General features: G+C 47.2%; 2 protein-coding genes, 1 long non-coding RNA gene, 1 other non-coding gene and 1 pseudogene across 9 annotated transcripts; 2 read left to right on the top strand and 3 right to left on the bottom strand.

The window, feature by feature from the left end:
• The first annotated feature begins 2,148 nt into the window (after positions 1 to 2,148).
• On the top strand, positions 2,149 to 4,112 carry LOC111181890 (DNA-directed RNA polymerases I and III subunit RPAC2 pseudogene; annotated as a pseudogene).
• A 179-nt stretch (positions 4,113 to 4,291) lies between these two features.
• Positions 4,292 to 36,365, top strand: DAGLB (diacylglycerol lipase beta). Of its 3 annotated transcripts, none has more exons than XM_022587689.3 (15): positions 4,295 to 4,474; positions 5,888 to 6,039; positions 12,032 to 12,203; positions 13,383 to 13,641; positions 15,088 to 15,210; positions 16,195 to 16,322; positions 17,301 to 17,427; positions 19,022 to 19,105; positions 20,931 to 21,008; positions 24,461 to 24,541; positions 24,631 to 24,758; positions 30,533 to 30,601; positions 30,709 to 30,781; positions 31,834 to 32,075; positions 32,175 to 36,365. In XM_022587689.3, exons 1-15 carry the CDS (start codon positions 4,380 to 4,382, stop codon positions 32,371 to 32,373), a joined length of 2,010 nt encoding a protein of 669 aa, XP_022443397.1. In that variant the 5' UTR covers positions 4,295 to 4,379; the 3' UTR covers positions 32,374 to 36,365. The 3 variants fall into 3 exon arrangements, with proteins under 3 accessions (XP_022443399.1, XP_022443397.1, XP_089751746.1); XM_089895620.1 differs by having other exon boundaries at positions 4,375 to 4,474; positions 5,844 to 6,039; XM_022587691.3 differs by lacking the exons at positions 13,383 to 13,641; positions 16,195 to 16,322 and having other exon boundaries at positions 4,292 to 4,474.
• LOC115803778 (uncharacterized) lies at positions 12,323 to 35,355 on the bottom strand. The gene is made up of 2 exons (XR_016387736.1): positions 34,992 to 35,355; positions 12,323 to 34,338 (listed from the first exon to the last, which is right to left on the bottom strand). It is a non-coding gene; the product is annotated as an uncharacterized LOC115803778 (long non-coding RNA).
• On the bottom strand, positions 22,704 to 22,776 carry TRNAK-UUU (transfer RNA lysine (anticodon UUU)). The gene has a single exon. It is a non-coding gene; the product is annotated as a tRNA-Lys (tRNA).
• A 609-nt stretch (positions 36,366 to 36,974) lies between the features above and the next one.
• On the bottom strand, positions 36,975 to 56,836 carry RAC1 (Rac family small GTPase 1). 4 transcript variants are annotated; one of them, XM_089895623.1, is made up of 7 exons: positions 56,558 to 56,836; positions 47,089 to 47,160; positions 44,180 to 44,297; positions 39,981 to 40,037; positions 38,416 to 38,478; positions 37,512 to 37,671; positions 36,975 to 37,317 (listed from the first exon to the last, which is right to left on the bottom strand). In XM_089895623.1, exons 1-7 carry the CDS (start codon positions 56,590 to 56,592, stop codon positions 37,187 to 37,189), a joined length of 636 nt encoding a protein of 211 aa, XP_089751749.1. In that variant the 5' UTR covers positions 56,593 to 56,836; the 3' UTR covers positions 36,975 to 37,186. The 4 variants fall into 4 exon arrangements, with proteins under 4 accessions (XP_089751749.1, XP_022443423.1, XP_089751748.1 ...); XM_022587715.2 differs by lacking the exon at positions 39,981 to 40,037 and having other exon boundaries at positions 56,558 to 56,829; XM_089895622.1 differs by lacking the exon at positions 56,558 to 56,836 and having other exon boundaries at positions 47,089 to 54,297.
• Between the last annotated feature and the right edge of the window lie 11,857 nt (positions 56,837 to 68,693).

Raw genomic sequence — 68,693 nt, forward strand, 5'->3', positions numbered from 1 at the left:
CGAGGTGTAGATGAGCCCATGTCCTGAAGCTCACAACACAGAGCTTGGGGTACATCAAGTGCTCAGAACCTCAGGGGCCCTCTTTCCCCTCCCCTTCTTTGTGCTTAACTTGGGACAGCTGCCTTGAAAGCCGGCTGGAACCAGTTCGGCCAGAGTTCCTTTGACCCATTTGACGACTTTAGTAGTTTTGCCCTTGTTAAAGAGCTTGCATCTTCAGAAAGTGACTCCCAGGTACTTGTAAAACCTGCTGTCAGTGAGGTCTGATGAGGGCTGATTGGATTGGGGCTCTATGTGGGTTTTTCTCCTGTGTGCTTCACCATGTAGTGGCTGAATGTAGAAACTCCAAGGAACCTGCACTCTGCCCAGTAACCACCGCTCCCTCCCCTGCCAACTGATCTGGGTTAGCCTTTGCAGTGTAGAGTCTTGTGCAGGTGCTGGGCAGGGCATTCTCTTCCAGTTCTGAAACAGTTCCCACGAACAATTTGTCCCTGCAATTTAAAAGCAAGTTGCAGGATAGTATAGCACTAGTCCTTTTAAACAATGACAAGGATACTTCTTTATACTACCAGAACATAATATTCCAGATTTCTGACCTAGTGTGACCTTGGGTACTTAAAAAGTGAGTCTTCAGGCAAACACTCTATACTGACTCCATTACCGAAATGGAATGGAAATACAGAACCTATTTACTCATAAGTTTTCTAAGACAATAAATAGTTCTGTAATAGGAAAACTGGTGTGCCCTAAAACTAAGTGATGTGTTTACTTCAAGTTCTGAGAACGGAAGATCTCAGGACTTTAAAGAATGCTCAGAGAAACAACTATCCAACTGATGGAAAGATCACCTGGCTAAAAGCCCCCATCCCAACCCCCATCTGACACAGACAATAGAGCAAACATTAAATCCAAGGATATTAATCCTATTCAGAACATAGGGGTTTACTCAAAGAAAATCCAGTCCTAAAGGGAGAAATAGAGGAAGATGTGAATCAGTTTGAAACACAGAATAAAGATCAGTTTCTTCAGGTTAATATGAAGGTAAAATGAAATGCCAAGAAATCGCTGAAGAATACCTGCTGTTATTTGCAGATACATAGTGAAATTAACCTGAAAGAACAAGCAGGGAAGGATATCAAAGATCTCCCCCACCACCACCACCACAAATTCAAGATGAAGCAAATATGGCAGGATGTTATCCCTTGTTAAATCGGATGGTGGGTCCTTAGGTATCAAACATCTTCTCTGTATTTGAAAATTTTCATCATTTAGAAGTCACGATGGGTCATTCACCTTTTCAAGAGCTATGCTTTGACTTGGATATCTCATTTGGAAGTAACAAAAAATAGTTATTTTTTAACGTTGATTTTTAAAAACTTTTAAAATAGCTATTTTTAATAGAAAATTGAAAAAAACTGTAAAATAAGGGGCTGTCTATGCTTTGTATGACATACCCACATGATGGCACAATATATTGTTTTAAAATAGCTCCAGTTCAGGACTCCCCTGGTGGCACAGTGGATAAGACTCCACGCTCCTGATGCAGGGGGCCTGGGTTCGATCCCTGGTCAGGGAACTAGATCCCACGTGCGTGCCGCAACTAAGGAGCCTGCCTTCCGCAGCTAAGACCTGGTGCAACCAAATAAAACAAATATTAAAAAATAAATACAATAGCTCTAATTCAATCAATGGAATACTGTTAACGTGGAAATAGCAGAATATACCTGCAGTGATTAGAACTATACAAAATACAGGGAATTCCCTGGCGGCGCAGTGGTTAAGAATCCGCCTGCCAATGCAGCGGACACGGGTTTGAGCCTTGGTCCAGGAAGATCCCACGTGCCACGGAGCAACAAAGCCCCTGTGCCACAACTACTGAGCCCGTGCTCTAGAGCCCACGAGCCACAACTAATGAGCCCGTGTGCCGCAACTACTGAAGGCGGTGTGCGTAGAGCCAGTGCTGTGCCACAAGAGAAGCCACTGCAATGAGAAGCCCATGCAGCACAACGAAGAGTAGCCCCTGCTCGCCACAATTAGAGAAAGCTCGCACACAGCAACGAGGACCCAACACAGCCAAAAATAAATTAATTTAAAAAAATACATTTACCTTAAAAAATTTTGTTTACTCTTTTTTTTTAATTAATTAATTTATTTTTGGCTGGATTGAAGACCCCAATGGCTGAAGACGAGAGGAAGACAGCCCTGGAAATGGTCCAGGCAGCTGGGACAGATAGACACTGTGTGACATTTGTATTGCACGAGGAGGACCATATCCTGGGAAATTCTCTTCGTTACATGATCATGAAGAACCCGGAATTGGAATTTTGTGGTTACACTACAACCCATCCTTCAGAGAGCAAAATTAACTTGCACATACAGACTCGAGGTGCCCTTCCAGCTGTTGAGCCCTTTCAGAGAGGCCTGACTGAGCTCATGAATAGACATCTGCCAACATGTGCTTGACATGTTTGAAGCCAGCATAAAGGAATATAAGGATCAAAAAGCCAGCAGAAATGAAGCCACATTCTAGTCCCTTATGCACTATGCAGGGAGGACTGACCTCTAGGATATTCTATTCATGTTCTTGCAAAACCCAGAAGTAAACATTTGTGGTTACAACATGACCTGTCCTCCAGAAAGGCTTCCTTCTAGCTCTTAACCCACTTCTGCTGTTGGAGTCCCCGTAAGAAACTGTATTCTTCTAATAAATTCCCTCTTTTATTTAAACTGGAAAAAAAAAAAAAGAATGTATGTGATCACAGGCACAACATTCTAACTTCTGAATCACCCTTTTTCACCTTAATTGCTACTCTTCCTCCAGATCTCATTTTAATATCTTCTTCAGGGAAGTCTTCCCTGACCTCTCTGATTAAGTCACTTCTGGCCACACCAAGTGCCCAATAAATATTTATTTTATGAATGATTGATTGATTCTCTTTTTCTATAAAAATCTCATAACTTCCTTGTTTACAATTCCCTGTATCATTTTCACAACCGTCAATACAGTTTCATTATTATTATTATTATTACTTTTTTAACATTATTATTTTTAACTCTGAAATTCTGCCCTTTAGAAGACCACTGAAGGTTCTTCAGACTTGGAAAATTTTGACATTTAATGTTTGTTTGTTCATTAATCAAGTATTTAATAAGTGCATTTAATGTGCTCTATTATGTGCATTGCAGTGAACAAGATGGACAAGGTTTCCAGGCTCAGGCAACTTAACACACTCAAGGTGGGAGGAGAGCGGTAACACACGTGATACAATGTCAGGGAGTGATTAAGAGCTGTGAAGGAAACTAAAGCTGGGCAAAGGAACGGGAACCGATGGGTGGGCTGTTTTAGACAAAGTGGCCAGGGAAGGCTCTTGAGGCAGTGACACTTGAGCTGAGGGCTGAATGAAGTGAGAGAGTGACAGGGAAAGAAATACCTGCAGGAGGAGCGTCCCTGGCAAAGGACACAGGGACTTTGAAAACCTTGGGGCGAGAATAAGCTTGATGTATTTCAGGGGGAAAAAGGTGGCAGGCAGTGGAGTGAAGGAGGGAGAAAGTAGTAACCCTAACCCGGGAAGGCAGATTGATCACGCATTTACAGACTTATGCTGTATAACTACCAAGGAAAAGCTGCTCTAGGGGTTTGGAGTGCAGCTTTGCAAGATCCTAAGCTGATGGGCCTGGTTTGACGGTTCAACAAGGTCACCCCAGCTGCTGTAGGGAGAATGCACCGTAGGTGGGGTGGCAGAGTGGGGGAGAGCAGTGGGGAGACCGGGTTAGGTACACGATGAAGGGGGCTCGGGCCAGGGTGGAGGGGAGGGAGTGGAGGGGCTGAGAAGTGGTCAGAACCTATGACCTGCTCGGGAGGAAGGAAGGCAGATCAGGCTATTCCCCACTCCCCAGCACAAAGCTGCCGTGTGGCTTCAGGCCCTGAACCAGGGAATGGTCCTAAAGAGGCACTCCTGACCCCAGGATCGGTCGGGGCTGGGGGCAACTTCGTCATAGGCTTGCAGCCCCACAGACCTGGGTATGAACTCCAGATCCGCCACTGACTGCTGGGTGTCTCAGGGCTAGCTAACCCTTCGGGTCAGGAAGACTCCTTATCTACAAAATTCACACCTGCGAAGACCCTACGAGGCCCACCTGCGTCTTCCGGGTCAGCTCATCTGCGCAGGCGCAGAGGCCCAGCGGCCGCTGCGTGGGGCTCAGTGCGCGTGCGCTGGTCTCGGCCTCTCACTCTTTCTCCCCCCTTCCCCCCCCCCCGCACCCGCCCCAGCGTGCGCCTGCGCGGAGTCGCGGTTCGGCGGTAGAGGTCGGAGGGCTCGGGGCTCCGAGTGGCAGCGCGCTCGCGGCGAGCCAGCCCGAGCCCGGGCGGCGGGTTCTTCGCCATGCCGGGGATGGTGCTGTTCGGCCGGCGCTGGGCCATCGCCAGCGACGACTTGGTCTTCCCGGGGGTCTTCGAGCTGTTCGTGCGAGTGCTGTGGTGAGGGCGGGCTCTGCGGGCAGCGGGCGGCCGGGACGGAGGAGGGAGCGGGGCCGAGGCGGTCGAGGGCAGGGACGGTGTCGCCTGCCCTGCGTTCTTGTACCTGGTCCTCTCCACCGCCCGAGGAGGTGGGTGCCGCTGCTCTCCCCATTTCCAGACGGCATACGGCGGCCCAGAGCGGGGGCGCCGTGCCCGGCGTCATGGGGTGGGCCCGCCGGCGGGACGTCGGCGCTGCAGGGCACGGGCACTCCTCCGGGGCGTCGAGACCCGGGCCTGGGAGCCGCCGGGGCTGCGCTGCCGCCCAAAGCCGTGGCCTCGGGACCTCCTGCCTCGAGCCGGGAACAGCCATCAGCATCACTCCAGCGTTCTGCATGGAAACGCACTGCATCTTGTCTGCCAAACGCAGGAATGGCAACAATACCGTTCGTGCCGTTCCTGAGTCGGTTGTGGCTGAATCCCTCGACGAGCACACAGGACTGGCATTTTCTCTCTAGTCTTTCAAAATGTGGAATCCGTGGGAAGTGGAATTGGGTGCCTGAAAGTCAGTCCCAGAGGGTCTGAGTGAAGAGTAATATCATCGTTATTAAAAAGTAGATTCTTAAGGGGAGAGGAATTTAAAAACATGAAATTATGAGCTGCTTCTTAGCTGTTTCATAGTTTTTAGGGCCAGTCTTTCTGATATCATTTCCCGTTATTATTTCTAGACAAGGATGTAATATCACAAAACTGACAAAAGCATAAAAAGTTATCTAGTCCAGTTCCTCTTCTGGCCTTGAATCTCTAATACCGCGTTCTTGCGAAATGGTTCCCTGCCGGATTCTGAAATAACTCTAGTGAAGAACACTGTCACGTTGCATTGTTTGGTGCTGCCTTTCATTGTTCTGTCCTGAATTACAAAATATACTTATGAGTCTGCAATCCTTGTCCTTTCAAGTTGATCAGTGTTCACCACAGAACATCTTTCCATAGCTCGCTTCCCATCCCCTTGTTTTTGTACTACACCCAGCAGATTAGATGTGCGTTTGTCAGTTTCTTGTTAATCCACAGAAGTAAAAATTCTCTTGCTGATGACTGAACAAGTATATACTTTGTTTACCAGGTGCATATCTTGGAGTCATGATGGGGCAGCTTTCCAGCAGTTCACATTATATTTGCTTGCTTATGGCTTTAAATGTATTACAACAGGCACAGAATAAAAACAATGATGTAAGCATAGAAAGTATAAAACTCATTAAAAATAAAAAAAAAGCCATACTCTTTAATTGACTTAGTAAATATTTTATTGAGGAAGATTCAGTTCCAAAGTGAACCTCGCCTTGTTTTGGAAAGTATTAACTCCATTTACTTCCTTCCATTGTGTTTTTCAAAGCTGCTCCTTGGATTCCATTTCTGACGCTACCTGTGTCTCGGCAGGTGGATCGGCATCCTGACGCTGTATCTCATGCACAGAGGGAAGCTGGACTGTCCTGGTGGCGTCCTGCTCAGCAGTTACCTGATCGTGCTCATCATTCTGCTGGCAGTTATCATATGCACCGTGTCAGCCATCGTGTGTGTCAGCATGAAAGGTAAACACTAGTCTCTTCCGTTTGACACCGCTTCTTCCTCTTCTTCTTTTTTTTTTTGCGGTACGCGGGCCTCTCAGTGTTGTGGCCTCTCCTGTTGCAGAGCACAGGCTCCGGACGCGCAGGCTCAGCAGCCATGGCTCACGGGCCCAGCCGCTCCGCGGCATGTGGGATCTTCCCGGACCGGGGCACGAACCCACGTCCCCTGCATCGGCAGGCGGACTCTCAACCACTGCGCCACCAGGGAAGCCCTCATTGTGGTTTTGATGTTCATTTTCTTGATGACAAATGATATTGAGCATCTTTTCATATGCTCAGTGGCCATTTTTATATTATTTTTAAAGAAATGTCTGTTAAGATTCTTTGCCCAATTTTAAATTGGGTTCTTTGTCCTGTATTAATGAGTTGTAAGAGTTATATCTCTTCTTGATAGTTTTTTTCTATATGTTACCATTTTCTGCAGACAGTCGTTTAGCTGAGAATGTCTGAAAACGTTGGAAACCTTCCCTGTCGATTACTGTGGTTTGTAGGATGAGCTGAGCACTCTTGTGGCTGATAAAGAAATGCATCAGTAAATGAAAACTCATCCGTCAAAGGCAGGGCTGCATGGCGTGCTACCATCCAACGTGTTCTATCACTGCTTGAATCGGGATGTAGGAGGGAGGCTTACAGATTGTAGATGATAAAGCTGGGAGGGAGTAACTAACTGATACCCTGGGCGATGGAATCAAGATCTCGATAGGGTGGAACGATAGACTGAAACTTAATAGATGGTAGTTCGTGGGGAGAAATACAGGGAGAAATGTTAGTGGCAGAGTGTTTCATGAGAAAAAGCCCTTAGGGTTTGGATGACCAAGAAGCATGGCGCATGCCCATGCACTGCAGTAACGTAGGAAAGAGAGCTCTGAATATTTTAGTTTACCTCTGAAAACGTGAATGCATGGGGTCTGGATCAAAGACGGTCCCAGTTCTTTGGTCTCTGTCGGACCCCAAGTCTGGATGGTCGTTGGTACTGATGCTGAAGGAAAGGAAGGAGCTGAAACGTGTACGATGAGGATTTAGCACTGTGAGGTTCGCAGTGAGCTCAGATTTTCTGAAAGATGGTGTCATTTCAGGTACAGGGTATCTAATTTAGTTTCCCGATCTGCTCACAGCACATTCTGTTTAGCACGCCGGGTTTACAACTGTAATAGTGGGTTAAGTGCAAGCCTTTTTCTCCTTAAATGTTTTTCTTCGGATACTTTGGGTGGTGTCAGGGCACAGTCACACCCCTGCGGTGGATGGATGGCCGCATGCCTCAGGCTTCTCCTCGCAGGCACCGTCACACGTCAGAGTTCGGCAAACATCTGTCGGTTGTGTGGGGTGTTCTGGGTGGGTTGCTTATGCAGCAGCCTCCTCCAGACAGGACTTCCCCCCACCCCTCACAGAAACCGGCCCTGTGCCTGGTGCAGGATGGGTGGTTGGTTCAGGACTGGACATGTGCCCTGATTCGGGCCAGTGAAATTCAGGGAGTTTCCTGGGAAGTTCCAGGGAAGTCCTTCCCTGCTCCTCTGGGAAAGATCCAGAAGGAGCATATGGTTTTCCTTCTGGATGGCACTGTGCATGAGTGAGCTGCTGAATTCCTGCTGAGTCTCCTCCACTCACAGCCCAGGAGGAGCTGAATACAGAGGAGGGCAGGGCTGAGAAGCAGAGGACACCCTGGTGCCAGTCCTGGCCCTGCATTTCCAGCCCCTTGAGTCAAGACAGGTCCTGCTTGTTTTTATTTTTTTTAATTTATTTATTTTATTTACTTATTTTTGGCTGTGTTGGGTCTTCATTGCTGTGTGCGGACTTTCTCTAGTTGTGGCGAGCGGGGGCTACTCTTGGCTTCTCATTGCGGTGGCTTCTCGTTGCGGAGCACAGGCTCTAGACACATGGGCTTCAGTAGTTGTGGCACGTGGGCTCAGTAGTTGTGACTTGTGGGCTCTGGAGCGCAGGCTCAGTAGTTGTGGCGCACGGGCTTAGTTGCTCCACAGCATGTGGGATCTTCCTGGACCAGGGATCGAACCCGTGTCCCCTGCATTGGCAGGCAGATTCTTAACCACTGCACCACCAGGGAAGCACCCTGTTTGTTTTTAAACCAGTTTGAGTTTCTGATACTTGTAGCTAAAGATACCACAACTGAACTGAAGACAGTACTTTATAAAAACATGTTAGTTTAATTGCCAATTTGTTACAAATCAATAACATATGCTTTATTTTAAATATTATGTAAATTTCAGTGACGAATACCATAAAGTTAAAAAAAAAGAGAGATGATGGTTAGGGTCAAATAAGAAGAGGAATAACCATCAAGCCGACAGTAGATGATGACTGAAGATTATCAGTGAAGTAATACATTTGGATGAAGTCAGAATTTCTCTTAACAACCCAGGGGTATAATTTCAAAGCAGTACTGGGGATACAGCTCATTACCTTAGTAGAAGCCATAAGGTTGTTTTCATTTTCTTCTGATGAAAATTAACCTCTACTACTAAAATAAATAATAGAATCTATAATAAATGTCAGAATTGGCATATTGGTGGATTTAATCCACATTTTAGCGGTAATTGGTCATTGCTTAACAGTGTCACACTTGTGCATCAATTCAGGTTTGAAATGAAACTGCTGTTACAACCAGCCTTTGCTGTAGCATGCGTACCACTGAACCTGTTTGAAATAAAGTTTTTCTCTTACTTTTTCAAAGAAAAAAAAAGACAAATGGGAAAAAATATTGTAATAGATGAGACATAGAGCCAATCTCCTTAATATAGAAGGGCTCTACGATAAATAAGAAAAAGACCAATAGTCAGCGCAAAAATGGGCAAATATGGTGAACAATAAAATAAGTAAAAGAGATTTTTACATATATAAAAAAACATTCAGCCTCAATCACAGTAAGGAAAATTCATCAAGATGATACACTGGGTTGGTGAATCTGTGCAGTTGTGAGACTGTTGCTTCTGGGTCTTTCCTGGAGCAGGGAACGCCTTCCCCAGAACCTCCCTTCTGCTCAGGCAGCTCATTTTGTTGGTGGGCATGTAGATTTGTTGAATCTCTTGGAAGCCTAATTTGGCTGTGTGTGTTGTGTACATGTGGGTATCAGTCGGTTTCTTCCCTATATATTTGCATGTGTGCAAAATACTTGAAGTTTGCCACAGTGTTGCCCGTAGGCATGAAAGATTGGAAGAAACTCGGTGCCTGTCAATAGGCCGCCGGTTTAAGTGTCGCTCGTTCATATGACGGTCTCCTGTGCACCTGTTAAAAAGAATGTGAAATGCTTTGTGAATGGACAAGGGGTGATTTCCAATATGCTAAGGTACAGGACACTGTATGTAGTTTGTTACTTTCTTGTAAAGGGATAAACTTACCTGTTTGGTTTATGTGTGGACTCTCTGGGGTGGGTACATGAGTGACTAGTTTACCTTGAGGGAAGGTGACTGAGGGCTGGGATTCAGTGGTGGGAGGGAGGCTTAACATTTACTTTATACCCACTTGAGCGCTTTGAACTTTTCGCCCTTTACCTGCATTGCCTGCACAGAATCAGAGTTTTTTACAAGTTATAAACTTTAGGTGTATCTTTGAATAACCGTGAACCCCTTGGTAAACCTTATTACTGATACATGGATAACTCCCATCACCCCTTCTGTTTCGTAAGTCATCTCAATAGTTAATCTGTCATTTGAACGGAAAGGCCCTGTTTCTGAAGCTTTTGGTTGATACACCTCTAAACGAAACAGCGCACATTGTAAGGGAGCATTTGGAACAAAGAGAATTCAGTCATCTTTATCCAGAAAACCGACGCTTGTGTAGTTACCTCTTTCTTGGTCTTCACTGTAGAATCTTGATATCGTGGTAGTTTCTAGTTTTGATTTGAGAACCTCCCTGATGAAATCCTACTGTTTTGACCATGTGGGAGGTTTAATTAGGGAAGATCCACCCTCGCGACTATGGTGTTTTGAGAGAACGCCCTCAACTTCCAAGGTCTGCCCTTCGCTGTGTTTGGTTTGTATTCTGGGACATCTTGCTTTGCCTTGGCGTTTGTGTCTCAAGAGCTCCTCTCGTGCCGGAGAAAATCACTGCAGTGGCTAGAGGTGTCAAGTCCCGAGATTCTGTGACACAGGCCTTCCTTGTGTGGCTCTCATGTCATTGGCTCAGCCATGTGAAGGGCAACAGGGTTCCTTCCTGAGACGGTGTCAGGGATATTACGATCGGGGACGTAGCCACGCTCATTCATTCTGGGGCATCAGCCTTGTGATGCTCGCTGCAGCACCAGATCCACACCGGCAGCTCTTTACGTCGAGGAGAAAATAAAGGTCTGAGTAAAATAAAAATGCTTTTCTAGGCAAAGCATAAACATAAAAAGGCTTTTTCAGTCTCTCACGTCTTCTCTGGACCCTTCACCAGAACTCCGTCTCCTGCTTCCTTACCTCTGAGTTTGCTTCATCCGGGCAGTGTCCCGGGCTGGAGCCTCTCTGCTCCAGCAGCCTCTTCTTTGGAATCCTAGCCCTCCAGGAGGTAGGATGTGAGCAGGTGCTGTTTCCTGTTTCTCTCTGCTGGTTGACTATTGCTGTATAATAATACACTCCAGATACACGACTGATTTTTACATACCTGCACTATTTGTCCCTCAGGGAGAGAGAGGGCGTGCTGTTTCAGTTATCTTAGAACATTGTGTCTTTGTGCCAAAAACAAGGCCGGATAGTGTCTAATATTTTAAAATATGACTCTGAGTAATTCATTCTAATGGAAGGTAGCTTTTGGAATTTAAAAGCTATTTCCTTATCCAATTATTTTTTTAGATCTTAGATTTTTTTTCAGTCACTGTTTTTGTTTTAATCATGTGGCATTTTTATGTTGCTTAAATTGGTGTTTATCACAACTTTTTCCCAAAGGGAGAGAGTTGATTTACACCAAGAATTAAAGTACACAGGCCTCTAATGATACTTGGATTTGTTTTACAAACAGTTTTATTTATTTATTTATTTTTATAAATTTATTTGTTTCTTTTTGTTTTTGACTGCGTTGTGTCTTCGTTGCTGCGCGCGGACTTTCTCTAGTTGCGGCAAGTGGGGGTTACTCTTCATTGCGGTGCTCAGGCTTCTCATTGTCGTGGCTTCTCTTGTTGCAGAGCACGGGCTCTAGGTGCTCGGGCTTCGGTAGTTGTGGCACGTGGGCTCAGTAGTTGTGGCGCACGGGCTTAGTTGCTCCGCGGCATGTGGGATCTTCCCGGGCCAGGGCTCAAACCCGTGTGCCCTGTATTGGCAGGCGGATTCTTAACCACTGCGCCACTAGGGAAGCCCCAAACTCAGTTTTAAATGTTGTGTCTAAGTGGTGGGCTTCTGCAAGTGGTCTCACACATCAGAATTGTTCGCTTCCCAAAAGTGAGGACCACGGAGCATTGGTGAGGCAGAGAGCCTGCAGCATGCGAATCTGGATTATGTTTTAGAAAGTGGTTACTAAGCCCTCTGAGCCTCAGCTTCCTCATTTGTAAAATGGGATGATGACTATGTCACAGTCATTGGGAGGATTAAAGAATAACAGGCCCGTGCTGTTTCAGGTGGTGCCTGGATTTTCCTGGCTGTGAGAACCCCGGTGACTGTATACCTCTGTTTGCTGGTGACAGTTCTGTTTTATGTTGGTTGTCCCAGCATTATTAATAGAGCCTCCCTTTGCTCTCAAAAGTATCCCAATTTGGACAGTGATTTTATTGTCACTCTAGTTAGAACCCAGAAGTGTTTTTAAACACTGGTAAGTCTAAGAAATGAATCTGAGGCTTTTTGTCGTGTTTCCCATCCCTCACTTTGTCTCTTGCTCTCAAACTTAGGCATTGTTGCCCAAGTACAGGCAGAAAAGTCAGGTGGTGGGTGAGCCTATGGGACACATATGTGTGCTGTGATAGCTGTTTATTTGTGGAAGGGCAACTACTCATCTCTGAAGGGGCAAGTGACCAGTTTGAACATTTTCTGTGTTTCAGGGACCATTTGTAATCCTGGACCACGGAAATCCATGTCTAAGCTGCTCTACGTGCGCCTGGCACTCTTTCTGCCAGAGATGGTCTGGGCGTCCCTGGGGGCCGCCTGGATAGAGGACGGTGTTCAGTGTGACAGGACGGTGGGGAATGGCATCATTGCGACTGTCGCGGTCAGGTGAGGTCTCCAGTCTTCTGCAATTTCTTGTCCAAAATGTACTCGAGATGGAGGTAATCAAATACCTTGTGAATAACTGAGGTGGCCCAGTGTCATGCAGGCTTCCTAATATAGTTAGAAAGGGATCTTCTTTTTTTTTTTTTTTTTTTTTGTGGTACGTGGGCCTCTCACTGTTGTGGCCTCTCCCGTTGCGGAGCACAGGCTCCAGACGCGCAGGCTCAGCAGCCATGGCCCGCGGGACCAGCTGCTCCGCGGCATGTGGGATCCTCCCGGACCGGGGCACGAGCCCACGTCCCCTGCATCGGCAGGCGGACTCTCACCCACTGCGCCACCAGGGAAGCCCAGAAAGGGATCTTTCTGAGTAAATCATAAAAATGCAGAGGCACTTGTTCATACACGAGGAATAGTTCATCTCCCATTATGCATTTATTGATGTAGTTTCCTTTCTTACCGGTTCTCATTTTTCTGCATTCCCTCCCTTCCCTTACAAGAAGGAAGAGACCTGAAGACCAAAATAGGGCAAAAACTAAAAGTAGGACGTGAAGAAATATATAGTCTCTGGAATTGCTGCAGGAAATAATCCGCTAGAATAAGGTTTATGCCCTTTCCAGACTAAAAATCTTACAGATGATCTAGCCACATCCCCTCATGCTGTAAATAAGGGGATGGAGACTCCCGCTGCCCTGCTGAGCCTCTCGGGAGAGGCCGTGGCGGCCCTTCCTGGGCCACCTTCCAGGAGCACACGTGCTCATGGACCCAGGGCGCCTTGCGCATGGTGGACAACCTAGAAGTATTGAAACATATGAATGAAAGACCTGTGAGGGTATCCCGTGGCACAGGAAGCCTCCTTTGGTTTTACTGAGGGGAACCCCGAGACCCTGGGGAGTAGGCCTAGGTCAAGGTCAGGGACTTCCATGCCCAGGCCGAGGCTCTGCCCACCAGACACTTCCCCTTTTCCTTTTGTGGCTTTTGGGGCTCTGATCTTTGTCGGGCCTGGGTTGGCCATGGGCTCATAAGGAACTTTCTAGAAGAAACAAGTTGCCCGCCTCCGCCAGGTTCTGGGAGACCCCCATCTTCCTTAGTAACAAGAGCCTCAAGTTGTACAGATGCAGAGAGTGACCCCATGGGTCACTTCAGGACTGCAGCCCCCAAGCCTTTTCCTCTCTCTCTGTGTCGCAGCTGGATCATCATCGCCTCCACCGTGGTCACCATTGTCATCGTCTTTGACCCGCTGGGGGGGAAGATGGCTCCGTATCCCCCTGCGGGCCCCCATCACCTGGATAGCCATGAGTCCAGCCAGTTACTTAATGGCCTCAAGACGGCAGCTACAAGCGTGTGGGAAACGAGAGTCAAGTTCCTGTGCTGCTGCGTCGGCAAAGACGACCGTACTCGAGTTGCTTTTTCGAGTACGGCAGAGCTTTTCTCAACCTACTTTTCAGTAAGCCGACGGGGTCTGCTCTGGTCTCTCTCTTCTATCTAAGTAAACGCTTCTTTTGAGAAGACGCGCTCTCTGCATTGTGAACCCTGTTGTCTCCCTGTTGACATAAAACACCTCCTGAGAGTGAGTCCCCCATGGGTGCGGCGGGTGGAGGTGTGCCCTGGGGTGAGTGCCCAAGAGCTCCCGGGAGCAGGGACCCAGGGCCCTGTGCTCACAGACCCTACGCCCTGGTCGGCGCATCCTTGTGTTGACGCCCATCTGTTACACAGTTAAGATTTTGAATTAGTTCTTAAGGAACTAAGTAGTGGAACCTGTACATTTTGAGAATCCTTTGCCAGTCGTTTCCTACATTCTTTGTCCAGCTGGTTCTCAGCAGATGCCAGGTCCCGGCAGTGTCGTGCCTTCGAGGTAGTATCGGACCCTGGTTTCTTACAACTTTATGGCATGATGGAAATGATAGATGATTCTCTTTTTAAAGACAGTTGCAATGCAGAAGGGTGTCATGGTTCTAGAGCAGTTTCTTCAGTGATTTGGAAACATTTGTTTTTCTTTCACATCCAATTTCTCTTATAATGATCTCTGATAAACTCCTCTTATGTTCAGTACTGCAGCCAAGTGAGAGAGAGGAGTTCTCTTGACGTTGTGCCCGCCCGCCAGTCTTTTTCTCACCTCTCTGTGGTGTCCAGGCCTGCCCTGTTCAAGGCTGACTCCGTAACCAGCAGCTCCACATAGGGATGAGAGAAGTGTGTCCCCCTAAATAATTTCAAAGGAGCACTTCAACCCGGTCTTAAGATTGTTGAAAGAAGGAGGAAGAGAACCTGGCTATTCTTAGAGGACGTCTTAACCTGCATCGTGGGCAGAACCGATGGCTCAAGTGGCCGAGTGGCCAGTACCTGGTTTCTTGTGGACTCCCGTCTGCTCTGTGTCCCCCGTGAAGGAGAGGGTCGGATCAGGCTCTGGACACTCACTCGGTTGCTTTCCTAGTTTGAGGGTCTTTTTGAGGCTCGTTCTGCCCAGTGAGTATAAGTCCAGTCTCATACATCTCTGCCGTGGACTCTTTCAACAAAACCTTCTCAGTAAGAGTGTAAACCTGGGCCAAAATCAGACGTTACTCCAAAGAGGGCGAATTTACCCATTTACTCACCCACTTCACAGGCGATGTGAAGTAGATTAAAAATAGCCGACTCCCTTGACGTGGAACCTGAGAACAGAGATCAGTACAATATTTATGTTCTCGAGCAGGTTTGTGTGAGGGCAGGATAGTGAGAGACACGAAGCTCACATGCAGGAGTCCTAAAAGGGAAATAGTTTTCAAAACACCTTTTCACACGTAACTGTATGTGTATGTGCACGTGTGTGCATGTGAACTGCGTAAAACTGGGCCCTTGGGAGCTCGTGGGCCATTCCCACTGGGTTTATGATAAGCCGCTATGGTTTCCCACCCAGGACACGGACCTGGTGCCCAGCGACATTGCAGCAGGGCTCGCTCTCCTCCACCAGCAACAGGACAGCATCAGGAACAACCAGGAGCCTGACGAGGTGGTCAGCCATTCCCCAGGGCCCTCCCAGGTAAGCCCACGTCTCCGTTGAGCTGTACCGTTTTGACATTTACACCTACTTGTAAATTAAAAAAAAAAAGCAACCGTTTCAGGAGCAGTTGATTGGAATCTGATTTGTGGCTTTTGCTAGTTGTGGTTTGTCACCTGTCCGGTGAGGCATCTCCTCATCACCTGGAGTTCAGGTAGAGGGAGCCCACTCCTGGCCCGTTCACCACCCATTGTATTTTTTTTTTTTTTTTTTTTCCTGAGATTCTCTTTTAGGAAATTGGCTGTTGTCTGCATATCGAAAATTCCCTCTGGGGTGGGACCTGGTTCTCCCAGAGTGTGTTTGCTCTCTTCTCTGGGCCTGGGGAACAGAGACAGTTCAGCTTTGCTTGATGATTGCTTTCCCGCCACAGACTTCTGTGCTTTTGAAAGAGAAAATTGCATACGGATTGTGTGTCTTATCTCTGCACCTAGTTCCCAGAAGCCCATTTGTTGCGGGGGCGTCTGCACCTGCATCCAGCAGGAAGTCCTGGGCTTATTTCACCAGGAGTCAGAAAAGTCATTAGGGATTTTTGCTGCTAACTTCTGCATTCTCCTAAAATGAGGGGTTCATCTGTCTGTATTTAAGGACCAGTTTTCCCAGTGGAAGTCCTCCGAGAGGTCTATTCCCTGAAGAAAGAAAGGGAAGAATCAGGAATTTGAGTTCAGGTTTAAGATCATAGTGTGTTCTACTGTTTATCAAATAGATAATCCACAAGGACCTACTTTGTAGCAAAGGGAACTCAACGTCTTGTAATAACCTATATGGGAAAAGAATCTGAAAAGGAATAGGTATAGGTATATGTATAACTGAATCACTTTGCTGTACACCTGAAACTAACACAACATGGTAAACCAACTATACTCCAATATAAAATGAAAATCAGATTAAAAAAAGGCAGATCATAGTGTGTTGGTCCTCTCCTTGATGGGCTCCCCTACACAAAACGCTTTTCTTCTTCTCTTCCAGGAAGCTGATTTGGACGCAGAATTAGAAAACTGCCGTCACTATATGCAATTTGCCGCAGCTGCCTATGGGTGGCCTCTCTACATCTACAGAAACCCTTTCACAGGGCTGTGCAGGATCGGTGGCGACTGGTAGGTCGGCACCGTCTGAGGCCTCCATCCTCATTCCGCCCCGGATGTTGCTTGCTATGGTGTCCGTACTTTATTTTCTAAAAATAATCCCATTTCCCTGTTTAAAAAAAAACTTCCTATTTTGAAATATTTCCAAAACCGCAGGAGCAGTGCTAAGAACGCCCACGACCAGTGGTGACTCAGTTTTGTCACATGGGCTGTATCACTCTCTCCATAAATACGTGTTTTTCCCCCCAGAACCGCTGGAGATTCAGTCGCGGGCTGAATCATGCCCCTTTCCCTCGAATTACTTCAGCTTGTATTTCTTAAGAACGAGGTCTTTCTTTGCCATAAATTACAGTACAGTTAGAAAATTCAGGAAGTTTATCATTAATCATTAGCTATTCCAATTTTTCCCGTTGTTCCAGTAATACCCCTCGTAGCACATTTTCTTCCAGTCCAGGAGCGTGGATTGCATTTAGCTGTCATGTCTCCTGAGTCTCCTCCAGTTTGGAACAGTTCCTCAGTCTTTTTTTTTTTTTTTTTTTTTTAAGCCTTTCACAATATCGACATTTTGAAAAGGACAGTCTGGGTACTTTGTAGGCTGGCCCTCACTTTGCATTCGTCTGGTGACTTCTTCACGATTAGGTTCAAGTTACACATCTTTGGCAGGAATGCTCCACGCGGAGCGTGCGTGCTTCTTAGCACATCATATCAGGAGATACCTGATGCCGGCTTGTCCCATTCCTGGTGATTTTAGGGTCTCTCCCATCCTTGTTGGTTTATTTTTTGAGTATGTAAAGCATTAATAAATAAGTCAGACTGTAGTAAGACGTGTACACAGAAGTGTCATTTAAAGGCCACTATAGGTTCGCCAGACTGAGCTGTGCAGGCTTGCAGTGGGTGCCCTCAGGTTTGCTAGGAAACGGGACGGCAGGGTGGGGTCTTCCTCGGTACGTGGCTCTGGTTGGCGCAGTAACGCCTCTGCCCCTGTTTTAGTTGCAGAAGCCGGACAACCGATTATGACTTGGTTGGAGGTGATCAGCTCAACTGTCACTTTGGCTCCATCCTGCAGACGACGGGGCTGCAGTACCGGGATTTCATTCACGTCAGCTTTCACGACAAGGTAGAGTGAGCAGTGCCTCCTAACTTCTTCTGGGTCTTGGAGTCTTCTGAGATTCTGGTGGACGTTATAAACTATTCCCCCGGAAAAATGTGCCGAGACACAGACACATACTCACCCCAAGTCTAGCGCACTATCTTCGAGGTTCACAAACGCTCTTGAAGCCCCCACAGGTTTAACGTAAGATGGGGCAGAAGGTCTTCATCAGAGAGACTGTGCTGTGTTTCACCTGAGCCCATTTTTAGTGAAGAACAATGAGTTGCACTTGGCATTAATCCCACACAGGTCACCGGGGTTGATCAATCCTAGTCTCTGGGTCTGAGCTCCATCCTATGAGTGCAGTGCAGTGCAGTGGGTCTCACACTTGGGAGGGTCCCGGAATCGCAGGGCTGGCTAGTGAACCTGCGGAAGCCAGTCTGTCTGGCGTCAGGGACCCGTCCTGCATTGCTTCGTGGCTCCCCACACGGTCCTCACAGGCACCGGAAGCCCAGAACCTGCAGCCAAGCGCAGCGGCTCTCACGTCTGCTGTCTACTGGGATCTCCTGGGGAGCTTTTAAAACTCAGAAGCCCAGGCCAGACCCCACATGAATGAAGTCAGAATCTGTGGCGATGGGACCCCAGCTCAGGAGCCCCCCACGGTTCCAGCACACAGACGATTCAGACAACCACTGGTGTCCTGTTCTTGACCCCCCTGGCTCCCAAACTGCTGCATTTTAGACTCACCTGGGAGCTGTAAAAGTCACACCCCACCCCACTGAGATCAGAACGTCCAGGATCTTGTTTTCATGTCCGCAGTGAATCTGGTACCTTCAAAGCGCAGGAGCCCGTGAGCCCTGTGCTGCTCTGTCACTGCGTGGTGATGACAGAAAGCGGATGGGGTTTAAAGGAGGTGATTTTCCACAGAAGGCTCGTGACCGCTCTGTGGGCTCTTTCAAGGAGCCCCCCACAAGGTCATCAGTAGAAGTCCCTCTCCTGCGGAAACCAGGGCGGTAAAGTCGGCAGTCTGTCCTCTCCTGCTGGCTCCACATGCACGACCGTTCACCACGCACAGGTGGCCGTCCCCGTGGTGTCACACCAGCTGGAGGACCGCACACCGTGTTGTCCTCCTTAAAGATGAGGAAATGGGGTGGAAGAGAACTTCAGACATTTGCTTGGGGTCCCACGGCAGGAATGGGGTGGAGCAGAGTTCCTGAGGCAGGTCTGCCTAACCCAGGCCCTCTCGCTGCTCCTTCAGGAGCCTCTGCAGATGCGAAGGCAGGAGCCTAGGGTTACCGCTGGACCCGCGGTCGGTGTTGATGCAAGTGGGTGCTTACGGCGCCCAGAGCCTGTCACCCGCTGCTTGCACTGACCCAGAGTGGAGGCTCTGGTCTTGCCCGCTGAGATGGCTCTACCCCCTGCCCCCGAGGGTAAAAGGGGCTTGGCTTTAGAGAGCCTTTCATCACTGAGAATCAGAAGTCACACTGTCTACTGAGAACGAGCAGAGGTGGGGATCAGTGCACCCCTCCGCGCTGTGCTCGGAAGCGCGTGTGTTACACGCTGTGGGCTGGCCCAGCCGTGTCCGCAGACACCTGTGTTAATGCTCATTCCTCTCTCCCAGGTGTACGAGCTCCCCTTCTTAGTGGCCCTGGACCACAGGAAGGAGTCGGTGGTGGTGGCTGTGAGGGGAACCATGTCTCTCCAGGTACGGAGCCTGGTGCGCTGGCCCAGGGGGCTGGGGGCGGGCAGTCAGCAGCTCGGATGCCAGGAGACCCAGCTTTCCTGGAATTGAGGGGAAACCTTCGTAAGCGACAGCATCAGACACAGGGAAACACCGGGCGTGGAAAACAGGGAGGCGAGTCCAGGGCTGTCAAATATTCCCTTTGAAAAAGCAGATAAAGCCATTTCCTTTTAACCAAGAAATACTGGAAACTTAGACGCTGGCTGGGCTGGGCTCCCCTACTCCCAGGCGGGTGCCCACTGGATTCCCTGGGCCCCCAACCCGGGTGACCCTCCCCTTGAATTTTCTGCACCCAAAGCCAGAAAGAACAGTAGGTTAAGTCATGCAGTCCAAAGTCAGCCCACTCTTAGGTACCCCCCCACCCCACCTCCCCAGTTCCCGTTGGGGGTCTCAGCCGGCCCGATGCGCCTGCCCCCGGCTCCCCTGGCCGCTGCTCCCCCGGTGCCGTGGGAGTGAGCACTGCCCAGCCCCACCCAGCGGCCCCCTCCCGTCCTGCTCGGTCTCTGCCCCACGAAGACACCTGGTGACATTCTTCTCTCCTGTGTTGTGCTTTTTGGTCTCTTCTTGGCCGTTCCTCAGTCTCATTTCCTAGTTCTCTCTTTTCTCCTGACCCAGGAAATGAAACGAGACTCCACCCTCTTCTGCTTCCCCCCCCGCCCCCCGCCAACCTTGCCCCTGCCTCGCCAGGAGCCATCTGGGTCTGCCCGGGCCCCCACTCCCGGGTCTCCTCTCCCGTCGGCACCGCCCACCCCAGTAACCATGCGGCGCCCCCTTGCCCACCAAGAAGCCGCAGAGCTGAAGTCGTCTCTGGCTCTATCCTCGCTTCCTGCCCAGTCTGTCGCGTGTGGTCCTGCCCGGCCCCTCTCTGGCCCGTCTCCTCCAGCCCCAGCACCGCAGCCCGGGTTCTGGTCCCAGGCCTCTCTTTCCTGGGCCAGCGACAGGTCCTCTACCTCGGTCCCTGTCTGTCGTCTCGCGTCTTCCCAGTCTGTCCTTTGTACTGTCCAGAGGACTCTTTCTAGAACATGGTCAGACCTGCCACTGCTCGCAAACCTCAGGCAGTTCCCGCTGCGTTTTATACACGGTTCCTGGTTCTTGTTGAGGCTCTTTCGGCACTGTGGCGCACAGTTCCCAGCCCTGGCAGCGCCAGAGCCACCTTTGGGGCCCCTTCCCCCGCAGGTGGGCCTCCCCGGGTCCCAGGGACACACCAGCCTCCCAGGCTCTGCCCGCGGCCCCTCGATGCCTCCAGAGTCAAGTGCCCGTGAGCCCAGCCCACTGCCCTCTTCCCGTGCCCAGATGCCTCTGCCCTGGGTCCTGCTGCTCCCCTGGGTGAGGATGCCGGCCTCTGTTCTCTCCTCTGCTTCCTGAAAACCAGCTTTTCCATCAGGCTCTGGCTCAGGCCACCTCCTCCAGGAAGCCCCCCGTGCCCTGCAGCACTCACCCCTCCTCTGCTCTGTGTGACGTGTCTCTTACCCTCCCTTAGGTTTCAACCAGCCGTTGACTGGGCCCATGGAGGACGGGAACCATGCTTTGCTCAACACCCTGGCCCAGGGCTCTGTGCTTCGTGGGTGCTTAGATGCTGTGTGCAGGGAGTGGGGGCAGAGGGTGCGTCTTAGACGTGTCCCCTCCCCAGTCTTCATGTCTGATTGCGCTTCCTGGCCACCTGGCATCTCTCCCGAGTTCAGGCACCTGGGGTCCAATTCTCAACAGCCTGACCCGGGGGACTGTCCCACGCAGCCACCCTCATCTAGCCCAGCCCAGCTGACGGCCTCTTCCCACGCACTGTTTCCAGGACATCCTTACGGACCTGTCAGCGGAGAGCGAGCCGGTCGACCTCGAGTGTGAGGTGCAGGACTGCTGGGCACACAAGGTAGGAGCCGAGGCCGTGTGGTCTGGAATGTTCTGTCAAGGGGAACCTCGAAGGCGCTGGAGTATTTTCAGTTTGGGGTCTCCCGCGTTAACGCTGTTCTGCGCCAGGTGCTGTCCAGCACAACTTCTCACCGCAGCCCTGAGAGGTTACTTTTGTGTTTTGTTGTTTTTTTTTTTTTTTTTTTTTTTTGCGGTACGCGGGCCTCTCACTGTTGTGGCCTCTCCCGTTGCGGAGCACAGGCTCCAGACACGCAGGCTCAGCGGCCATGGCTCACAGGCCCAGCCGCTCCGTGGCATGTGGGATCCTCCCGACCCGGGGCACGAACCCGTGTCCCCTGCATCGGCAGGCAGACTCTCAACCACTGCGCCACCAGGGAAGCCCTACTTTTGTTTTTAAGAGAAAGAAGGAGGTTCATAGCGATTGCGTCACTTGCCAGTAGCTACACAGTTACCGGAACAAGTGTCAGAGTCGGCATTTGAATGCTTTTCTTCCCGTGTAATTAAAGTAGTACTTTCTCATGGTGAAAAAAAGCTTTAGTGCAACACAGTGCAGGCAGACCCTCCCTGAGATGCAGACGCTCAGCACTTTTCTGCATGTCACTGCATTCTCTGCATATGTCACAACACCGAGTTCCTGTTTCAGTGTTACTGTGCTGGGAGGGGGCACGGGGTGCATAAGCTCTTCCCAAAGGGATGATGGGAGGAGCACGGCCTGCTCAGAGCAGAGTTATTTCCCTCCGCCAGCCTCTGGGAACCACCATGTTACTGTCTGTGAATTTGCTTATTTTACGTTCCTCATATAAGTGGAATTATACAGTATTTGTCCTTTCATTACTGGCATGCTTCACGGAGCACATGTCCTCAAGCATCATCCATGTTGTAGCGTGTGTCAGAATTTCCTTTGGCTGTTGTAAAATTGCCATGAGCATGGATGTGCAGATAACTGTTGGAGTCCCTGCTTTCAGTTCTTGGGGGGAATATACCCAGACATGGGATTGCTGGGTCTTACTGTTATTTCTCTGTTTAACTTTTTGAGGGACCAGCAAAGTGTTTTCCAACAGAGCTGCACCATTTTACATGCCCACCAGCAAAGAACGCGGGTTTCCATTTCTCTGCATCATCACTTTTCTTTCTTTCTTTCTTTTTTTTTTTTTTTTTGTGGGAGGGGGCGGGTACGCGGGCCTCTCACTGTTGCGGCCTCTCCCGTTGCGGAGCACAGGCTCCGGACACGCAGGCTCAGCGGCCATGGCTCACGGGCCCAGCCGCTCCGCGGCATGTGGGATCTTCCCGGACCGGGGCACAAACCCGCATCCCCTGCATCGGCAGGTGGACTCTCAACCACTGCACCACCAGGGAAGACCTCTTTTTTTTTTTCTGAACGTAGCCGTTCTAGTGGCTGTGAAGTGGGTATCTCACTGTGGTTTTGATTCGCATTTTCCTGATGACTAACGAGGTTGTAGAGCTGAGCGTTTTAACATTTGAGGGAAAGTCTGGGATGATTCCTTCCCTAAAGGTTACAGCGGCTGCTTCTGGGGAGAAGGATGTCGGGGGCGGAGGGCAGTGGCCTTCCACTATTTTTATACACTATTTTTATACACTTCGTGTGGTTTTTAACCAAAACATGCATTACTTCTGTAGTAATAGTTTTTTAAATAGAATGCTTAATTTTTTAAAAATTCTGTTTATTTATTCTTGGTGCCTGGACAGGGACATGAACCCTGGGCCCTCAGATTAAAAGTCTGATGCTCTCCCAGCTGAGCTACCTAGGCTGGAATGCTTACTTTTTATAAAAGCACGTGTTATTGCCGGAGTGCGGTGCTGGTAATTGAACCCCAGTGTCCTGTCTGGACAACTTTTTTCCTTCCAGGTTTTTTTGTTGTTGTTGTTTTTGGGGGTTTTGTTTTTTTCTGTGCCTGGACACTTCAGGGAAGAGCCAGAGTGGAGGCTTTTGGCTTTTGTTCTGCCGCCACTTAGGAGCTTGACAGTCCTGGGAATGTGAACTTTTTTCCTTTATCCCTTAGCTGTCTTTTCATACCTCAATTCACCGACAAGTCCAGTTTAACTATTACTGGGTGTGCATAAAGAAAAACAAATAAGAAACTTAAAACTTATTATAGAGACGCATCAACTAGCCAAGCACAGAATACCCTCAGAGCCCTGTGGGCTCGGCTGTGGCTCTGGTCTTAGAAGAATTTGGGCCGCAGACCAAGGCTTTGTGCCTCCAAGCTGCGACCCGCAGGCCTGGCCGGCTCTCAGCGGAGGCCTCCTCCAGCACTGTTCCGTTCAGTGACACAGCTCTTGCCCTCCCCCCGGGAAGACAGCTGCTCAGGGCCTAAGGGCACGGTTCTCTGCTCTTGGCCTCGGTACCGAGTTTTGGCTCTGATGCTGTCCACGATGGTTGGAGTTCAAAGCTGTGCAGCTGAAAACGGTCTTGGCGTTTCACCTGAAACACTTGTGCCAGGGAGACTCACAGCCGGCCGAGTTGTGGTCCAGATGCCGAGTGGCTCTGGCTGCCCAGAACCAGACACGCGGGTAGGTGCCTAATAAATGTTGGCGGAAGTCGACAGCATCTTGTGGTAGGAGGGGGAGGAAAGGGAGATCTGGTGGTTTGTCCAGAAGTGCCGTCAGACTGTGCACAGCATGTTAACCCTTCAGACCTCCTGGTTTGTCATATTCGAGGCCAGGTTCCGCATTCTGCTCACAGGGTTATAGAGCTACTGAATCAGGAATTTGCAGCAGCTTCAGAGAGGAGCAAAACAGCCTCCCATCTTATGTGGAATTTCTCCCACTTCATCCTGTTGGAGGTTAGGCTGCCGGGGCCGGTGGCCAGGCCCGTCCTGTGTTGTCATGCAGGAAGCACTCCGAAAATGCTTTTGGTCGACAGGGTTGTCTCTCCTCGATGGGAACTACTTAATTTTCAAGAAGTCTGTTTCGTGAGATAGCTGTATTTGTTAGGAAGTTTTACATTCTATTTTTTGAAATTAAACCAAAGCCTGACCTTCCTAGAACTCAACTTCCGATGGTTTTAGTTCTGCTTTTGCAGGAACAGGGGCTGCTTAGTCACTGTCACTGATTCAGAACTTTACATTTTAACATACTTGTAAAAGACCAGCCATTTATAATCTAAATGTGACGGACCATGGAGACTTGGCTAAAGTAGATTGTGGGACGTCCACGCAGCACGGTGCCTTGCAGCTGAAGAAGCCTTAGAAACGTCCACTGACGTGGAAAGATGTTCCTGACATCACCTATTCGCTCATGGAAATATTTTTTGAGCCCCTGCTTCTTGCCAAGCTCTGTGCCAGGTGCCAGGAATACAGCAGTGAGTGGTAGATGTGCCGGCTGATCCCAGGATGCCTTTCCTGTCTGGGGGGACAGCGTCACCGATAGGAGACCCCGTGTAGGCCTGCCCTGTCTGACAGTCACCAGCCACCTCTGTGTCTGCACTTTCAGGGGATTTCTCAAGCTGCCAGATACGTTTACCGACGACTCATCAACGACGGGATTTTGAGCCAGGCGTTCAGCATTGCACCTGTGAGATTTTAATTCTTCTTTTCTTTCGTTTTCTCTGCCATTAGCTATTTGTTTTCTTAACCTTTACTCATTCTGCATTTGCCCCCTAGGAATACCGGCTGGTCATCGTGGGGCACAGCCTGGGGGCAGGTGCTGCGGCCCTGTTGACCATCATGCTCAGAGGCCCATACCCACGAGTCAGGTGTTACGCCTTTTCCCCGCCCAGGGGGCTGCTGAGGTACTTCTTTGTTTTCTTTCCTGTAAGGAGGTGCTACTCACAAGTCATGTGGTCAGAACTGGTCTCTTATCTGCAAGTTAGTTAACAATTTCTCATCCTCAGGAGAAGTTTGTTTCAAAGCCCTGTTTGGTTGAAAAAAGACTGGATAGCTTTTCATAGGTCTCTCTAACCATAGCTTTGATTTGATTTGATTTTTTTAAACTGAGGTATAATTATATTAGTTTCAGATGTACAACGTAACGATTCGATATTTGTATATGCTGTGAAATGATCACAATAAGTCTAGTTAACAGAGTCACAGAATCGTTTTTCCTCGTGAGAACTTTTAAGATTTACTTTCCTAGCAGCTTTCACGTACGCAGCTCTTCACATGATGAACTGCAGTCGCCAGGCTGTATGTACAACCCAATAACTTATTTATTTCATAACCGGAAGCTTGTACCTTTGGACTCCTTTCTCCCATTTCACTGCCTCCCCTCCCACCCCCCGCCTCTGGCAGCCCCCAGTCTGTTCTCTGTATCTGTGAGCTTGGTTTGTTTTTTCATTTCTCACATATAAGTGAGATCACATGGTATTTGCCTTTCTGTCTCTTATTTCACTTAGTGTAATGCTCTTAAGGTCCATCCAGGTTGTTGTCCATCCACAAATGGCAAGATTTCGCTACCTTTTATGGCTGAATAATATTCCATCTCACACACACACACACACATCTTTGTCCATTCATCTGTTAGCGGACACTTAGATTTTTTCCATGTCTTGGCTATTGTAAATAATGCTGCAGTGAACATGGGGGTGCAGGTATCTTTCAAGTCAGCGCCTTCGTTTTCTTTGGATAAATACCTAGAAGTGGAATTGCTGGATCATCATATGGTAGTTCTATTTTTAATTTTTTGAGGAACCTCCATACTGTTGTTTTTTTTTCTTTTCATACTGTTCTTTTGTAGTGGCTGCACCAGTTTACATCCCCACCAGCAATGCACAAGCATTCCCTTTCCTCCACATCTGGCCAGTGCTTGTTATTTCGTTTATCTTTTTAGGATAATAGCCATTCTGACAGGTGCGAGGTACCATCTCGAGCTTTGCATTTTCATTTGATTTGCATTTCCCTGATGATTAGTGATGTTGAGCATCTTTTCACGTACCTGTTGGCCATCTGTGTGTCTTCTTTGGAAAAATGTCTACTTAGATCGTCTGCCCTTTTCTTTTGGACACGCGACATGTGGGATCCTAGTTCCCGGACCAGGGGTTGAACCCTGCAGGGGTCACACGCCCCCTGCAGTGGAAGCTCGGCGTTTCAACCACTGGACCGCCAGGGAAGTCCCCATCAGATTGTCTTATTGCTATTGAGTTGTATGAATTCTTTATGTATTTTGGTTTTAACCTCTTACCAGGTATATGATTTGCAAATACTTTCTTCCATTCAGTAAGTCGCCTTTTCGTTTTGTCAATCGTTTCCTTTGCTGTGCAAAAGCTTTTTAGTTGGATGTAGTCCCATTTGATTAGGCTTTTGTTGCCTTTGTTTTTGGTGTCAAATCCAAAAAATCATCACCAAGACCAATGTCAAGGAGCTTACTGCCTATGTCTTCTTCTAGGTGTATTCTGATTTCAGGTCTTACATTTAAATGTCTTTAACCCATTTTGAATTAACTTTTGTGTATGGTGAGATAGTGGTCCAGTTTTCCCAACCTCATTTATCGAAGAGACCGTCTTCTCCCCACTGTGTATTCTCAGCTCCCTTCTTAATTAATTCACCGTAAGTGCACGGGCTTATTTCTGGGCTCCCTGTTCTGCTCCATTGATCTGTGTCTGTATTTATACTAACCATCATACTCTCCTGATGACTCTAGCTTTGTATTATATTATGAAATCAAGGATCACGATATCTCCAGCTTTGTTTTTCTTTCTCAAGATTGCTTAGGGCTATTTGGGGTCTCTTGTGCTTCCAAATGAATTTTAGTGTTGTTTGTTCTATTTCTTGAGAAATGCCATTGGAATTTTGATTAGGACTACATTGAATCTGTAGATTTCTTTGGGTAATATGGACATTTTAGTAATAATTCTTTTAATTCATAAGCACTGAATACCTTTCCATTTATCTGTGTCTTCTTCAGTTTCATCAGTGGCTTCTAGTTTTCACTGTGCAGGTCTTTCACTTCCTTGGTTAAATTTATTCCTAGGTACTTTATTCTTTTTTTTTTTCCAATATTTATTTGTTTGCATTGGGTCTGAGTTGTGGCACACTGCATCTTCGTTGTGGTGCATGGGCTTCTCTCTAGTTGTGGTGCATGGGCTCTAGAGCACACGGGCTCTAGTAGTTGCGGTGCGGGCTTAGTTGCCCTGCGGCATGTGGGATCTTAGTTCCCTGACCAGGGATCAACTCGCGTCCCCTGCATTGGAAAGCGGATTCTTAACCACAGGACCACCAGCGAAGTCCTATTCTTTTTGATGTAATTATAAATGGGATTGTTTTCTTAATTTCTCTTTCTGATAGTTTATTATTAGTATATAGAAAGGCAACAGTTTCTGTATATTAATTTTGTATCCTGCAACTTCACTGAATTTGGTTACTAATTCATTTTTTGAGTTTGAAAATTATTTTTCTTTTCTGATTCAACATACTTAATCCTGTATAATCTTTGGCCTGATGATAGAAATCTGTACGACCATTAAAAAAAAGAAATAAAAAATGAAAGGGGGCTTCCCTGGTGGCACAGTGTTTGTGAGTCCGCCTGCTGATGCAGGGGACACGGGTTCGTGCCCCGGTCCGGGAAGATCCCACATGCCGCGGAGCGGCTGGGCCCGTGAACCATGGCCGCTGAGCCTGCACGTCCGGAGCCTGCGCGTCCGGAGCCTGCGCATCCGGAGCCTGTGCTCCGCAACGGGAGAGGCCACAACAGTGAGAAGCCTGCATACCGCAAAAAAAAAAAAAAAAAAATGAAAGGGGTAAAAATTAAATTTGTATCCATCGTAGAATTTTTGAAAAATATAAATAAGTGGAGAGATCAGGATCTACCCAGAAATCATCACTGTAACTATTCAGGTTTGCTTTCTTCCAGCTCTTTGTGTGTGGATATGTGTTTTTCTAATACTCTATATACATTATATCCTTAACTATTCTTTGAGAACGTGTTTTTAAATTAACTTAGTTTTCTATCATCTGGTTACACCACTTTTATTTATTCCCATACTGATATTTACATTCTTTTCATTTTTTCATTATTATAAATCTATCAATACCTTTACATAAATGTGTACCTTTAAAATTTTTAAAAGCTCTTTTAATATTAAAACACATATTTATACATATAAGACACAAAAGTGACTTTTTAAAATAACTGATTGTTTTTATTCAGTGAAACAAAGATAAAACATGTTTTTTAGAGTAATAAGCAAAAATCCATACAACTTGGATGCATTTTGCTGTGTGAAAGAAACCTGACACAAGAGACCTTACTGTGTGATTTCACTTATATGACATTTAAAAAAAATTTTTTTTTAATAAATTTATTTTATTTACTTATTTTTGGCTGTGTTGGGTCTTCGTTGCTGTGTGCGGGCTTTCTCTAGTTGTGGTGGCTTCTCTTGTTGCAGAGCGTGGCCTCTGGGTGCACGGGCTTCAGTTGTTGTGGCACGCGGGCTCAGTAGTTGTGGCTCCTGGGCTTAGTTGCTCTGTGGCATGTGGGATCTTCCCGGACCAGGACTTGAACCTGTGTCCTCTGCACTGGCAGGCGGATTCTTAACCACTGCGCCACCAGGGAAGTCCCTGTATGACATTTTAGAAAAGACAAAACTATAACAACAAAAAGCAGATCAGTGGTTGCCTGGGGCTGGGGCTGGGGTATTGCAGAAGGACAAAGGGAGCCCGGGGGGTGATGGAAATGCTCTACGTCTTGATTGAGGTGGTTGCTAAACAATTATATACATTTGTCAAGAGTCATCAAATTGTACACTTACAATGGGTATGATTTTACTGTTGTAAATTACACCTCAATAAAGCTGATTTAAAAATAGTCACATACCTCTGCACCCACCCAAGTGGAGAAATGAACGTTGCCAGTGCCTTAGAAGAGTCCCTGTGTGTCCTCTCCTTTCCTGTTCACAGGGAATCACTGTCCTGATCTTTGTGAAAATTCTTCCCTTGCTTTTTTTTTTAGTTTAAAAAAAAATTGTTTTTTAATTTTTGGCTGCACCATGCGGCCTTGCAGGATCTTAGCTCCCCAACCAGGGATCGAGCCCATGCCCCCTGCAGTGAAGCGCAGAGTCCTAACCACTGGACCGCCAGGGAAGTCCCTTCCCTTGCTTTAAAAATTAGTTTTACCACCTGTATACATGTCTCTACATAGTCTGGATTTGCATGATTTTGAAATTCAGAGAAAGGGAATTATACTTTTGTTATTTTTTTTTTCCGCACATTGTTTGACGTCTGAAACGTCATTGTGTAAATTCTCGTTATGTTTCATCACATATCACAAATTATCTGTTCTGCTGGTGACGGACATCGGGCTGTCACAGACGTGCTGGGTCATGGAGTGTGCACATGCTCGCGCTTTGCGTGTTGTGGCTGCACCCATTCACACCTTACTGGCAGCGTGCATACCCCTCCACATTCTAACACTTCATAGTGTCCAATTTGAACATTTTTGCCAATCTGATGGGCACGCAGTGATGTTTCATTGTTTAATTTGCATTTCCATGATGAAGTTGAGTCTCTTCGTATTTTTATTGAATTTCTACTCTCATGAAGTTCCTTTTGCCCACTTTTCTATTGTATTGTCTTTTTTTTCTCACTGGTTTGTATATATATTCAGTACATCACTTCTTTGTTGGTTCTAAGTATGTGTTGTAAATATACTCACTCCTTGATGTGTCTGAGTCAAGTCATTATCAGTTCTTAATTTTAACATTGACTAATTTGTCATTATTTTTGGCTGTGTTGGGTCTTCATTGCTGCGTGCAGGCTATCTCTAGTTGCAGCGAGCGGGGGCTACTCTTCATTGCGGTGCGTGGGCTTCTCACTGCAGTGGCTTCTCGTTGTGGAACACAGGCTTCAGTAGTTGTGGCACATGGGCTCAGTAGTTGGGGCTCACGGGCTCTAGAGCGCAGGCTCAGTAGTTGTGGCGCACAGGCTTAGTTGTTCTGCGGCACGTGGGATCTTCCCAGACCAGGATCGAACCTGTGTCCCCTGCATTGGCAGGTGGATTCTTAACCACTGCACTGCCAGGGAAGTCCCAGGTTTTCGTTTTAAGAAATCTTTCTCTGTCCCAAGGACATGGAGCTAGTCTCCTATCATATCTTTTAAAAGCCTTTTAGTCTGACCTTTCACCTTTACCTAGGTCTTTAATCTATGTTTAATTCGGGTTTTTTTGTGTGTGTACAGCATGAGGTAGAGATTCAGTTTCATCTTCCCGCTCACACCTTGAGTGCTTTATCTCAGCAGTGTTTATTAAAAGCCCATCCTTCCCCTGTGGGAGGCATCTATGCTCACTTTTCCCCTGGCTTCGTCTGACTCTGCTGACGCCACACTGGGTTAAGTACCTTAGTTGCCTACCCAGTGCTGACATCTAGTAACGCAAATCCCCATGCCTTTTACTTTTTCAAGAGAATCTGGCCAGTGAGTTGCTCCACCTGGAATCTCTTATTTCTCTTCCCCTTTAGAGGGTGGAGAATAGAGTGGAGTTCTGTGAACACTGACCTCTTCCTAACTTGGTACAGTTACTTGCTTTCTCTTGGAAGCCTTCTGTGGGCAATATAATCACTTTTTTTTAAAATTTCAGCAAATCCCTTTATGAATACTCTAAGACCTTCATCGTGTCACTTGTTCTGGGCAAGGATGTGATTCCCAGGTGAGTCTGCTGGCTGTCCTGGCTTGGGCTAGCGGGCTTGGGCTAGCGGGCTTGGGCTAGCGGGAAAGGCAGAGTTCTAAGCCTCAGTCTGGTCTTTTGCTCAACAGGTTAAGTGTGACCAACTTGGAAGATTTGAAGAGGAGAATCTTGCGAGTGATTGCTCACTGCAACAAGCCCAAGGTAACTCGGGGGTGGGGGGTGCGGAAGAGGACCTGCAGGGGTTAGGGCCTCCCCACCAGGCTGTTTGTGGCCTCGAAAGGACGTTTCTAAATTCAGAGCCTCATAGCGCAGGGCACTGATGCTGCTAGAAGCTCTTCTACCCCCGGCACAGACTATTGGCTGCTGTTCTGCAGAGGCCGCCTGAGAAGCAAATGGCTAAACCATGCGCAGGGAAGCTGCAACTAGAACATACTATACTAGAACCATCCCTGTTTGGTTAAGTGATTTTTTTTTTTTTTGTCATACTTAGTCCTGTCATGACTAACAGCGTTCTGATGGTTTTGGCCCCAAAGCTTAGAAAACAAGGCTGCCAGATAGAGTTCAGAAGGCGCTGGTATTGCTGGGCTGTGGAGTATTATAGTTGTTCCACATATAAATGCATTTGTATTTACCAGTAGAGAAGAATATCCATGATGTTTTGAAGAGTTTTTTTAAAAACGGAAGGATTAAAAATGCTTCTTAGAATGTAAGCCAAGGCAGGGGTAGGTGACGAGGTATATATAGCTTTCACCAAAAAAATACACCAAAATGTGGTTTTATTTAGGTAACGGGACTAGAGATGCTTTTTCACTTAACATCTTTGTTTTGTGACGTTTTTTGTGTTTTTGTTGCTAATTAGAAAAAAATTTTTAATTTAAAAATAAACTTCCTCCTTATCAGCTACACTCCCCCCAAATTAAAAAAAAAAAATTTGTATCTAATGTCTTTAAGGGTAAAGGGTAAAACTGGTTTACAGAATTGCCTAAAAAGAATTAAGGGTAATTTTTCCTCAAAATCTGCCTGAATTTGGTTTTTAGATATGGCTTCAAGTGTGATGGCGTCACTGCCCCAGAGAAACCTGGGTTTGGGCCCCTGACCTCCACACTCCTAAGGTCCATGTTGAAAAACAAAGCAGCCAGGCTTCTAAGTGCTGTGGGGTTGCCGCCACCAGCTCACGGGTCACAGGAGGTCTCCGGGGACCGTGAAAGCCTCACGGAGTCACACGCATGCCGTCTTCTCGGTCTCGCCCTCAGTACAAGATCCTGCTGCGCGCGTGCTGGTACGAGCTGTTTGGAGGGCACCCCGAGGACCTGCCGACGGAGCTGGATGGGGGCGACCTGACGCAGCCTCTCCTCGGGGAGCGGAGCCTGCTGGCGCACGGGTCCCCGGCCTACAGCTTCTCCAGCGACTCCCCGCTCGAGTCCCCCACCAAGTACCCCCCTCTCTACCCTCCCGGCAGGATCATCCACCTGGAGGAAGTGGGCACTTCAGGGAGGTGAGTGCGGCGGGCCGGACGTGGTCAGTCACCCACCAGCGGTGAAGGGAGACTCACGGGGGTGAGACTTGAAGAGACACTCGGCTTTTCCTCTTTCAGGTTTTCCTGCTATCCTGCTGCTCGGTACAGTGTGAAATGGTCACACGAATCGGAATTCAGCAAAATACTCATCGGCCCAAAGATGCTAACAGACCACATGCCCGACATCCTGATGAGAGCCCTGGACAGCGTGGTGTCCGACAGGGCCGCTTGTGTCTCCTGCCCGACCCAGGGAGGCTCCAGTGTGGAGGTCGCGTAACCCGGGCAACTGGGAGCTGCTCGGGCCGTGGACATCTGAGTGATTCCCACGATGCCAATGATCGGACTTCAGTGGTCTCCTAAATGACTGAGTAATTTGAGAAATACTTCTGACCACAACATTCACACAATCAGGAGCCAGGAGAGCACTGAGGTGACGGCCTCCCCCCCACCCCCCGAGACCGAGTGGGTGTCACGCCCTTTCCTGTAGGCCTGCTGATTCCCAGGAGTCCCACAGCCAGGTTTAAGGCCCTAATGGATCTGTAGGCGCCCGCCCCTCAGGCCACCTTTTCAGTGACAGGGTCCTGCCTTACGAGTTGGCACACAGGTGCGCAGTGTATTCTGCGAACTGGACTTTCCCGCCTGCACAAACTCAGTATCAGTTGCGAGGGTGCAGACTGGGGTCTGTCATGGGTGGCACTAAGCGAGGGTCAGCCCTGAGCTCCGACTGGGAATCAGACGAAAGCAGGTCGGGGAGGCGAGCAGAGACTGCAGCTCCTGGCCTCCGGGTGCCCCGTGCCCTGTTCACGCTGCTTGCTTCACCAGCCTCAGGGTGATGGCCCAGTTCTCGTGGGGTATTCGCAGAGGTCGGCCAGTGGATTCAGAGTGAGTTAAAAAAAAAAAAAAAAAAGCACTTACGTATCATGAGTGCCTGCACAGCCATGAACTCTTCCAGTGGGTGTTTCTGGGAAGGTCTGTTTTACTGGGTAGTTTTACAACAGTCCTGTTTTAAACATCTTTTTTCTGTCCACTGTAAACAACAAAATGGAGTCTTAAGTTTTCCTGGAGCTCTGGCTAAAGACTGAAGATTGCCCAGGCGTCTGACTGCACTCCACCCCCGATCCAAACCCTGTAAAATGAGAGTAATGGGATTCCTTTAGAAAGCATGAACCCACAAGCACGGGGGGGAAGAAGAGACAGGAACAATGAGATGGCCAGAGGTAAGCGGACTCCTGGGTGAAGTGGGGAAGGAAAGACAAGAATAAATCCAGTCTACAAACCAGATGCCCCAGGTACCTCGGACCCGGGCATGAAGCAGACAGCGGGGGACCGGCCAGAGTGGCGGCTGGAAGAAATCTGGCTCCTCGCTTGCTTCAGGGTAGAGGGGGCGCTGGACACCAGCGCAGTAGAACAACTCCTCCCACTTGGCTCCCAGAACCTTCAAGAAGGTGCTCCAAGGAAATCAGACCTCTAGGGATACCTGCCCCCTCAGGGCCTAGTAGCTGTCACAGCCATGCCACCTTCGTTTTTGAAAACCCGCAAAGGTCTCTGACTGAAATGCTGTGGTAACATCCAACTGCTACAAGTTTCGTTTCTAAACATAATTCCTGTACGTTCCTAGCGGCAGGAAGGAAAGCGATCCCAGCACCTTGAACCACACCACCCTGGCGTGACCCACCTACGTGCTCAGTGTCCGGTCTGCTTTTTAGTTTTCAGCGTTCAAGCACGAGCCAGGGATTGCCAGACACTTGGGGAACAAAGGACCAAAAGAAACAGACACGGGAGAAGCTACAAACAGCTGAGGAACAGAAAGAAAGAGTGCTGCAACTACAAAACTGATCCACAAGGCTGAAAAATAGTATTTAGGGAAAAAAGAACTCCTGGACGTGAAAAGTATAAAAAATGAAATCAAAAGCAGCTGGGAAAGGGATACCTGAATAACGGGAGACAGGCTTCCAGACGAACAAGCCCACCAAGCACAGGGTACGCGAGACAAAGATCCACCCAGGACATGAAGACGCAGGGCAGACCCCGTAAGACGTGGAGATAAACGTACCGCCCCCTGCAGTGCAAACAGCCAAGACGACGGGGAGATCTGCCTTCGAGAAGCCGAAGAGAAGTTATTTCCAGCCTGGAACTTCAGACCCAGCCAAAAAGTATCAGGTTCAAATGAAGTTATTTTCAAAGATACAAGTGCTCAAAAACATAGATGACCCACATACTTCTCAGGAAACTCTTGGAGAATCTGTCCATCAAGGTGAGAAAGTAAATTAGAAAACAAGGAGTTAAGATGTAGAAAATAAAAGATCAACACGTAAGAGAAGTGGTGGTCAGAGGGCTCTGTGCCTTCAGGGAAGTGAAACCTGATGAAACACATGCAATATCCGAACGTCCTGAGAGACTCAGACAACAGATGGAAAAGTCAGTTAAGCTAATCAAGTACACAGAAAACAAAGCAAATAAACTAGTACTCCAGAAGAAACCAAGGTTGTGCAGGAAAGGCAGATTCTGCTACTACATGGCTCAGCCCTGAGCGTTTACGTGGCAGTGGCAATGCAGACACTGAATATCAGCGCCAACCCAAACGACTGTACTGAAGGGGTGGGAGAGGTGTGTTGAGGCTGGGGTTACGGCTGGTTAAGAGCTACTGCATCCCCACCAGGGAGGGGACGTCGTCATTGGTGGCTGGAACTGAAGATCCAGCGGAGCACCCAGCTCAGCCTGAGCCCCGGGGAGGGGAGGGGCTGACAGCTCAACCGGTCACCAATGGCCAGTGACTGAACTGAAGCCTCCAGAAAATTCGAAGGGACCTGGTTTGGACAGCTTCCGGGTTGGGGAACACATGGAGATGTGGGGAGAACCGTGCACCCAGGGAAGCGCCCAGCCCTTCCTCCATACCTTGCCCTCTACATCTCTTCCGTCTGGCTGTTCCCGAGTTACATCCTTTTATGATAAACCAGTGATCTGGTAAGTAAAAGAGAAAAAAGCAAGCACATGCTTTAGATATGTGAAGACAAGTACGAAGAATTACCTAAGAGAACTCAAATGGGTGCGCCTCTGGGGAGGGTGTGAAGGGGGAAGACTGCTGTTTTTGTAGCAAATCTTTAGATTTGGTCTTAAAACTGCATTGTTTACCTTTGGTTAAAAAAAAAAATAACTCTTCCAAGCAATAAAAAAGAGAATTAAAAAAACTGCTTCTAACATGAACTGTTGATAGTATAAGTTTAGGCTCCAGAAAGGATCTTAAAGTCGTATCGTCAGTCCCCACCTTACCAGGCTGCCAGCTCGGGTTCCAACACGTGCGTCTTCAGCCCAGAGCTCTGGTCCGAGATGCGGACACACGTCCCCGCGTGGACATCACATGAGTCTCGCCAACATTCGCCAGGTCTCAAACCGAACGTCACTCAACGCCCCCTCTTTGTTTGCTGGCTCCTCCGTCTTCTCCCCGTAGAGGGACCGCTCCCTGTCCCCCCACCACGAAAACATGCGTTGGAAATGAACATCCAACGACCCAGGGTTTTACAGGGAGGCAAACACACACATACCCCAGCAGGTGGTTCCCCAAGCTCTCAAGAACTCCAGTATTACCAATCATGATTCAAGGATTTATTAAGTCATACATGCAAAACATACTGCTAATCGCATTAGCAAAAGATCAATGTAAAAACACTCCACAATTCTGCAACTGTCAATTTAAAAAATTTTGTTCTAGTGGTTGAAAGGTCCAAGCTCGTATTCTTGCCAGTGGGTAAGTTGTACAGAACTTCGTTAGCACGAGCACGGGGTTGACAGAACCTCACAGACCCCAAGGAACATTGTTAGGGCAAGGACAGGAAGCGTGTGCACGCTGTGAGGCAAGAGGCGGTCAGTGTTATTAGTCCAGGTGCAGTGTCGGTGATCTGGCAGGGTTTACAGTTTAAGAATATCTAAGTATTTTAAAAACTGTAAACCTGCAACATAGGATTTTTACACCTAGTTACTAGAAAACCAAGGAAAGCACTTACTAGCTTTGGATAAGGTAACATGAAAACAGGAATGCACTTTTACTAATCTACAAAAAAAATTTTCTAATGCATATTCAGAACGATTTTATAATACAAGGAGGCATATTGCTCATTAAGAAGGGGTTCTATAAGAAAAGCACTTACTAAGTTAGCAACTATGAGAATGATGAGGTCAAAGATGGATTAAATGCCCAATTTCAGGAGGGATGGGCACGTTTAAGGAAAAGGAAAAGCTTAAGAAAACACTGATAATACCGGCCTTTCTTCATCATCTACTGCATCTGACAGAAATTAACCTTTTAAAACGTTTACCCGTGACACTTTTAATAGTTTAATTATTACGTATACAATGTAGTGTAAATTAATCTCCATATTTTGTTAAAATACTGTCTTCATCCTCTGATCACAAGTGTTCCACACACTCCACCCAGTGCACCCACGGCCAGAGCAGAATGCTTCATCGGAGGGAACACGGGAGTAAAAGCTCTGTTCAAAATCTCACAAAAGCTAATACACTAATTTGTTTTAAAAATCTCACTACGAAATCAAAAAGATTGATCCAAAGAGCTGAGCTGTTACACTCGTTCATTATGACGTACAGTCCAGTGTTAGGTAGTGAACGTGGGCTGGTAAATCAGGATGCATTAAATGGCAACGTTTCAGGAAGGAGGCTGTACTGCTCTTCGCGTCTGAAACCCATTAGCGAGCGTCTGCATCTCCTGCCTCAGAAGCTAGTCTCTTCCAGACAAAGGCCTTTGAACAGTTTAGTGCTTAGTGTTCTTAGCCCAACAATGCAACTTAGTTCACAAGGTATTTTGGCAACTCTTAATCTGAGCAAGAATAGGGGCTTTGAGAAATAAGGCTTTAAGGAAGCTCGTCATCTTAGGGCTAAACTTTAATAGGATGTGAAAGTTTGAACTCTTACACTTTAAACAAACAAAACCTAGAAATTACTGATTGGTTCAAAACGGTTTTATGGAAAAACTAATCTGTAACAAAAACTTGGCATTGAGTGCGAAGGCTCCACCGTTTGAGCAAAGCGTACAAAGGGTCCTGGGGGACGGGGACAGGCGGGAGGGGCCCGGACATTCACAACAGCAGGCATTTTCTCTTCCTCTTCTTGACGGGGGGCGGGCAGAGAACCGCCCGGATAGCTTCATCAAACACCGTCTTAAGACCTCGCTGCGTGAGCGCCGAGCACTCCAGGTATTTGACGGCACCTGTGGGAAACACAGCCTCACCCTCAGATCAGAACGGGGGCGCCCCCCACCCTGACATGGCACCGAGGGCCCTGCTCTGCGGGGTCCCGAAAGGCAAGCCAGACCCCGAGTCCACTTCCCCAGGCGGGACTGCAGCCTCCATCACGAAAATAAAAACGTGGGCAAAGCAGACATGACAATGGGGGGTTCCATACCGATCTCCTTGGCCATGGCCAAGCCCTGCGGGTAGGTGATGGGTGTCAGCTTCTTCTCCTTCAGTTTCTCAATCGTGTCTTTATCATCCCTCAGATCAAGTTTCGTCCCCACCAGGATGATAGGAGTGTTGGGACAGTGGTGTCGCACTTCAGGGTACCACTAGGCACCAGCAGAGGAGGCAGTCAGCCTCTCCTTCGGAACCGCCCTCGCCTGAACTGTATCCACACAGGTGGCCCAACTGCATCAACCACCCACTTGGTCACCGTGTCCCCTTGCCTAGCTCACACCCTCCAGAACCACCGACTGGCTGCGGTGTGTGCCTAGCCAGCCTGGAGCCCAGGACTCAAGCCCCTACTGACAGCTCTACTTGTCCGTAAGAGAGGAGAGAGGAAGGACGACCCCCCCCCCACCCCCCCACCCAACTACTTTGTTTTTGGTAAAACAGGCCAGGTTCTTAGGTCATCTCAAAATCCCTTACGTATTCAAGGATGAGAATAAAACTATCTGGACCCAGGTCTCAGCTCTGCCGCCATTACCCCCACCAGACACGTCCCCGATCCCAACTGAAGGGCCTCTCACCCGTCATTTTCACTACGTTCATGAAAGATGCCAGAGTAGAAAGTATGGTCATTATTTTTATTAGATCGACTCCGAAGTGCTTCATTATTTTAACCAGGAACACGGCACTTCTGAATCAGACCTTGAGACTTTAGAACTCTGCATACTCAAGTCATGTACCTAAAAAACTGATGACTTATGTAAAAAATTACCTAAGTAGTAGAATTACTAAAATCAACTTAAATAACTGAAAGTTTCTATCAGTAAATGGTATTTTATTTTTTAATGTTTCTTCCTGAGAGTGACATTATGTAACAAAATATTTTCCTAAAAAATCCCACTTACCTTTGCACGAACATTTTCAAATGATGCAGGACTCACAAGAGAAAAGCAAATCAAGAATACATCCTATAAAAAGAAAACAGGGAGGTGTTTAGAAAATGGTCTTACAGCGAGGAATGCACTTTGCTTCCTGAGTGCTGCTGGGAGGGAAGCATGGGGCCAGGGCATACGCCTTCTCCCTGACACGCCTGCAGTGTAGTCAGACGCTCCCAGACCAGAACCAGCATGTGAAGCACCAGTTACCAGTGAGAAGGGGAGTGGAGGACGAAATATGCTATAAGTTACTCGAGGCTACAGAGAGACATCAAATTTAGACCCCTGGGAGGCCTCTTTTCCATCCTTCCCAACTCCCACTGGGAACTAACTTAATGCTCTGTTACTACACGGGGACAAGGACGAGTGTCAGGTACTAATGGCAATATTTCTATAAAACTTGGTTTCAGTCCGTCAAAAGCAGATTCAAATTAAAAACTGTTATCCTCAAATGGTATGCTTTTCATTACGCTCCCATCAGAATCTTAAGTACAAACATTTTCAGATGGTCACTGGGTTCCAATTAAACTGCTTCTTAAAGAACTGCCGTCAGAGTCCCAGGCACAAAGCCGGGTCTCAAGACTTCGCTAAACAGGCACATCCCTCTGGGAGGGAGGACGATCTGGTATGTAAGGGGCGTCTTGCCAGCTGTCAGAGCTTCTCAGACCCAAGGAGGGCCTCCGGAAAACTTGCACCATGTTGTGTAAAAAGTGAAATTTGGGGCTTCCCTGGCAGTCCAGTGGTTATGACTCTACGCTTCCACTGCAGTGGGGGGAAAGGTCTGATCCCTGGTCCAGGGAACGAAGATCCCGTGTGCCACGAGGCGTGGCCAAAAAAGAAAAAGTGAAATTTAAATATTTACCCATGTTAAAAAATGCCTACGAGTTTCTAAAATGCTAGATTTATGAAACACTTTCCTGGAAAAAGGCAATTAGGCTACTCTGTGAAATGCACACAATTCCCAAGCTAACACTTGCGATCATCCAGCTGCTATCTTGTACCTGAAAGGGAAGAAACATCCCACACAACAGCTTTTCGTAAACGACACTGAAAATGCTAGCACATGCACAAGCTCGTCCAAGAATCACCACAGCATCTCGGCACCTGGGCTGATCACAACATCTCAAAGCAGGGGTGGGTTAGCTCACCAGCGCCGCGCAGCCTCGCCCGACAGGCCCTGCACCGGACACCAAAGCGGGAGGAAGGAGGGCCCGCAGCGTGGTTAGTCCCGCTCCCGCCAAGCACTTGGGCCACGTGAGCTGCAAGGTAGAGCCTCCGCACTCCTTCCCCAACCAGCCTGGACAGGGGCCCTTGCACGACAGTCCCTCCTGTCCCCTGGGAGGGGGAGGAAAGCAGTTCACACACTGCTCTGATTCAAGCCAGTAAATAAACTGTCAGGCAAAACCCCAACCTTGAGTGTGTTAAATATAAAACACTCAAGGAACATGAGGCTCAATAGGAAATCCTAGGAAAACTAAGTGAAACGAGAGAACAGATAAAGCTTGAAACTGAAGTCGACTGAAAGTTTTACATACGGCAATCGGCTTGTCTTTGCCCCTGGAGGGTATATCCTTACCATACGTTTCTCCAACCTAGTAATGCATGAGAACTTTGAGTTTAGTAAAAAGCGAGAAGAAAAATCAATATAACCAGTTACGTATTCTTCACCTGAATTTTGTCTCAACCTGCCCAAGGGATCTAAAAGCCGATGATCTAGCGGGTCTACAACGCCAGGCGCTGCTGAATCGCTCCATCACTCTGTGAAGGTCAGAGACGGTGGAGACCGAGGCGCGCTTCAACCTGTGGTGGCACAGGGAGGTTCCTTCCCCAGCATGAAGCCCATGGCTTCTGCTCAGCAAGGACATGCCAGAGGGGTGTCCCACCCTCAGCGAGGGCGTCCATCAGCAACGACACACCTCTCAAAGCTCTCCGGCCAAGTTCTCAGACAGGAGCCCAGCTGGAGCCAACAGGAGGCGCGGCCGTCTGCATGGCAGGCCTCTCGGCCGAGACGCCGTCCAGCAAGGCGGCCGGGTGAGGGCTGTGACCTCACGGGAGTGCGGCTCAAATTCAGGGACCCGCTCTACTGAAAGGACAGCGCTGCTCCCGCCCCCCCGTGTGCACGGAGGGGCCGCCCAGAAGGGACCGCACTTCCAGCGTGTATCACTATGCTTTCAATTCACTCCTCTGTTCCAGTAAGAACTGAAGGCTTGCTCTTCAGCAACAGAGAACCTGGAATTCTAGAATCGAGAGAAAGACAGGCGAGACAACTATTTTAATTTCATCTCACTCAAGCTTCTTCGATTTACAATTTAAAGCGAATGTTAAAGTCTCTCTAACTATCCTGATTTGATCTATGGGCTATTTTTGAAGCCTGGTCCTCCCGAGACCTTGAAGTGATGCCAAAGCTTCATTGTGATACAGGGACTCGTGGGGATTGGCCACAAAAACTCAGCTTCAAAATATCCTTTAACCGCATCTGTTCTACCCTTTTGCATCTTTCAGAACATCTTTCTGATGGAGAAGAACATGCTTTCCGTCCCACATTAACGTGACACCGTCTGCCTGTTCCTTCCTCTTCCTTCTGCCCCCAGCCCAAACTCGGCTTGAAGAAAACGCCTCTAGCGCTTCTGACGACTAACCGTCAGGCGTCCAGTCCCTCCCACCTCTGCTCTCCGACCTGACGCGCTGTCCTTCTGTCCTCAGCCCTCCTCATAGGGTCACTCCCATGTCCTGGAGCGGCGTCATTCCTCCTGAGCTGCTGTCTTGGGTCTCAGGCCCATCTCCCCTTTGGTCTGAAGGCTACTCTCCCTCCGTGGCGGCCTGTCCTCCCCACACCAGACGCCCCTGGGCCTCCACCAACCTTGACTCCTGTGCCGCAGCCCCATCTCCCTCACAGGCCCCAAAATGACAGCAGCCCTCGGCGCTCCTGCCCGTCCGCCCGCCTGCCGGCAGAGCCGTCCGCAGATGGACCAGCCTCTCCCAGGAGAATGAGGGAGCTGGACCTCACTGCTCCGAATGATGACCCCGTGCCCACCACCTTTTGGAGAACCAAGTGGAAGCTAATGGTTTAAACAGTTTTAACTCAGCCACACAGAGGATGCCAGGATTAAATGACCACAGGAAATACACGTCTCTTTGTAGGTCACGAAGACCTAGAGAGTGGGGAGATCTTTGTATGAAATCATCCAGCTGGCCCTTCAGGCATGGGTCAGGGCAGTGTCATGGATGAGCCACAGAAACAGCCTGCAAACCAGAGACCGGGTTTCATTTAATACAAAGTTCAGAGGTTTCTCTTTGCCAAGAAGAAATCCAGGTGCCAGCCTGTCACTTCCAGGGTCTGCTCCTCCTGGCAGGACAGCATGGCCCAAGGAAGGAGACCCTCCAGGCCCCAGCATCTCAGCGCTCGGGGCGGCCCTCAGTAGCCAAGATAACCCTCTCGTCTCCAAAGGAGTCCAGGCAGGCACAGCTTTAACTGCTAGTTGGGTGCCCGCCCCTCTTTGCTCCTAAGCTGGCGAGGGGTGGGTTACACACTGCGGTGCAGGTCCACCGCCTTCCCCAGATGGGATGTGAAAAGTTCAAGTCCTGGCCCCGAAAGGACAACACCCACTTGGATTTCAGGCCTCACACACTACAGCCTGATTCAATGTGTCACTTATCTAGGTGTTCTTCAGCATGCAAAGTGGGGATCTTGCCAAGTCACCTTGCACTTACTGCGAGTGACCGCCTCAAAGGAAGAAGCCGCACCCTGCCCTGGACCCCCCGAGTCACAGCAGATGGTTCTCATTTCTCAGTAGTGACACGCCGCCCTCCCAGATGTATCCAGTTGACTGGGGACTCCTACTCTACCACTCAACGCAGATGCCTTTGAAACCTGGACTCAGCAAGCACCCACTGGGGATGGAACAGTTTCCTAAACTATTCTACTGAAAAATACTGAAGAATTCAAACCATTTGGTGACTATGGGCTGATTTTTTTTGTGTGTGTGTGGTACGCGGGCCTCTCACTGTTGTGGCCCCTCCCGGTGCGGAGCACAGGCTCCAGACGCGCAGGCTCAGTGGCCATGGCTCACGGGCCCAGCCGCTCCGCAGCATGTGGGATTTTCCCGGACCGGGGCACGAACCTGCATCCCCTGCATCGGCAGGCGGACTCTCAACCACTGTCCCACCAGGGAAGCCCTATGGGCTGATTTTTAATACATAATCACAGTTAACTTTTACCTGGAGATTAACTGAGAGGCCAGCCAATTCAAGCCTCCCATTTTATGGTTTTGGTCTTTGTTTAGCACTCTTCCCAGAATTCAGCTAAAGGACAATCAGCAAAAATCTACAGCTCAAAGAAACTGTGCCTGGACTTCCCTGGCAGTCCAGTGGTTAAGACTCCACACTTGCAATGCAGGGGGTGCAAGTTCAACCCCTGGTCGGGAACTAAGATCCCACATGCCACGGACCAAAAAAAGAAAGAAAGAAAGAAAGAAACCTGGCAATTCCTCTAGCAGAAAGCAAATGGAAAAGACAATAAGTTTTGCTTGGAAAAAGCCATATTTCAAAAGCAGAAAAACAAGATTTGGGTAGACTAGAACTAATTACTTCTTTTCACTCACACTCCCCCCCAGAACAAAGTGATAATTAAATCAGTGCAAGGGCGGAGGCCTGTCTTCTCCGGGATGTTTCCCTGACCCCAACCCCTCTGGCTGCCCGGCTCGCTGAGAGCGAGTCCTGCATCTTCCTCTCCTCTGGATGCAGCTCAGAACCGAGGGCCTCCCCACATCTACCAGCACAGCTACACAAACACAAGGAGGAGTCCCAACAGCAGCGACACGCCTGGGGCTGTTCTACGTGCTCTACGCTCTACATCTATACTCATCCAGCCCTGCGAGGAACGGGGCAGGCCTAGAGGTGAAGAAACCTGCCCGGTCACAGGGCGAGGAAGGGGAGGGCGGAAATTGAACCCGAGGAATTCGCTCAACTGCCTCTGTGCAAACTGCCCTGGCCAGTTAGTCACTAACTCTCCAAAGCTGTTTTAAAAAGCACTTTTAAAACAAAGAACAGACATGTAACAAGAAGCAAATGATACAAGTAAGACAACTGCTTATTGAGAGAAAAGTGGCTTCTGACCATGTGTCCACCAGCTACGGCTCCATATAATTAGCTCTGGTAAAGAGACGAGCTACTAGCTGATAGGCAAGCAAACCCAATCTAACAATTTTCTGACTGGACACAGTGGACACATTTTTATAAAGCTAAAACCTCAATCTACATTGAGAAGATTTAGGTACTAAAGCTGCAAAAAATGAACATGTATTTTATAGAAAAACAGCATTAAACCTGTAAGATTAGTTACTAACTTGATCTAAAGAAACCTTAACCTTCACTGCTTAATTTGATTCTGTGGTACAGAACTGTCACAAAGCAAACTCATCTAGAAAATAACTGCTCTTTAAACTATTTAGCCAAAACAAAACAATACCTATTTCAGACGGCTGTCCTAAAACTACACAGAAGAATGTAAAACGCACAGCGCCGTAGTTAATAACTGGTAATGCTCAAAAAATAAAAACAAGCAAAACCGTGGTTTGCATCCAGGCGGATATTCACTATTGAACTAATTTAACGTTATTTGTTATTACTCGATATACCCAAAAGATGGCAATATAAGCAAATCCAGAGGTGATATGAATTAATTAAATAATCAGGAATTGTAAAGGACAAACTAAAAATCAGTCATGCTCCTTACCGTTTGCGGATAGGATAGGGGACGTAATCGGTCATAATCTTCTTGTCCAGCTGTATCCCACAAGCCCAGATTCACCGGTTTTCCATCCACCATAACATTGGCAGAATAGTTGTCAAAGCTGTGGAACAGAGTGAAAATGGTTGGTCTCTAGCTGTGGAACACAAGGCACAGACCTGGGAGCTGAGTGGTGCCCAGGCTGGGGTCGCAGGGGCAGAAAGCTGAGGAGGCCGAGGCAGGCCCAGAGGCGGCCAGGCCAGCAGGTGCCCAGCCCAGCCTGCAGGTGCGAGGCGAGGCTCCCAAGGGCTGAGAAGCAGAGGGAAAACGGCAACTGGAATGTAAGGGAAACAAAGGCAGCACTTGAGAAAAACACCCGAGAAACAGGAACAAGCTACTAAATTTAACCAAAACAAATCGCTGTCAGCAATAAAAACCTGCTTGCCTTTAATGAAGACAGCATTAAAGTTTTTCTCCCTAGGAAGAAATAAAGTATAAAATTAATCCCTCTTTCAAACCCCACGTGTTGACTTTTCCATGTACACGTGTGAGTCATTCTCAGTTAGGGGGCACACCAGGACGGCTGCACTGGCAGTGTTTCCAGAACAACACCACCCCCCCAAGCTGAGCCTTGGTCATCCACCTTGCGACCAAAGTGCAGGGTAATGCAAAGCAAACTGGATCTGAGAAGCTATTGTGTAACGCTTTCAAAGTGAGTTCACACAGGTATTTAAATTAATTTGAGGCTGCTACACACAAATTAGTTTATCTATAAGAAGAGGAAGCCTAGAAGGCCTACAGGCTGACAGGGGGAAAATAAGGTTGACATTAAAAAATTACGGCGAGTACCATGAAGTAGCTCATTAAAATCTGGCATCACAAGGTAAACCGGGGCAAGTGCCAAGCAGAATACAACACATCAGCCTTTAAAATAGAATTCCAGAATTAATTTTTGCATACTTAAGACTAAAACTTAGGATCTTACTACACTACACTGTGACAGCAAAGTCATGGTCTGAGTAAGTTCCATTGTGATTTATAAAAGTTAATGACCAAACCAGCTTCCATAAAGAAAAGGTCTCATATGCTGTATTTCTGCTTCAGTGGGAAGATGATAGATTATTCAATAAACGGTCCTGGGACTTCTTTTCTTTTCAACCTGTGAAGAAGAATCAGGTTCCTGCCTCATACCATACCAAAAAATAAACTCTAAATGAATGAAAAATAAAAACTTCAGCTACAAAAATCCTACAGAACATTTTTAATAAGACATTAAACTCAGGGAAAAGGCAGGATGGCATGTTTACATAAAAAAGCAGAAGACACCATAACAAAGTTCGAAGACAAATGAGAGACAGAGGGATAAATATTTCTCATACACACAGTTCCAACAGTAAGAAGAATTTTCAGTGGAAAAACAAGCAAGGGATTTCAAAAGGCAATTCACAGAAGAATATTATACATGGACAGTAAACATTCAAAAGATTTTAACCTCACCGGTGACCAGAAATGCAAATGATGAGGTCACTTTTTTTTAACTTGTGTTAACCACAGTATGTATGAAGGGGGTGTTTCAGTCACAGCTGCTCAAAGTGACAGCCTGTGGGACAGCAACTGTGTAGCATCTATCAAAGCGTAAAGTGTCCGTTCCTTTGCTTTGCCACAGTTCCTCTAATTATCTATCACATGTGCACAAAGACACGTGCAATGATATTTAGCCAGCCCTGTTTGCAATGCCAAGTGACCAGTGGTTAAGTCCGCTACAGCACTTTAGTCAGTAACAGCTGTTAATGATTTAGCTCTAGCTACATGTGGAGATTAAGAAAGTCCCCACCATAAATTCAGGAGTGTGATCCCACTTACATTAAAACACACACGGGACACCGAGATGTGCCTGTTGTGACTGAGGGGGTGAGCACAGTGGGAAGTGAGGTGTTTCCTCTCCACCAGCACCGCAGCCATAAGGACAGAGCTCCCAGCAGCAGGGCGGTGCGTTACGAGGCTCCCTGGTAACCCCATCATCAGAAAAGTACTTTTCCACCCCCGCCCAGTTCTGCTGCCAACAGGGAATAAGCAGCTCGGTTGCTGATTCCGTCCTCCCATCCGTCCCCCCACTCTACACCCCACCACGCACACACACCCTGGTTTCAATTCCAAAGCCCAATAACTCAACAGTGACATGTAACCGTTGAATTACTCGCCAGAAAAGGCCAATTAAAACATAATGGAGTATTTTGTTCCAGTTCCTTGACCCTTCACACAGAGCCCAGAAAGGCAAACTTATCCGAAACTCTTATATTATCCAGTCTCTGTACTTCACAGTTGGTTTAACTTTCACTTCCTGAATATCTAAAAACCAATTAGGAAAGCTGTGTGCTTCATCACTGTGCAGAAACTTTACGTTAGATTATTATTATTTTTTTTAAAGACACCAATTGTACTTGAACATTTGTTACTTTTTTTTTTTAATTTATTTTTGGCTGTGTTGGGTCTTCGTTTCTGTGCGAGGGCTTTCTCTAGTTGTGGCAAGCGGGGGCCACTCTTCATCTCGGTGCGCGGGCCTCTCACTATCGCGGCCTCTCTTGTTGCAGAGCACAGGCTCCAGATGCGCAGGCTCAGTAGTTATGGCTCACGGGCCTAGTTGCTCCACGGCATGTGGGATCTTCCCGGATCAGGGCTCGAACCCGTGTCCCCTGCATTAGCAGGCAGATTCTCAACCACTGCGCCACCAGGGAAGCCCCCGCATTAAGTATTTTTTAAAAGTCCAAATACCTTATAATGAGACCTCAGTGACTAAAAGGAAAATTAATCACATCTGTTTGCATAAGGATTAAGAAAGAGCAGAACAAAGGTCAACAGAATCCAAAGCAAGTATCACAGACAAGTTAATTTCCAGTTTAGCTCAGGATACTTACACAGTGGGGATATACTCTCCAGGAAAGGCATTGGTCGTATAACTGATCAGGAGGCAAGTTTTACCTACAGCTCTAAAGAGAGAAAAAAATGGTGTAAGTTGCTTAGTCAACATGTATGAAGTCTTAGATTTCATTATTCAGTGAAAATAACTTATAGAAAAATCAAGAAGTATACATCAAGTACTTAGCCCTAAAGAGTTTCTATAACCTTTTATTTAACACTACACATAGTTTTATCCTGAAATTTAAAGTAAACAAACTAGAACTACTCAGAAAGGCAGAGTCCAGAGGCTTCACACCCTGCTTTTGCTTTAGGTATTAGCACTAGCAGTCAGGAAATACTTGTTAATAGGCACAAGGTTGAACTGGAACAGTATTTTAAATTGATTGATTGATGGCTGTGCTGGGTCTTAGTTGCTGCGCACGGGCTTTCTCTAGTTGCGGCGAGCGGGGGCTACTTTTCGTTGCAGTGCATGGGCATTTTGGTGACTTCTCTTGTGGCGGAGCACGGGCTCCAGGCGCGTGGACTTCAGTAGTTGTGGCACACGGGCTTAGCTGCTCCGCAGCATGTGGGATCTTCCCGGATCAGGGATCGAACCCGTGTCCCCTGCATTGGCAGGCAGATTCTTAACCACTGCACCACGAGGGATGTCCCCGGGAAAAGTATTTTTAAACTGAAAGTCTCTTCTGTGAAGATCTCTAGAAGGCTTTCATCCAAGAATCTGCAAATCTATCCTCAAATTATTTTGATGAATACTAATATGCAAACATAGCTTTCCTCTCCAGCTTCCATGTTGTTGCTAAGTAATATATTTTGCTGCCTCCGAGTGGCAGCTCAAATCCCACCACCTTCCTAAAGCCTTCCCTCTGGCCATCAGTGACAGCTGTTCTCTGAAGAGAGTGCTTAGTTGCCAGCCACCACACACAACTGCTCTCAATTCATCTGCATTCACGTGCCACCTTGCCACATCCTCACACCCACCATAAACTTTTTTTTTGTTTTTTTTTCCTGGTACGCGGGCCTCTCACTGTTGTGGCCTCTCCCGTTGCAGGGCACAGGCTCCGGATGCGCAGGCTCAGCGGCCATGGCTCACGGGCCCAGCTGCTCCGCGGCATGTGGGATCTTCCCGGACTGGGGCACGAACCCGCGTCCCCTGCATCGGCAGGCGGACTCGCAACCGCTACGCCACCAGGGAAGCCCCACCATAAACTTTTAGAGCAGCTAACACATTACGTTCCAGACATATTAATTAATGGCTCAGGGACGCTGGAGTAAACTTCCCAAACAGCTGCAAAGAGGAGAAGTAACAGAAGAGTGTAGAAATACTCCCGAGACAGGAGGGCCTCCCGCACAACTGGAAGCAGATACAGGGTGCCAGGGCGGTGATGAAAGTCTCCCAACCACTTGGAAAATTTTTCAGGGGGGTATCACCTAAAAATTAAGACGATCACTGCACCAGTAGCCAACACACATTCTCTAAATTTTACAACATTCACAGGGTGGCTTCAGGGGCTTCTCAGAGTCCCTGGCCTCCCAAGGGCTCACCAAATAAATGCTCCTTACACGGGCCCATCTCCCTGCTGTCCTCTGTTGGCTCACCAAGGTCACGAGATACACTGGAGTTCTGAGTCGTAAGATTTTGTTGTTCAATCTCAACTACTACTATAAATTAGGACTCACAATAAAGAAGTTAAGTGCTTTTCTATTTTCCTTGCACTCTTAGCAAAAACCTCTCAACAAGAGCAGATTACATACAGGCCCAGGCAGTCTTGCCAATACTTGTTGCACTCATAACATTATCAAGGCTTAACAAAAGCTGGAACTCCCTCACCCCAAAGACCTCATAGTCAAACATGACATCATCAGGAGCTAGCGTCCAACTCCTAAAGGCTTTCTAAACAGAAATGACTCATTGGCCATACATTTTGTTAAAAGCTTAGAATGTTAAAAAAAAAAAAAAAAAAAAAAACCTGAATGAGTAGGAGTCTGAGATATCTGAAGTCACTGTCCCAGATGTGCGACCCATAGCCAACTCTACCACTTACTGGCTGGAATTGTTTAAGTTTCAACTTCCTTATGCCTCAGTTTTCTCAATTGCAAGATGGATACAAAACTACCAACTCCATCACCAAACTACTGTGAGCATTAATGCAATTTCAATCTATACCAACAAATTGGGTGCTATGCCAGAAGTACACTAGGTGCTAAAGACACTGCAACGAACAAGATCTCATGGAACTTATGCAGTTACTAAACTAAAAACTGAAAAATGCAGTCATTACACAAAGTTATAGGTGTGATAAGTGTTACTAAAGATGCTCTGGAGATGGACAGCAAAGGGATCTAACTAGTCTTGGGCAGAGGCGGCAGCAATGTCATTGAGACTGATGAGTGGGGACACAGCAAGGAGGAACATTCTAGGCAAACGCAACAGCACATGGCGAGACCCAGACTACAAGAAGCCCAGTAAAACTGAAGGACGAAGAAAGAAGGGGCAAGTGGCAGAGGGAAATCTGAAGACGTTGTCCTCTCTTCTCGTTAAGGGCCTGGAACTTGATGCTACTTGGGAAGTAACAGAAGATTTCTGTTGCCGAGAAGCCATTAGATTTGCATTTTCAGAAGCCTCTGATGACAGTGTGGAAGGAGGACCAAAGGAGTTGAAACTGGAGGCTGAAAACAAGGAAGCAGCTGCCACTGTGTTCCAGGAACCAGCCCTGGTGGCCTGGACCGTGGAGGGGGTTTCAGGGTGCAGAGAAGTGGGCCACGCCAAGAGCTACCGAGACGTGGGGCAGAACAAGCGTGGCTTGGCCAGGGGCTGGATGTGGGAGCTGAGGAAGAGAGTGCACTCTGAGGCCATGATAAGTGAATCTCCTTTCAAAATTACAAATGTTGCTGTGTAAAAATGTTAATAGTTATTGCCTCTTAATGTCAAAGATAAGAAGCTCTAAAAGTTTTAACTGTTATGTTAAAATATCACAGTTTCACTTCGAGACCCTGTCCTAAGTCTCTCCTATATGCATGAGGAACAAAGCCATCACTATAAATACCACCAACTGTGTTTTAAATGCTCCAAAATTTCTTTTCCTGAAACTCCACCTTCATCGTTTGAAAGGTTTAACTGTAAAGGAATTCAAGGTACTGGCATCACCTGATAATAAATGAAATTTTATTACCAATCATCGTTTGCTAAAAAGCTGTATTCAATAAGAAAATCAGTAAAGTATAAAATTCTGACTTTTTAAAAAATAAGTACATGTCCAACCTTTGATTTAAATGTTTACCTAATTTTAAAAAACAGATAAAAAGAAAAGGTTATTTACCTCCCATTAGTGTATTTATTCACCGCTTTTAAACACACTCCACAAATAAATGCTAGAGGCCAAAGTCAACATCGGCTCTAGACAAAGTCACAGCCTTTCCCCACAGAAGAGCAGAAGCAGTTACTTGGTCAGCCCTGACTGATGCTGCTGCATAGCTTCTGGAAGTTACTGTTTGCTTTGGAATTTCCAATTTTATATATTTAACTATTCGGTTCGGTCTCTTTTTAATCTTTGAAAGATGCTACAGAAAGTGAACGAGTCTACTAGAAGAACATTCACATAAACACATTTTTTTTTTTAATTTAAGAAGTATCTTATTTGTGATACTCGCAACTGTTACTAGTTTTTTTACGGGTTACAAAGTTGACAATGTAGATAGAAAATATTTATTTAAGTTTTAAGTGACAGTGAGTCATCACACAACATTTTAATCTAACCGCAATTGAGCACATTTTTTTAACCTATGCTTCTGCTCTATCCTGTAGAAATAATCAAGACCAAAGCCAGTAAATTATGTTCCTACTATGTCCTTTATTTTTCCATTAGGAGAACCTCAAGGAAAACTTTTCCTTAAAAAATTTTTCGTAAACTTCAGTGTTACTTCCTGAAACCTATAAGCCAAAACTTAAAAGCACATAAAAATCGATAAATCTGTAAACACTGGCAATTTCCTCACGTTAAAAAAGTGAGGGATAAAAGAATAAAAAAAGTAAGGGATGGGGCTTCCCTGGTGGTGCAGTGGTTAAGAATGTGCCTGCCAACGCAGGGGACACGGGTTCGAGCCCCGGTGCAGGAAGATCCCACATGCCGCAGAGCAATAAAGCCTGTGAGCCACAACTACTGAGCCCACGTGCCACAACTACTGAAGCCCATGCGCCTAGAGCCCTTGCTCTGCAACGAGAAGCCACTGCAATGAGAAGCCCTCGCACGGCAACGAAGAGTAGCCCCCACTCGCTGCAACCAGAGAAAAGACCACGCGCACAGCAACAAGACCCAATGCAGCCAAAAATAAAATAAATAAATTTATTTGTTTAAAAAAGTAAGGGATGGACTTCCCTGGCGGTCCAGTGGTTAAGACTCTGTGCTTCCACTGCAGGGAGCATGGGTTCGAGCCCTGATGGGGGAACTAATGAGATGCCACACACCACCCAGAGCAGACAAAAAAAAAAAAAAAAAAGAAAGAAAGAAAAGAAAAAAGTAAGGGATCCAGGCAACTCAAAAAGAAGAAGATTCTGCATTGCCTTAAAAAAAATAAAAAAGATAAATTGATCTTAGTAGGACAGAAAAACCAGATTTCTCCAATGACTATTGTAAACCAAACTAAGGATCCTGTATTGCTGTCTAAAAGTACCTAGATTTTTTTCCCCAGTTTTATTGCGGTATATTTTACATACAGCACTATATAAGTTTAAGGCGTTTAACAATGATTCAACTTATATACATCATGAAATGATTACCACAATAGGTTTAGTGAACATCTATCATCTCTTAAAGGTACAACATTAAAGAAATAGAAAAAAATTTTTCTCCTTGTGATGAGAACTCTTAGGATTTATTCTCTTAACAACTTTCATCTATAACATACAGCAGTGTTAATTACCTTTATCATGTTGTACATTACATACCTAGTACTTATTTATAACTGGAATTTTGTTCCTTCTGACTCCCTTCTAATTCCCCCCCAACCCCTAAAAGTACCTAGGATCTTAAGAACAAATTAATAGAATGTAGTGGAATGTTAATTATAAGTATCAAATATATATTTATACTTATTGCATTAATGAAAGACCCTGAATGAAAGTCCTCAATTTATGCCAAGAAATGGGTTTTGGGGACTTCAGTTATACATTTACTGAAGACACCAGCCCTTCAGTAAATGTATAACTACGCAGAGAGTAAGTTCAGAAAATGTATGGATTAATAGAGCAATTTAGTGCTACAAAAACACAAAACCCTAACTGAAATTCTGATGTTCTGCCACCAACAGGGGACATTCCAACCAACTTAGAGAAAGCCAGTCATTATCACCATTGGAGGCTTCAAAAAGTTCAGATTCTCAACACTTAGGTTACTAGAACACTCAAGGCTGAAGATGCCACCTACGATAGAGTTCAAATCTGAAGCAGCCGTTACTCCAGACTGTCATTCTAGAACCACCAAGCCTAACCCTGGGGTAGCTGATTATATGGGTCAGCTAAAGATGCAGAGTTCAAAACCAAGAATTTATATCTGTGTGTCACCCCCATTCTCCTTCCAAAATCAGCTTCTGTATCAAATCCTCTTAAACTACTGCCACCAAATGGGAACACATTACCATGTGATAAAGCAAATAGAGCAAACTCTTGATTACAGAATCTAAGTGGTGGGCATATGAGTGTTCACTGCACAATTCTTCCAACTTTCCCATGTTTGACATTTTTCACATTAAGATGGTGGAAGAAAAAATCCCGTCTGGTGACATGTGGTAACTGCCCTGGTAGCAGGATCCCTGGTAAAACATCTCCTTTCTAGGAAGACTACAATTCTAAGTTAGAGCTACCTGATGATGCAAAGGTGAAAAAGTAGGAAGTACAAAGACATTAACTGACTAATGCAAAAGACAGATTATAAAAGGGTGGCTTTAAGGTTTCTAAAAATGGACTCCTGATACTCCTTCACTGAACCCAACCCCAAACTTTTAGCTGGAATTATCACCTGAAATTAAAACAACAGCAGCAAAAAACACATTACACAGAATTTTACCAACCAAGATCAGATTCAAATACTAAACATAAATTTGGAAGGCAATGCAGAAACTTAAACTCATGGATCACACCATTACTGCTTGTTCAATGGAAGTAGGCAGGAACTGGTGTACATTCCTATCAAGATGACATCATGGAAGGCATTTATCATGCTCAACTAAAAAAATTCCTGGACAGCAATGTCTAAATCAGACACTGGGCTGGGGAGACCACTAACGCCACCTGGAGTGAAATGGGGGGTGGGGGCTCAAGTCACTCACCCCCAACCTCCCAGTCAAGCAAAGCCGAAACAACACATGATTAAAAGTGGCTGTTCAGGACCTCCCTGGCAGTCCAGTGGTTAGGACTCTGCGCTTCCACCCAGAGGGCAAGGGTTCGATCCCTGGTTGGGGAAGTTCCACATGCCGCACAGTGCAGCCAAAATTTAAAATGTGGCTGATCATAAATGTGAGATGCTGTCTTACCTAAGTAAAGCTGAGAGAAAATCGTGGGGCAGAAGTTCCCCAAATTAAAGTGACAAACCCCATGTTCAGGAAGGACTAACAGAATCAGGATCAACAGAAGGATTAACACAATTAAAAAGTATCAAAATTTACCTCACGTTTGATACTCAATGCCAACTGAATTGGTGTATAGAAAATAATCCATTAGAAGAATATAGGCTTGGGGACTTCCCTGGTGGCGCAGTGGTTAAGAATCCGCCTGCCAATGCAGGGGACATGGGTTCCATCCCTGGTCCAGGAAGATCCCGCATGCCTCGGAGCAGCTAAGCCCGTGTGCCACAACTACTGAGCCCACGAGCCACAACTACTGAGCCCACGTGCTGCAACTACCGAAGGCCGCGCGCCTAGAGCCCGTGCTCCGCAACAAGAGAAGCCACCGCAATGAGAAGCCCGCGCACCGCAACGAAGAGTAGCCCCCGTGCGCTGCAACTAGAGAAAGCCCGTGCATGGCAACAAAGATCCAGTGCAGCCAAAAATTAATTAATTAAAAAAAAAAACAACGTCAGAGGCAGAAGCTAAGTTCTAAAAAAAGAAGAAGAAGAATATAGGCTAATTGGTGCTAATTATAATACAGTTACGACAGAGCCTTTAACCAGAATATTTTTAAAATAAGGAAGCCTCCAATTTGTGGAACCTCAACCAGTTTGCCTTCCCTGCTTAAACTGCCCCTAACTGCCTGAAATTCCATAACATTAAGCAACTTTCACTCCACAAAATTTAGACCCGCACTTACAGTTGTAACAATTTTTTAACAAAACATTTCCACCAGGAATATAGTTTATTCAGATAAAAGCAGGAAAATACTTTTGATGGAAAAAGTATATATCTAGATTTTTCACTTAAGCCATGTCTGCTACATGTTAGCCCTGATTTAAATGTCAAATACAGTACTAAAAAACTGACAGAAAACTCTAGGTCACCGTGTTTTATGCCTAACACTCCTCCCACAGAGCCTAGCAGTGCCTCAGAGTAATAGAAACAGCAATAATAATAAAAATACTGGCAGCTGGCACTCACTAAGCACTCAGTAGGGGCCAGGCACCTGTGAGGCACTTAATAGCCAGCATCTTGTTTAATCTCACAATTTCCCCTTGAGGCACCTCTCTTGGGGGATGAGTGATATGCTCAGGGTTTCCCCATAAGTGGTGAGGTGGGGATATGAAGGAAGGATCCAGATCCCACAGTAGGCATTCAACAAGTATTTAACTAGATAAACAAGCCAAGCAAACAGTAGAGGTCCACAGTCTGTAAGTATAATTAAGTAAACTGAATATGTCTTCTGTGTTTATGTTTTTAAATTTTTCAAATAAGAATATTACATTCTAGGATTAGGTAATGGATTATCAGCAATATGACTTAAAAAAAACTAGTATGTATTACTGATTCCGCGTTCTTATTTTTTAAAAGAAATTCAGATAATTCAAAATGTTCCTAAGACCGTGACATATGCTCAGTTAATTCAGTAGCAAAAGGATCAAAACTTCATTTAAATGAATTTAGTGATTTCACTGTTAAACCAATTAACTGAACATTTTCCCCCAAATTAAAGCTTTGTTTTAAAGGGTTAAAAAAACACAAAACTGCTATACATATTCCTAAATAGAAACTTACAATTTTTAATTATATAGACAGAACTATGAAGTGTCAATAATCTTTCACATTTGTGGGCCTGACAAATCATACAGAGGGCATCTTTTTAAAAAAATCAGTTGTCTGATTGTCCTTCATGGATCTGAATTAGTTATAGAAACAAGTCAAATGTCTAATTTACAATGATCTAAAGAAACCGAGAACTCATAAATTCATCGAGAGGCATAAAAGCAAACCAGCCCTTATAACAAGTTTAGGGTACAGGGATGCCAGAACTCTTCGTTCGACTTTACAAGACTCCAAATAGGTACCAGTTGCATTCTGACTTTGCTGCAACTGGTAGTAATTCTTGGAGCTTCCTTGTTAATGCTCATGTACTCGAACCATGCTGAGATGCACGATTTTGCTCGGATTACACTGAGATTCTTGTTTCCAGCGGAGGAAAAAACTGCCTAAGACAAGTCTTCCTTTAGGGCCGGGAACCACCACAGACAGTAGTGAAAAGAACTGTTTTGAGTCACAGGGCGGCCCGGCTGAGGGAGGCTGTTCTGCTACATCCCAAACCTAACGCATGAGGCGAAGGCCAGCTTTTTCTTCTTATTTTCTTTTCTTTCTTTCCTTTTTTTTTTTTAAATGTATGACCACACCACATTCCGAGAAAGGAACCGTCTTAAGCACACCCAGCTCCTCGCAGCTAGAAATCCTAAAAGTTTCCCCACCTTAATAGCAAACAGAGAGTCCCTTAAAAAATCTGAAAAGTGGCTTAAGTACAAGCGGAAGGCACCCCCTGGCGAATCAGTTTAGGATCCACCCCCCACCAGCCCGTGCACATATTCCTCCCCTACGACCGAGCTGGGACCGCCGGGACCCACGAAAGGTCTCAATGAAACTCGAGGTTAATGGGAAAATCAAGAGGGGGTCCTTTTTTAAGAAAGGCAACTCCCTAAACCCACCCAAACTACAGGCAAACGAGGGAGGGTGGCGGCCCGGGGCGACTTCTGCCGGGCGGTCAGCGGGCCGGGGAGAAAGCGGGAGGGTGGAGTTCACTTTCCCTCTGGCCGCCGATCGCCGATCCCCTCCCTCCCCCCACCACCACACTCACACACACCAAAAAAAAAAAAAAAAAAAAAAAAGCCGGAACCAGGCCCGCGCCGTCCGGTCCCGGGGAGGGTGGCGGCCCACGCCCCCCACCCCGCGCCCCCCGCCCGGGAGAGGCCCGGCTAGGCCCCAGGCCAGCCCGCGGCGCCCGCCCGCCCGCCCGCCAGGCCCCTAGCCCCGGCCCTCGACCCCCGGGGCGGCCCGCGCACTCACCCGTCTCCCACCACCACACACTTGATGGCCTGCATCTGGGCCGCTCTCTGGGCCGCGGCGGCGGCGGCCGGGCACTGAGGCGAAGAGCGGAGAGCTCGGGGCGCGGCGGGAGGGCGGGCGCGCGGCTGCGGGCGGCGGGGCGCGGGGTGCCGGGGCCGCTGTCCACGCCGCCTTGCCCTCCGCCGATGGGAAGCCGGAGCCCAGCAGCAGCCACCACCCAAAGCTGGGGAAAACTGCAGAGAAACAGGAAATGGCCGCTCCACTCACATCCGGCCTCCCCTCCCCCGCCCCGGCGCCTCCGCTCCCAGGCTCCGGGGCGGGGCCGCTCCCGCCCGCGCGGCTCCCGGGGTTTCTCTAGGCTTCGGGAACGCTCGGGAGCGCTCGGGAGCGCTCGGGAACGCTCGGGAACGCTCGGCTCCGGACTCCGGGAGCCGGGAGCGGGGCGGGCCGCCAGCCATCTTTGTGCGCTTCGGCCGCGGTCCTGGCCCCGCCCCGCCCGCCCAGGTTGGCCTCGAGGGGCGCGCCGGCTTCCAGGAGCCGGCTCCCGGAGCCCGCGACCAACTGCTGTCGGAGGCCGCCCAAGGGGTGGACATCTGTTCTTTGTGATCCCCATAATTTAGGTGATGACAAGGCCCTTCTAGAAAATTCGCAACCTAGAACTATAAAGAAAAGACCATACATGGTACCATTAATCAGATAACTAATGTTCAGCCAAAAATAGGTTGAACTTTCCTCCTTTGCATATGCATTTTCTAGTTATTCTTAATTATTTTTATTTTTTTAATTATTTATTTTTGGCTGCGTTGGGTCTTCGTTGATGCATGCAGGCTTTCTCTAGTTGCGGCGAGCGGGGGCTACTCTTTGTTGCGGTGCGCTGGCTTCTCATTGCGGTGGCTTCTCTTGTTGCGGAGTACGGGCTCTAGGCACGCAGGCTTCAGCAGTTGTGGCTTACCAACTCTAGAGTGCAGGCTCAGTAGTTGTGGCTCGTGGGCTCTAGAGTGCAGGCTCAGTAGTTGTGGCGCACGGGCCTAGTTGCTCTGCGCCATGTGGGATCTTCCCAGACCAGGGCTGGAACCCGTGTCCCCTGCATTGGCAGTCAGATTCTCAACCACTGCGCCACCAGGGAAGTCCCCTTAATTATTTTTAATGCGTTGAGCGTTTACTATGTCCTACTGATTTGCACCAAGTTCTGGAGATAATGTCCTCTTAGCAGACCATTAACGTGAGAATATTTTGGTATATCTCCTCCTAGTTACATCTATATATATATAATGAACATGTTTTTAAACAAAATTGGGAAATCATGCTGAATCATTGTTAGAACATTTTTCATGACTGCTTACTTTTCATTCCATTATGCGCATGTGCCTTAATTTAACCAATTTCTCTATTATCAGACAGCCGATATTTCCCTATTTGAGAAAGAATGCTGGGATGAACATGTATGTACAAGAATCTTTGTAGCTTTATTTCTTTAGCCTGCATTCCCCCAAAATGGAGTTACTGGGTTAAAAGAAGTGAATGTTAAAAAAAAAAAAAAAAAGAGGTGAATAGTTTTTTAAAGCTTTGATACGTGTTGCTGCAATGCCCTTCTGCAAGGTGATAACCAGTTCACACTCCCCTTACCTTGTTTAAGAGCGGATCTTCCGGAGGAGTTATTTCCAATAATATTTTCATCTTGTAGGTCTTCTCTTCCTGTAACTCATTCAGTTGTTCAGTATTATAACAATTTTTCTGAAATCAGACCTTTTCTATACAATTTTTTTAAACATTTTTGTCTTGTAATTATTTCAAAATAAACGTTTCCAGAGCAAAGGGCATCTCTTCTTTGTTCATTAAGATCCCCCTTGAAGGCCTCTCTCACCTTCGGAGATGGCCCACACACTGTGTGTGGAGTGTGTATCTCCCTGAATAAACCTTCCTTCACTTTACTGTGGCTCGCTCTTGAATTCCTTCCTGCACAAAGCCAAGAACCCACCCTTGGCAGCCGCCCCAGGGACTCGCCTGAGACCTGGGACGTGACCATCCTCTCGCCCCGCACTCTCTCTCTTTCCTGCAGCATCTTTTCTGGTGCCCAACGTGGGAACTCAAAGGGCAGAATCTCGATCTGCCTATTGGGCTTCGGCTTCCCCTCTGAAGGGTGGCTGGGACTTCTGAGCTGTGCAGATTCAAGGAGGCCCTTAGGTGGTGACTGACACTGCCTGCAAGATCTGGCAGAGACAAGTTCTCTGGCTGTGAAGGAGCCCACTGAGGCCAAGGCTTTTCTCCTCTCAATCTTTCTCATTATCCTATCGCTCTATCTCTTTGGACTCGAGAAGATTGACCCAGACGACCACCGGATATTCAAATTAAGACTGCGCGCGGCAAGTCATTGACAGCTTGGCTGGGAACTAAGGCCCCCAGCCAGGTGGAGGATGGCAACTTCAGGCTGAGCACAAGATTCCTGGAACACTGCCCTGTTACCTCACAGCCAACCAATCAGAGGAAGGCCACGCCCCCTGCAGCCCTCACCCCAAATTTTGCCTATAAAAACTTTTCCCCCTTGGGCTTCCCTGGTGGCGCAGTGGTTGAGAGTCTTCCTGCTGATGCAGGGGACGCGGGTTCGTGCCCCGGTCCGGGAAGATTCCATGTGCCGCAGAGCGGCTGGGCCCGTGAGCCATGGCCGCTGAGCCTGCGCGTCCGGAGCCTGTGCTCCGCAACGGAAGAGGCCCCAACAGTGAGAGGCCCGCATACCGCAAAAAAGAAAAAAAAAGAAAAAAATCTTTTCCCCCAAAACCATCAGGGAGTTCGGGGTTTGTGAGCACGAGCCACCCCCCGTTCTCTTTGCTTGACCCTGCAATAAACCTTTCTCTGCTCAAAAAAAAAAAAAAAAAAAGATCCCCCTAGAAGGTATTGGAGGTGTGGAGAGGCTGGTTAGGAGGACATAATACTAGTCCAAGGAAGAGGGCTGTTATGGGCTGAACTGTGTCTCTCCCAAATTCATATGTTGAATTTCTAACCCTCAATGCCTCAGCATGTGAGTATTTCAAGATAGGATTTTTAAAGATATAATTAAGGTAAAATGAGGTCCTATGGGTGGGCCCTAATCTAACATGACTGGTGTCCTTTCAAGAAGAGGAGATTAGGACACAGACAACACATAGACTGAGGGGAGACCACGTGAGATCACAGTGAGGTGGTGGCCATCTGCAACCCAAGGAGAGAGGCCTCAGAAGCCAAACTCGTTGACACCTTGATCCTAGACTTCTAGTCATAGTTTCTCTAGACTTTTGAGAAAATAAATTTCTGTTGTTCAAGAAAAAAAGATCCCCCTTAAAGAGGAGTTGAGATTTCAAGGACTGTAGAGCAACTGTGGTCCCTTTGCTGATAGAAATGTCCAGCGAATCTATGTGAAACCTCAACACTTAAGTGTAATTACCTTCCTATCTTTAGACCAGGAGCAAGTAAAAGGGTGGGGCCTCCAGTCAACAATTTAACTGAACAAATATTTCAGCGCTGTTGTTGCATAATGGACTGATAGGAAATGAACCAGACAAGGACACAGTTGCCAGGATTTCAGTCCTTCTGAGCTCAGTGCTGGAAGTGTTGCCGAAACTCAGCCTAATAGAAACATGGAGACACAGTCTTAGGTGAAGTGGAAAAGAGTAGCTCTTATTGCTTCTCCAGGCCCACAGCAGGATAATGCCCTCAAGACTGTGTGTCCTTCCCTGGAGTGGGTAGTGAGGAGTTTTATAGGAATGGTTCAAGGAGGAGGGCGTGGTCAGCTCATGGACATTCTTCTGATTGGTCGGTGGTGAGGTAATTGGGAGTCGGCATCATCAGCCTTCTGGTTCCAGCTGGTCTGGGGTCTACGTGCTTGTGGGCAGCATGCAGTGAACTTACTTCTTCCACCTGGTGGGAGTTTCAGTCTGTGCAAAACAGCTCAAAGGACATGGCTCAGAGCAGTATCTACAGCCCTTGAGGAGGAACTTAAAGGTCCTTGACTTTGTTTAATGGCTAAAGTATTATTATTTTGTATTGTTTGACTGTTTTCCTTTCTTTCTGCATTTTCTTGCTTCTCTGATTAAATTTATTCTTTGACTAAAGTTTTTCTACGGACAAAAGGTGGCGGAGGACATGCGTGGGGGATCTATTATGGGAAAGCCTCATAGGGTCCTGCTCGGTTACAGAAGTGGGGGACAATATGGTGCTTATCAGGAGGCAAAAAACTATAGTTATGCTAATAAAAAGGCTTTCCTCAAAGAGATGAGAGTTGAAAGATGGTCTGGGTAGAATGGGTCTTGATGGAATAAGAAGAAAAGAGTTGGACTTCCCTGGTGGCTCAGTGGTTAAGAATCTGCCTGCCAATGCAGGGGACATGGATTCTAGCCCTGGTCCAGGAAGATCCCACATGCCGCGGAGCAACTAAGCCCGTGAGCCGCAACTACCGAGACTGCACTCTAGAGCCCACGAGCCACAACAGCTGAGCCCACGTGCTGCAACTACTGAAGCCCGCGCGCCTCGAGCTCATGCTCTGCAACAAGAGAAGCCACCGCAGCGAGAAGCCCGCGCACCACAACGAAGAGGAGCCCCTGCTCGCCGCAACTAGAGAAAGCCCGCGCGCAGCAATGAAGACCCAAAGCAGCCAAAAATAAATAAATATGAAAAATTAAAAACAAAAAAGAAGAAGAAAAGAGTTTTCCACGGAAAGAACAAAGTCCAGGAATTTAGAGGCCCAGGGCCATCTTCAGTCCTGACGCAGAGGCACTTGTGCTGCTCCAGGTCTAGAATCCTGGAGGTAACTGCAGGCTGAGTTACAGACTGGGTGTGGACTTTATTCTGATAAGACAGGAGTTTTTGAGCAAACATGTGACTCATTATTTCTCTAGATTGATAAAGTGAAATTCCATCGTATGAGAAGTTTGACCAGGAATATAAAATAATAATATATATAAAATAATAAAGTTAATGTACACACCACATATGAAAATCAGCTTTAAATGAAAACGGAGTTAGTTTAAAACTTAATTTAAAACTTCTCCAAGTTTGGCCTTGAGTGGCCATTTACAATGTTCCACATGGCAATGAATGGTCCAAAAAAGTTAAAAATTAAAACTAAATAAAAAGAATCTGAAAAAGAATGTGTGTTTGTGTGTATCTGAATCACTTTGCTGTACACCTGAAACTAACACAACATTGTAAATAAACTATACTTCAATTTAAAAAAATTAAATAAGCAAATATCAGAACGTGTGTGTTTCTGAATGTGCTACATAGTTGTTTCTCAAGTACCTGTTACGTATGCAATCATATATCCTACTTAGGTCCTTCATTCAAGGTCAGTCATTTATTCCGCTCCAGTCACTGTCCAGATGTTGAAAGTGTGAAATGAACAAAACGAATCCCTGCCATCAGGGAACCTACAGTCTGTTGGGGAAGATGCTTAACAGGCAAATGAACAGACAGTATTCATTTCCAGGTTGACATGATTAGTTGCAAGTACTGTATCTAACGTCCCTTCTATCCAAAATTCCACTAGAATTTCAGAAAAGGAATTTCAATAAAAAAGACATGTAATTCTAGAAGAGAAAGTATGGAGAAGACAAGAGATAGTGGAAGGTGGAATGAGGGGACAGACTGGTTTAGCCACCTAGACCAGCAGTGGGAAAAGGTGATCAACAGCAGATGGAGTGCAGAGACTCGTCAACGGGTTGGGAACTGGCAGCCCCAGGCACCTCTGGGACTGGGGGTGTTGGGCGCATACAGTAAGGAAGATGGGATGAGAGCTGAGAAGCAAGAGCGAGCAGCCTGTGTGGCTTCCTATCGTGCACCAGGCAGGGTGACCGCCTTCCCCTACAAAGGACTGGAGGTCCCTCTCTAGAGAGCGTAAACCAGAGGGTATGGGGGGCAGGGGTGGGTAACTCCAGGCATAGGGTCTGGAAAACAAAACAAAGACCAGAGGATTGAGTAGCCTAGGCTGAATCTTGGACCTCCCTAACCCCCTCCTTCTCGGCTCCGGCTGGAAGGTTACTTCAGTGTAGGAGGGTGGAGGGTGGGAGCTCTTCTCTGGGGAAACTGTCCAGTCTAGGAGGAAAGACCAAACAGGGGAGGGTCTTCAGGAAGCCTCCCACTCCTTTAGACCTTCCCATTACCCCCTAGTTTCCCACCTCTGATCAGCAACGGAACCATGGGTTAAAAGACATGAGGGAAGGGGCTTCCCTGGTGGCGCAGTGGTTGAGAGTCCGCCTGCCGATGCAGGGGACACGGGTTCGTGCCCCGGTCCGGGAGGATCCCACGTGCCGCGGAGCGGCTGGGCCCGTGAGCCACGGCCGCTGAGCCTGTGTGTCCGGAGCCTGTGCTCTGCAAGGGGAGAGGCCACAGCAGTGAGAGGCCCGTGTACCGCAAAAAAAAAAAGACATGAGGTAAACCTCCAGAATGGCAGGTAGAAATCAAAATAATCAAAATAAGTAAATTTGGAGAAAACAAAAACAGAGCAGCGAGAAGGAAACTTAAAAAAAAAAACCAAAAAACTATCAATAACTCAAGATAATATAATTCATCCATGAATAAGAAGGGAGTGCTTTTATTTTTAGAAAAAGGAACGTTCAGATGATTAAAACAAACAACAAAAAAAAACCCTCAGAAATTAAAAACAAGCCAGCTGAAAAAACTCGGCAGAAAGGCTGCAACAGCAAGTTGAGGAAGTCTCTCAGAGGACCCAAAAACATGGAGTGAGAGAAAATAGGAAATGGTGAGAACATCAGGGAACCAGCCCAGAAGGTCCAACCATCCTAATAATATCCTGTAATAGAAAAGAAAGAACAAAGAAAAAGCAAAGAAGGAAAACATCTATGAAAAAATTGAAGGAAGTTTCCCAGATCTGAAGGACAGGCGTTTACAGAGGGAAAGCACCAGCCCAGCAAACAGAAATACCCCACCCCAGAACACATCGCTGAGAAACTTCAGAACAATAGGAACAGATAAGATCCCACAAGCTTCCAAAGAGAAAACACAAGTCATAAGGAAACAGGAAATAAAACAGCTTCAGGTTTCCCAACAGTTACACTGGTGGAGCCACACCTTCAAGATTCTGAAGGAAAATGATCTTCCACCAAGAATTCTACTCACTGCTAAACTATGGATCCAGTGGGCGGGTAAAGTAGGAACATTCCCGCACATCATGTCTCAGGAAGCTACTGGCACATGTGTTCCTCCAGTAGAAGGAAATAAACCACAAGAGGCAGAGATGGGAGCAGAGCGGAGGGCAATCCCCCCAACCTCCCCAACCCCGGGCATAGTGTCTACTGTATGATCAGCCCACTTCGGAGCAGGGAAACTTCATGGCCAGAAACCGCACACAGTCCTATTCTTGGCCACTTCCCTCAGGGCAACTGGCTGGAGATAGTGAAAGACAAACAGTACTGCAGTTGTGTTGACCAGCTCAGCTCTGATGACAGGGCAAGGATGTGATACCAGTGAGTCGGTAACAATGAAACAAAAGAAAAGTACTTACTTCTGGATATGAAGTATACTCCCACCCATACTTCTCTTTTTTCTTTTTCCCCCACCCATATTTTATTGTAAAAATTTTCAAACGCACAGAAAAGTTGAAAGGCATATACAGTGAACGCCCATATATCCGTCGAAATTCTATAGTTAACATTTTTCTATACTTGCTTTCTTGCTATCTGACCATTCATCCATTCAACAATTCATCTAATGTTATGCATTTCAAAACAAGTTACAGAAATCAGGACATTCCACCCTTAAACAATGCAGCGTGCATACCATTAATTACAGTTGCTTATAGTTTGCTTTTTTTAAAGTAAAAATTACATACAATGAAATACACAAATCTTAAGTTTGCCATTTACCAAGTCTGGCCGTTATGAATAAAGCTGCTAAGAATATTCTTGTACAAATCTTTTTAGACATGTATTTTCACGTATCATGGATAAGTACCTAGGAGTGGAATTGCTGGGTCATAGGATAGGTGTGTTTTGTTTTATAAGAAACTGTGAGAGGTTGGTAAACACGTGGAGGTGCTGCAAGGGTGAAACACCCAGAAAGGGCATGGGAGCTCCGTGCCCCTTCCCACGTACCTTGCCCTACACATCTCTTCCATCTGGATGTTCACCTCTATCCTTTATCATACCCTTTTTTTTAAAAAAATAGATTTTATTTTTAGGGCAGTTTTTTTTTACAATATTTATTTATTTGGCTGCGCCGGGTCTTAGCTGTGGCACACGGGATCTTCATTGCAGCACGCAGGATCTTTAGTTGTGGCATGCATGTGGGATCTAGTTCCCTGACCAGGGATCAAACCTGGACCCCCTGCATAGGGAGCACAGAGCCTTAGCCACTGGACCACCAGGGAAGTCCCTATCATATCTTTCCACAATAAACTGGTAAACAAAAAGAACATGTCTTCCCTCCCATTTCATTCCGAAAGAACCCTAATCAGTGCGTTCAAAGCTTCTCCAACAACGGCGGGGGATTTCAGATACTGGGCACAGTCTGACCCTATTGCAGGATTGGGAGAGAGAAAACTCTGTCCTCTTGTTTCAGCAGCAAAGGAGAAGTGAGTTGGTTGAGGATGGCCTGGTTCAGAAGCTCCAGAACCAAAGTAAAATCAAACTGGAAAGGATCTTTGAGATGCAGCTGAGACCGAATTGGGCCCAAGTGGAGAAGGCAATGGATGTCAGAAGAACTGGGTCTCACTGTCCATCCCCCTGATGGAGGCGCCAGAAGCTTCACTTGGCATCTGCGAGTCAGTTCTGATGGAAATACTTGGTCTGGGACTTCCCTGGTTGTCCAGGTGGCTAAGAATCCACCTTCCAATGCAGGGGACTCAGGTTCAATCCCTGGTCAGGGAACTAAAATCCCACATGCCGTGGGGCAACTAAGCCCATGTGCTGTAACTACTGAGCACGTGTGCCACAACTACAGAACCTATGCAATGCCGTCGAGCCACAACGAAAGATTCTGTGTGCCGCAATTGAGACCCGACACAGCCAGAAATAAATAAATAAATATTTTTTAAAAAAAAAGATATACTTGGTCCCTACAAATTATCACAGCAGACTGGACTTCACCCTAACGAGGTTGACTAGACATGAACATTAGATGAGTCATAAGAATAATAGTAATGAAAATTATAAACCCCAAGTGGGAAAGTCCATACAAGGATGCTCAGTTCTGCATTATGTGTGGCCCAAACCCTAGAAAGAGGGCTTCACGTGCTTTCCCTAGGCCATCTCCAGGACGGTGGCCTCTAGCCACTCACGTCGGGGCCAGCTTCTGGACTTGAAACAAGCTTTACAGAAACACGCTTTACAGAAACACGCTTTACACTCTGTTCAGCTTGGGAAGGTGAGAGAGAGAAGAGGACAATTTGCATCATCTCAAGCTGGAAGTAAGGCGCTGCCCCCACCGTTCCTCACCGCCGTGGGCAATTGCTGAACCAAACCCAGCTTGCACTAACAGGGGTGGCTGAAGGGAAATAAATTAGTTCTGTGCTCAAAATAAAAAGAAACTGTGGGGCTTCCCTGGTGGCGCAGTGGTTGAGAGTCCACCTGCTGATGCAGGGGACACGGGTTCTTGCCCCGGTCCAGGAAAGATCCCACATGCCGCGGAGCGGCTGGGCCCGTGAGCCATGGCCGCTGAGCCTGCGCGTCCGGGGCCTGTGCTCCACAACGGGAGAAGCCACAACAGTGAGAGGCCCGCGTACCGCAAAAAAGAAAAAAAAGAAACTGTGACATTTTTTTCCAAAGCAGTTGTTCCATTTCACATTCCCATCATCAATGTATCCCCACCAACACTTGGTGTTATGGACTTTTTTTTTTTATCAGTCTTTTTGATTTTAGTCATTCTGGTGGTTTCTAGCAGCATCTAATTAATTTGCCTTTTCCTAGTGGAAATGCAAATGATGTTGAACACTTTGGTGTGTTTGATTATCACCATGCCTCTCTTTTAACTAATAACTCAGCAAGAGTCTTCTGATTTTTCTGGACAGTAATGCAGAAAAAAAATTCACAAATCTGCCTCAATAAGAAAAATTCTGTCATAGAGACATGGTTATTTACGTGTAGCCTCTCTCTGGAAGGAGACGCAGGAAGCTGGTGACAGTGCTGGCTTTGCGGAGGGGTCTCGGTACCTGGGGAAAGGGTTGTGAAGGAGATTTTTCACTGTTTACCCTTGTTCCTTTCATATTTTATCCTATGTGCATGGAATACCAGCTCAAAATCAGAATAAAAATTAAACTTGCTGTAAGAGATTGCAAGAAGGAAATCAAAAAGATCTCGAGGGTGTGGATGTACTTTGCTATCTTGATGCAAAGAAGCAAAACCCCAGGATATGGTCCAGATTCCTTCAATAAGGGGCACCCATGGCCCAGAGAAATGGCTGCCTTGTCTTCATTATGTCAGACTTGCTGACATTTGATGCTGAAAGCCTGGCACAGTGGAAGGAACGCTGGACTAGGAGCCCGAGAATGCCCAGCTTCGCCACCAATGGGCTCTGTGGCTTTGCTGAGTCACCAAACCTTTTTTTGCTGGTCCGCACAATGACAATGAACCTTGTGCTCTCAGTTCTATGGGTCCACAATTCCAGCAAGGGCTGTAACCATGAGGAGGATACAAGCTGTACCGATCACTCATTACGCTATTGGAATTTTTTGGTAAGTAAAGCCACATGCACGTCGTTAAAACAGCAACTGTGGGCTTCCCTGGTGGTGCAGTGGTTGAGAGTCCGCCTGCCGATGCAGGGGACACGGGTTCGTGCCCTGGTCCCGGAAGATCCCACATGTCGCGGAGCGGCTGGGCCCGTGAGCCATGGCCGCCGAGCCTGCGCGTCCGGAGCCTGTGCTCCGCAAAGGGAGAGGCCCGCGTACCGCAAAAACAAAGCAAACAAACAAAAAAAACCCAGCAACTAGTACAGCAAAGCTTATACTAAAGACCACGGTGCTCAGCCCAACTTCTCTTTGGATCTCCTACCCCCAAGTCTGCCCCTAAGGACCAACCACTTTTTTTTTTAATTGTGAAATATAACAAATGAAAGAAAAAGGCATTAAACCTAAATGTACATTTCTAGTTTTATCAGTTTTCCTGCAGTGATTTCCCCAATCTCTACATAACGAGCCAATACCACGATTTCTTGCTTGATCAACTGTCAACCTTATATCTTGGCTTTGTGCTGTGATAAATAAAGATTAAGCTCGCTGCTATCACCATTCCCCCCTTTGTTGTATATATCACGATTTCAGTTCTTCTCTTGGTTACCAGGAAAACTTTAAGTAACATACTGTCCCTCTCTTTTTTGCTTTGCTCACTATCATCTCTGGATCCTCCTGGGTAAGATGAGGATAACTCATCAGGCTCACCCAGGCCAGCAGGTGCTGAGCCTGGACAGAGAGTGACCAAGGCAGCATCAGCCAACCGGCTTGGGCCTCTGACCCAAGGGCAGGCTGTTTGCTTGGGCCCCAGCCTCCTTGAAGGGTTCACCGATTTTGTCCCTGACATCTGGACAGGTAGAAGCCTGAAGGTGAAAGTCCTGCCCAGAATTCAGGTGGGAGAGATGTTAGGATCGTCTCCCACCCCTCCAGACCCCAAGCCAGCTGCTGCTTGCTCCTTTGTTTCCTAAGGTTTCTAGGTGTGGTGTGTCATGCTGGCTTATCTCCCTGGAAATGTTTTTAAAATGCATTAAGGGACTTCCTGGTGGCACAGTGGTTAAGAATCCGCCTGCCAATGCAGGGGACATGGGTTAGATCCCTGGTCTAGGAAGATCCCACATGCTGCAGAGCAACTAAGTCCGTGCACCACAACTACCGAGCCTGCTCTCTAGAGCCTGCGAACCACAACTACTGAGCCTGTGCGCCACAACTACTGAAGCCCATGCACCTAGAGCCCATGCTCCCCAACAAGAGAAGCCACCACAATGAGAAGCCCGTGCACCGCAACGAAGAGTAGCCCCGGTCGCCGCAACTAGAGAAAGCCAGTGCACAGCAACGAAGACCCAATGCAGCCAAAAATAAATAAATAAATAAATTTATTTTTAAAAATGCAGTACTGTTTATTGTCTTAGGGTTCTTCAAAGAAAACCAATAGGAGAAATATGGAGAGACAGAGAGAGAAAGAAAGAGGCTGAGATTTATTATGAG

The sequence above is a fragment of the Delphinapterus leucas genome, chromosome 15, assembly GCF_059928025.1.
Source record: "Delphinapterus leucas isolate spDelLeu-1000000601 "Yukka" chromosome 15, BTC_Dleu_Yukka2, whole genome shotgun sequence".
Lineage (NCBI taxonomy): Eukaryota > Metazoa > Chordata > Mammalia > Artiodactyla > Monodontidae > Delphinapterus > Delphinapterus leucas.

Bases quoted from the DNA above. Each gene is read 5' to 3' on its own strand.
- DAGLB (XM_022587689.3), top strand. From the start codon at position 4,380: ATGCCGGGGATGGTGCTGTTCGGCCGGCGCTGGGCCATCGCCAGCGAC. The intron at 30,602-30,708 runs GTGAGTCTGCTG...TTTGCTCAACAG, and splicing joins GGCAAGGATGTGATTCCCAG to GTTAAGTGTGACCAACTTGG. The intron at 30,782-31,833 runs GTAACTCGGGGG...TCTCGCCCTCAG, and splicing joins CTCACTGCAACAAGCCCAAG to TACAAGATCCTGCTGCGCGC.
- RAC1 (XM_089895622.1), bottom strand. From the start codon at position 47,222: ATGAAATCTAAGACTTCATACATGTTGACTAAGCAACTTACACCATTT. The intron at 44,298-47,088 runs GTAAGTATCCTG...TCTGTTCCACAG, and splicing joins GGAGAGTATATCCCCACTGT to CTTTGACAACTATTCTGCCA. The intron at 37,672-38,415 runs GTAAGTGGGATT...GCTGGTGCCTAG, and splicing joins TTGAAAATGTTCGTGCAAAG to TGGTACCCTGAAGTGCGACA.